Source organism: Camellia sinensis, chromosome 8, assembly GCF_055761805.1.
Source record: "Camellia sinensis isolate YWXY chromosome 8, ASM5576180v1, whole genome shotgun sequence".
In the NCBI taxonomy this organism is placed as follows: domain Eukaryota; kingdom Viridiplantae; phylum Streptophyta; class Magnoliopsida; order Ericales; family Theaceae; genus Camellia; species Camellia sinensis.
Genome location: NC_138968.1, coordinates 23,519,139 through 23,591,227, shown reverse-complemented (window position 1 = coordinate 23,591,227; position 72,089 = coordinate 23,519,139).

Here is a 72,089-nt window from a genome sequence, read left to right as displayed (position 1 = left end):
TTTGTAGAATTTTTTGTCTGTGGATATTTATGATTAGTTCTTTGTTTGGAAACAATTATTAAAAAATAATAAAGAAAAATAACATAAAAAAATAGATAATATATAGCAATCCTCAAATATTAAATAATATACAGAAGAAAAAAAATTAGAAATTGTGTAATTAAGTCCATTAGGAAATGCATCCATCGTCGTCCCCACAACTCACTTTCGATCTTTGCTTTCTCCTTTGCTCCTCTCAAGGATACATGTTAGATTGTTGAAAAGAATCACCTTGTTTGGTTTCTAAATTTTGAATCCAATTTTCGAGTTTTTTTGTTTTTTCATTTTTTTTTATTAAACTTTTTTAATATTTAAAGTAAAATTTTTAATTTTTAAATACATCTAAAATAAATACACTTAAAAATGATTATTGGGTATAAGTAATATTTCAAGTTGTAAATTTGTTATTTTATTTTTCGTCATGGAATTATTACATCGTAGGTAATTATTCAGTAATTCTGGAGTATAGACACATGGTATTTTATATTATTGTGATTGGTGAGGAAGGTGGGTATGTGGGTAGGTGGGATACTGTGTTGGGTGATTGAGGAATATGATGAGGCAGAATAAATTATGATTTGTTAGAAATACGAACACGTGATACTCTGGGAATAGTTTATAATTTCCTTTAGAGGATATTATAAATATCATGAGATTATTTGGTTAGGTGGAATAATAAATGTGGTTGGATTTAAAGGATTATTTTTTACTGTTAAATGATAGAGGAAAGATAATCTGACGAGAATAATACTTATCCCATGGGAGGTGGGACTCGATAGTCCCCTATTGAGAATTAATAATCTGATTTAGCCCAACAAACAATGGATTACGAGCAATTTGAGGACAAATTTTGAACTATGACCTTATGACATGACAAGTTAAATCTCTAGTAACACATACGCTACCTTTATTTGTTGGAAAAAGAATATTTTAAAGAAGATTCTCTCTAACACTTTCTACATTTGTGGCTCTCTTTAATCAAATGTTAAATGATGGTTGGATAAAAAAAGTGATAGAGAGGATGTGAATTCAAAATATAGAATGGGTCATTAATTACTTATTCCCCTTTTGTTTGCATGGCAAGATAGATATCTCCCGGCCCTTAGGTCACGTTTGTTTGTTGGAATATGACTTTGTTGAAAGATAAAAATCGTGTTTAGTGACCATACCCTAAGTAGGTTCTCCAATGAGTGAGTCTAGGTCAGGAAAGAAGTTTCTTCCTTCTCAATATCCAGATAAATGTGCATTTTCTAAATATCTATTGATTACTTATTTACTTATTGTATGGAACACGATATGTTCAATCTCTCATTACACGTATATATGAAAGTAAGAGAAAAATTAGTAAGTGCAATAATAGATATAAAATTTGAAATGCACACAATTTCAAATACAAAATTTTCATATTTAGTGAGAGACGTATTAAATGTGTGGGTTTCATTTTACAGCAACCCTATAGACTTATATTTTGCATCTATAAATGCATCTACAATGATGTGGCAAAGGTGGTGGGTCTCATATAATTGATTGTATGGCCAATCAAAAACTAACATTTGTCAGATCACATCATTGTGGAAAATTTTTGTTGGTCTCAAACATTTTCTTTTATTTTATGTGGAGTTGAACATTTTATTTCAATGTCTACCTATCATTTACATTTACTAGATTTTTTTTACTTTATTTAAAATGATGTTAATGTAATTATGTTAAATTTATAAGATTCAATGTATTTTTACCAAACCTTAGGAGATGTTAGTGTAATTTGCCCTTGCATTTAAATAATAGAATTCACTATATCTTATGTATAGTCTTGTTGTTGCGGACATGGTGTCACTACTGTGCGTGAAGCACATCGGTGACTATTGTGTGGCCCGTATAAATCTGAATCGTTTAAATTTTAGGAAATATTGAGAAGAATATACTTATAAAATAATCGAATATGGATAACCCTTTCATCAAAGCACATCAATATATTAAAAAATGAATATGTATGTATCAAACTGAATATGAATATAATTTGATGAACGAGTTATCGATATCCAATCAACTTAATTTTTTACAAGTATATTATTCTTGATATTTTCTAAAATTTGAATGATTCGAATCATCAAAATAAAACTCGAAATGAGTCCCATAAAGTGTACCCCAAAAAAAATGTGTAGAGAAAAGAAGAAAAAAAAAAGTTTGGATTCTTTTAAGTTGGTCATTTCAATTTGAGAGGGCATTTGGATTTTTTGAGTCTATTTTGGCGTTGACCTTGGTAATCTGAATAATTCACTTTTTAATAATCGTTGAGTAAAATGTTCATGCAAAAAATTAAAATAATCAAATATCAATAACTATATATTTAAATCACATTTATACTACAAAAATAGATGGTTACTCTTAAAATTATAATTGTCATTTTTTTTTAAACAAATGTGATTCAAACATATAGTCACCGATATCCAATCATCAAGCCTAACAATGGGGCCAATAATTTCATCACATTGTACTCTTAATTACAACAATCTTGGCTATGCCAAGAATGGACCTAAGGGGGAGACAAGGGCGATCGCCTGCCCCCCCCCCCTCCCCCTCCCCCTCCCCCTCCCCCGATTTTAAAACACTCCCTTATTATACTACTATTTCTATTATTTATTTTAAAATTATGCGAATTTGTTTGCTTACATTTTTTAAAAATAAGTGGCCATTGTTGATATCTATGAAACACAAGGGTCCAAAATTGGGTTTCAAAATTTGTCAACAATTTATGAGTTGTTTTTAACATTGCTTAAGGTTTTAGTTCTGATTTTATCATAAATGCATTTAATGACATAAAAGAGTATCAAGGATAATTCAAAATGTCTTATATTATTTTACCATTATTATTTTTTATAGCTCAATATGGATACAAGAAAATATGCTTATTTATATTTTTTTTCATTTTTTTTTACTTTTTATATTGATAGAAATTAATATTATGTTCTATACTTTTATTTTGAAGCTTTTTGTTAGCATAGATGTTTGCCCCTTAAGTTAGAATCCTGCGTCCGTCCTGACGAAGATAATAGTTGACCTGTAGAGTTTGTGAAACTATCTTTGAACTTTAGAAGAGCTTGCCTCTCTTCTTCTATGCAACCAATGGTTGAAGCATTGCACCAACAGGACAATGTTGTTTCATTGAAAAAGCAAAACACCTAAAAGGAGTCCAATAGTGGATGTGTGAGTGATTTTCCGATCACACTGCCAACTTAGTTATTCAACTGGAGAGTACTAGCAGAATAGATGACACTTGCCTAACCTGCAACAGAAAGAGAAGATTACGGCGGTAGTTCGTCTATCCGAGGGCACTCCGACGATCAAGTCAGTATATCTCTTAAAGATAATCAATAGTGCTAAACTCACTATTCAGAATATAAATTGCGTACCTTAGACCTATTGGGGGTGCCTCTATTTTATAGTTAACTCAATCCTAGTCCCACTAGAAGCCTAACTTCAATGGACTCTTGCTCAGTGCTTGTCCTGGACTCTCCAAGAGATAAAGATAAACTCCCTAAGAGTGTTATCCTTATCCATGCTAAAGTCCTTCCTCATTCTAGGACTCTTGTGCCTTATCCTCTTATCCCGGACTCCGATATCTTCAGAGGTAACCTCAGCCTTGCCAAGATCACCTCAGCGTCATCACCTGGACACGTGGCACCTCGGCTGACACGTCGACATCACCTTGACCACGTATTGGGATTCAGAAAATATATCGCCACAACTGCCCCCTAGGTATTATTACCTCGGCATTCTAAGGTGATGGAACCTATATCGATACTTCCTATCATTATGTCGGCTTAACATATCTCAGCCGAGATCTTTATTCAGGCCGACATGCCTTTTATAGAACAAGAATTTCCAAGTGCTCTTTTATGTGTATGAGTTGTCGTGCATAACAACTCAACTGCTTTCAACCATGCGTCTTTTTCTCATTAGACCGTACTAGATACGCGCCTGTAAATCGAATCATTTTCGCATGCGCCGTCTAATGCATTCGTTGTTCCAGGCGCATTTATTGCCCTTTTTGCTGCCGTTTCAAGTTTTTGACAAAGCTCGTATCCTCTCTCTTCATCTCTTCACTTTTCACTTCTGAAGCTTTCTCTCTCTTTAGCTCTGCATACACCATTGTTCAAGCTTCCATAGCTCTGCAACTTGCTCCGTTTACTACTTCCGGTGAGATTCTCACTGATCCTCCGCCTTTACAACTGTTGTCAGACTTCGGCAATCCTCATTCCGGCTTTCGTCTTTCTGGTAAGCCACTATTCCTTCTAGTTTTATTTCTTGTTGCTCTCCAAGAAGTTTTACTTCATTTATTTGGTGGCCATTGCTGTCTTACTCAAGTTTTTGATTTATGAATCTTGTATTTGAGCATATTTATTTGACGATTTTGTTCTTTGCCCATGTCTTGAATACTCGCACTGTTCACAACTTTTTTGCACCTTTGCCACTGTTCTTGCCCTTATACCCTTCGTATTTACAATGTTCTTAATAGTCCATCTTTGTTCTTGATTTTGAAGCGCGTTCTTGCTTTTCTGTTTTCTAGATTTGTGCCTTCTATCTTTGTTTCCATAGATCTAGGTTTGGGATTTGCTTGTAGAACCCTCGGTTTATTAGGAAAAACTGAAAACTATTTCCACAAATTCTTACCCTGCACATACTTTAGGTTTTTTCCGAGGTCCCAATAACCCTTTTAAAACACATTCATTCTGAAACCCAATTCCTCCTAGTTAGGCCGATATCATGGGTATGTGGAAACATAGGGTCGACACCTCAACCAAGTTAGATCACTTTAGGCGTGAGTTTGACATCCCTGCCGACGACCATCTGAGGTTGGCTAGGGAAGAAGACTCTATCATGCCAATAGTTGATTCCATTCCCCTCCTTGTTGTAGCTTTCATCAAGTGCGGATTTCGGCTCCCACTCAATATCCTTTTTCGCGAGATCATTCACTACTATAAGTTGAACCCAATGCAGCTTGCCATCAATTCTTACCGAGTCATAAACGGTATAATTGCCTTAGCCAAACAAGAAAATGTTAGGATCACCTTAGCCGACATTCAATACTGCTACACCATGTGTGGCCTCAAAAAAGACACGGGCTATATTTACTACATTAAGCCGAGGTCCACAGAATACAAAATTGTAGCCGACCTCCCAGACTCCAACAAGGGAGCTGGAGATGATTACTTCATTACCTCGAGGAATTGGGAATTCGCTCCAGACGAAGACCTCCATCTCTACCCTCTTCCTCGATCAGTTTTTGTAGAGGGCAATGGTAAGAGCCCTGTGTCCACGTTACTTGTCTGTTTCAAAGTCTTCGATACTCTATTTGTTTCTAATGTTTGTTTTTCTTGCAGCTCTTCCTCAGCCACCAAAGGGCTTCCGTCAGTCTTTCTTTTCCAGCAAAGACTTGAGGAAACTTTTGGATCTGCCAATCCACAAACGGAAGGCCCCTCTTCTTCTTAATTTCATTCCTACGTATAAGTCAGCTCTTCCCGACGTCCCCAAGAAGAAGAAGAAGAAGAAAAAGAGTCTATCTCCTTCTTCTGCCACAAGTCCTCAGACTACCTCCACATCTCGGCAAGATCAAGGATCGACCTCTGATCCAGCCGAGCAGCCGTCAATCTCGGCTCCTTATCTGATCCCAATATCCCAGCGCCAACGTCGGCGACTAACTGTTTTTGCTGCTGAAATTGGCCGCCAAAAGACAGTTGCCAAGGATCTTCGGGCTGATATTCCTAATTCGGCTGGTGCCTAACTAGTGCCAACCCAGCCAAAGCCAAAAACAAAAAGGATCAAGAAGGCTCAGCCTAAGGCAAAGGAGACTTAGGTTAACACCGAAGATACTTTGCCCATCTCGAAATTAGCTTCGTGCGAGAGGACTACATCTGCTGCCGAGAAGAGGCCAGCTGAGGCCCTACCATCTGAATCCCCAAAATCCAAGAGGTCGAGGTCATCTGCCACGACCACATCGGGGTCTCGAAAGCAGGATGCCCCCTGGGCCCCCAAATCAGTCTAGAAGATAAGCCAGTTAGGGCTAGCGATAGTGTCGATGACATAAACGTCGGTGTTGCCCTTAGTACCGCTCTGCTCCTTCCTGGCGATCTCGACCGGAACGCCGAGTTGAGTGAGTATGAAAACTATGCTCTGATGCTCCGGCATTCTGTCCAAGTAAGTGTCTTTACTTGGTCATTTTTCTTCCTTTCTTGTACTTAGAAATTTTGCTAATGACTTTTGTCTTGTCCGTTTTCAGGCCATCCAGCATGCTCATTCCTTCTTAATTCAATCCTTTGAGAACCGGAAAGAACTGGCCGATAAGAAGAGAGGAGTTGCCAGTCTGCAAAAGGCCAACAAAAGCTTTCAATCAAAAATGAAGAAGTTGGAAGACCAGGACGAGGCTACCATCAAGGCCCAAAATGTCGCCGAAGAAAAAACAGAATCCGCCGATGCCATAAAGAAGGTTCTCGAGTCTGAAAAGAGGGAGGCCGAGGAGAAAACGGCCCAGGCCCAGAAGAAACTTCAAGACGCCCTGGCCACAAAAGAGGCCGAAGTCAAGGCCGCCGACGAGAAGGGCTATAACGAATGGGTGGCCGATGTCACGGTAGAATATGAAAAACAAGTGAAGTAGGCATGCAACAAGGGTTTCACCCTTGGTTGGATGTCTCTTCTAAAAAGGCTTGAAGTCCCAGAGGACTCTCCCCTTAGGAATGCCGACGCTATTCCCCTTCCGTTCCATCCAACTCCAAGTCAATCCGCCGACGAACCTGAGTCCGAGGAGGAGACTTTGGTGAGGAAACCAAAGGAGTCTGCTGGGATCAAGTCCCCTTCTTTGAATGAGCAGGTCCTGGTCTTGACTCAAGATGAGGAGGGTGATGAGGTGCCCAAGGAAGCTATCCTGAGCGGGCATCATTGGACATGCCTCTTGCCGACAAGAGCCTTGATCAAACTCTTCAAGAAATTGATGCTGAGCTTGCGGCCGAGAAGGTGGCCAAGATGTCCTCCCAGCAGTCTTCCGAGGTCCAGACCCAGCTCGCTAAGGACCCTGAAGAATCTTAATTTTGATGTCTTTTTTCTTTGTTTTTCACCTTTTGTACTTCTTTGTTTTTGGGATAATGTAAACTCTTTATATGGCCGATGTGCCTTTTAATGAATACAACTTCCTTCTTTCTTGAATGCTTGTATGTTTGTCTTCCCTTTATTGCTCTTGTATGACTTTCATACTTAGAATAATTTTGTGTCTTTAAAATGCTCCTTAGTCTTGTACAACCTTCTCGGGGCGAAACACCTCAGTAATACAAACTGATGATTTACCTTGGCAACTACCCAAGTATCTTTCTTGGTACAACCATGGTTTCAACTTGTATATTTTTCATAAAATTTCAACAAGTGTTTGACCTTAGTCTAACTTCAACTTGTAAACTTTTCTCAAGTTTCAACAAGTGTTAAGCATAATCTCGGTTTAACTTTATCTTGTAAACTTTTTAAGTTTCAACAAGTGTTAAACATAATCTCGGTTTAACTTCAACTTGTAAAATTTTTGAGTTTCAACAAGTGTTAAACATCATTTTGGTTTAACTTCAACTTGTAAACTTTTCTCAAGTTTCAACAAGTGTTAAACATCATTTCGGTTTAACTTCGTTTCAACAAGTGTTAAACATCATTTCGGTTTAACTTCAACTTGTAAACTTTTCTCAAGTTTCAACAAGTGTTAAGCATTATTTCGGTTTAACTTCAACTTGTAAACTTTTCTTCAGTTTCAACAAGTGTTAAACATCATTTCGGTTTAACTTCAACTTGTAAACTTTTCTCAAGTTTTAACAAGTATTAAACATCATTTCGGTTTAATTTCAAGTTGTAAACTTTTCTCAAGTTTCAGCAAGTGTTAGACATCATTTCGGCTTAACTTCAACTTGTAAACTTTTCTTAAGTTTCAATAAGTGTTAAACATCATTTATTCTCTCTGCCCCCTAATGTGAACCTAAGTTCCACTTGGGGTCTCATTATGCATATATTCCAGAAACAACGTTATGTACCTTCATCAGTCACAAATATAGAAGAATTCTACTAAAATTTTATTCATTACGTCGGCAAACAACAAGGAAAATCTAATGATAGAAAAACTTCAGATTACAAATATTCCAGGCTCTTGGCAACTCTTTGCCCTCACTATCTTCAAGCCGATATGTCCCATTGCCCAATACCGAAGTGATTCTGTAGGGTCCTTTCCAGTTTGGGCCAAGCTTGCCCTCTCTAGGATCCTTCTTGTTGCCGACAACTTTTCTCAAGACTAGGTCACCGGCTTGGAACTCCCTTGGGTTGACTCTTTTATTATAAGCTCTGGCAAGCTGCTGCTGGTAAGCTGCGAGCTGAATTGTAGCTGTAGACACCCTATTTTTGACCGACCTTAAGACTCAGACGTCATCGATTGAGCACTCGGTGATTGTGCATGTTGTGCTCGTTCTGAGGTTTTGGAGTTCTTGGCTGAGAGCCTCGCCTCCGGACCTCGGGGCTCTTTGTGCGTCACCTCAGTTTGTGAACTAGGTCTTGTTTTCTCTTCCTGAAGGGAGGGAGAGGTCTCGTAGACCATCTCTCAGTGGCCGTTAGCTACTTTCATGGTCGTAGGTCACTTTTCCCGTTTGGAGACCAGTTCCAGATTTTCGAAGCCGTCGGCCGTGTGCCTCAGTTTAAGGCCGCTTAACTTTCTTCGTTTGGCACAGTTTTTGGCACACACCTTGCTTCCTCTCTCTAGAGGGACACTGTGGCTCGGGAGACCACCTTTGTGGTCGTACGCCACTTTCGATGCTTAACAGCCTGTTTTTGGGGCACCCGGCTGCGCGTTTTGACCCCCGAACCCTCGTTTTACATCCATCTTGGTTCATTTTTGGCATGGACCTTGTTTTCATTGTTTGGAAGGTGGTACAAGGGTGGGAGACCACCTTTTCTCCTTGGAGACCACTTTTCCCTGCCGACCGATTTTCTTATCAGGAAGCTGGTCTCCTTGGTCTTTGAGCCACATTTACTAGTCTCCCACCATACCACTGGCTTGCATTCAATGTGGAGACCATCAAATGGGGCTGCTGACCACCTTTCATTGAGTTAAACCTTTTGAACTAGTCGGCCGACCAGGGGAAGTAGTCGGCCGACCACCTGAACTGGTCGGTCTATTCCCTCATGTTTTGTCTGTGTGAGTGTGTGCCAGCTGTGCTAGCTGGAAGGCACAGTTTGTATCCTCCATACACGTGTATGGAGGATCTTGAGCCTTGGTTTTTAGCTTCTTGAAGAAGCTTTAGTCTTGTATCTCTATAAGAGAGGCCCTCCTCTTCCTTGGCACAGGTTCAGAAGTTGGTTGAAGGCATACAATACATTTCCCTCTATATCTCTCTATTTTGGCTCAAAAAGTGTATTGTTCTTGCACCTTTGCACACCACCTCATAGCCTAACCCTTCCACCATTGCTTGGAGCTTCTTGGAGGCCATTTTCAGAGGTTAAGGAGTTGGTTTTTGGGTCCAAAAGTTGCTGTCTTGTTGAGCTTCAAGGGTAACACACCTTTTCCCTCTTTTAAGCTTTATTTTGATCCATCTCTTAGCATTATTTTCATGCATATTTGAGCTTTGTTGTCAATTGAAAAAAGTCTTGTTTTAAGGTCCTTTTGATGTTTGTTTAAGGTCATTTTGTTGTTGGGGGTCATCTACCCCCTTGCATGCTTCATTTTGCCTTGTTTTGAACCATGCCCTAAGGCCTTTGTGTTGACCCTTGCTTGGCCTTTAACCACTGAAATTCAGAGGATTTTCAGTGGTTAACATGTGTTTTTGAGAGTCAAAATCAGAGAGGGGTGACCCTCTCCTTCCTTGTCTTGTTCATTAGCATTTTTTGGCCTTACAAAGGAGCCTTCATTTGCACACCTCCAAGCCTTGTTTCAAGAACTTTTCAGTGACTTTTAGGGCCTGCATAGGCTCTATCCATAGTTGGTTTTGTCACCTTGGGTGTATCTCTTACATGTGTAGAATAACCCCTCTTATAGCCTATCAAAGGAGTATGTCATTATTGCATGCATTGATCATGATTCAGTGGGTTTTTGGGCTTTATTTGGCATTTTATGTCTCTAAATTTTGTTGGTTTAGTGGCCTCTTGAATGCTTCATATGCTTGTAGTGTAATCCATGTTCACTCGATCACATTGCATGTTGTTTTGGCCCTTGATTCTAGCATATTTTGGCCATGTTCTAAACTGATTTTATTCATGATTTGGGCTGCCTTAGCTCTATTTTGAGTTCCCATGGTCGAGTGATGTTTGACATGCATGCTTGTAGTGTAATACCCTTGCCTAGCTTCGAGTTTTGAAGCCTCTTGCATGCTTAACTTGAGTTGTTTTCATGTTTTGGTATCATTGAACATGATGTTTTAGAGTATATAAGGTTGCCATATTCCCATATTTTTCGCTCTTTGAATGCGTTTGAGAGTTGTTCTTGTATGCCTCATTTATGGGCCATTGCATGAGCTTCATTTTTGTGCATTGCAAGCCATCATTTTAGTCCATTTTGCCACTGTTTTGGGCCTGCATAGAGACTATTTGGGGTTGGTTTGGTCATTTGAGCATCGCTTTGCATACCTCTAATGTAATGTGCTTCACTAGTTTCAGTATTTGAGCTCCCCAATAGGCATTGTGTGAGTTGTTTGCATGACTCGGGACCATCTTGTATGTCATTTTCAGAGCTGGAACATGTTTCATTGTATGCCATATTTCATCCTTTTAATGCTTTTGTAGAGTTGCATTTTGTGCCTTAGGCTTGGAGCCCTCGCATTATGCATGCTTGTGTGTCTTTCAGGGCTTTGTTTTCATCATCTTTGGCCACTAATTTGGGTGCGGCTGAGGTCCATTCATTTTGGTTTAAGTCCATTTTACATTGTGTATGCCTTATAGTCCATGTTAACGCATGTTTGATCATTGCATTGTGTATGCCTCGTTCATAACATTGCGTATGTTAGTGCATTGTGTATGCATGCCACATAATCCATGTGCATTGAGTATGCCATTGATTAGTTCATAGCATTGTGTATGCCATTTGCATGCTTACATGTCATTCCGAGCATCTTCGCATCACTTAGTTGCATTGCATTTAGATTGCATGCTAGAGTTGCATTTGTCCATACATTGTTTGTTGCAATGTGTTTGGAGTAGGGTTTAGTCCAAACACGGGAAACGAGGGATGTTTTGTACTCAAAGTGACGAAACGTGCCTCGATTCTTGGCCACCGACACTCTTTACTATCCATGATAGAGTTGTCGGCTTTAGGTGTTTACATGTGCATTCATTTCACATTGAGTCGTGTAATTCGACTCCCCGGCCATCATGCATTAGGATGCGTGATTGATGGCACGAGGATCGAGACTACACTCCCTAGAGCTTATGCAATGATGGGAAGAATGGTCAGTCACACATATGTTGAAAATACCTTGCCTTCTCTCTCCCTTGCCTTTATTGCGGAAAAAGCAGAAACTAGGAGGATGAACTGGTCGGCCGACCACCTTTTCTGGTCTTCACCACCAAGGGTGGTCGGCAGATGGTCTCCCTCTACCCATAGCTAGTCGGCAGCTTTCCCACAGCTTCCCTGGGTGGAGTTTCATCTCTCTGGAGCCTCGTGCAAGTTTCTGAGTTCAATTGCAAACAAAGGCGAGTTGAGACATCGCGATGGATTTCTTGACAAGGCGACTCGAGCATGCATGCATCCTTTATCATTCGGAACAGAGCTAAGGCAGTCCATTTCATGTAGCTTTCATGCTAATTTATTTGCTTCCTTAGTTTAATTTGTTAATTAATTAATGTTGTGTAATATTTAGCTGTAATTCGTTATTCATTTCAGTTGTGTAATAACTAGTTTAATTAACTTAGATTAGCTAGTTGGTTCTGTATTATTTATTCGGACCCTCCGTCGAGAGGGCCAACTGTTGTAATAAGTGTGTATGTGTGTGATGCATGTCTTCCAACCCCACGTCTTTCTCTCTTTTATTTACCAGCTTATGATGGTTAGTTTAGGGCATGTTTCAATTAGCATCCTTATGCCTCGCATGTTTGTATTCATTCATCTGTCTTGCATACACCAAGCTCGGCGCATCATACTAACTGCATCGTATTTCAATTCTGAGTTGAATACATGTTATCTGTAACATCTCATATGCCATCTTAGAATAGCTGAGCCTATCTTAGTTGCATCCCACATGTGCTGCATTAGCTATCTTAACATGAACTAGGATCATGCATTGATTACTAACTAGTTTCTGTTTTGGCTCGGAGTACTCGGTAAGTGTTTATACTTTAGCATCCTTGCATTCGTGTGAATGACTGCCATGATAGCATGCTTACCATGAGGCTATGTGTTTATGTGATATAACTACCTGAATGCCTGTGGGTGAAGGTTGGGTTGCTTGAATTGGAGTAATTTGTTGAAAACTGTGTTTTAGCTTACTTGCGAGTAGCAAACTCCAATCCATTTTCAAAATAAACGGACATACGATGCTTTGTTCCAACGTAGGCAATCTAGTCTATACTTGTATGTTGTGTGCATCACATAGTAATTCTAGGCCAATAAACCGGAATAAGAGCACATGTGTTTTCAAAAACTCGATATCATGCTTAGTAGTGGCCGATCTTCGATTGGGCGAGCGGGGGTGCTCATGAAATGACCTTCCCCAATCGTACCCAAGTTCCCGAGTCGAGGCAACTTTGGTGATGACAAACACGTGGCCTTAGGCACGAGTCAGGGTTTCCTAAATTCCCCCAAAACAAAATATTTAGCTGGCGACTCTGTATTTGGCAAAGCAGTCCATGTTTGGCACTTCTTTCTCAAAATCTGTTTTTCAAAACGATTTGCCAGATTTGGACTCTTTGGTGATTTATTGGCCTCGCATTGCACTTTGCGGAATTAGATTCAGAACCGTAACATTTGAGTCCAAACTGTAGTAAGCCCAATGAACAAAACGAGATTTTCCCGGAACGTTCGGGCGCTTCTACAGTAGCTCTCTCTCTTCTTTCTTCTAGTAGGTCCAGATCTCAGACTAAGAGTACATCATTAGTCCCTTTCTCTACTCTCTGGGTTCGGATCCCAGGGATGCCGACTTCAAGTGGAATGATAGCTTTTGTGCCATAGGTCATGGCAAAGAGGGATTCCCCTGTTGATCTTCTTAGCGTAGTCCGATATGCCCAGAGCACACTTAGTAGTTCATCCACCCACTTTCCTTTTGCTGCCTGCAGCCTCTTCTTTATCCCATCTAGGATAACTTTGTTGGATGCTTCTGCTTGTCCATTGCTTTGAGAAAAGCTTGGGGTTGAAAAGTAGTTCTTGATCTTGAACTTTGCACAGAAGTTCTTGATTAGCTTGCTGTCAAATTGTGCTCCATTGTCAGCAACTATTGCTCTCGGAATCCCAAATCTGGTGATGATGTTCCTCCATAAGAAGTTCTTCACGTCTACATCTCGGATCTTGGCTAGGGGCTCAGCTTCTATCCATTTGGTGAAGTAATCTGTTGCTACCAGCAAGTGCTTCCTTTGTCCAGTTGCTTGGGGCAGTTGCCCAACGAGATCCATGCCCCATTGGGCAAACGGCCAAGGACTGGATAATAGATTCAGGTCTGCTGCTGGTTGGTGTATCAGGGGTGCAAACCTTTGGCACTTTTCACACTTTTTCACATAGGCTTCTGCATCTCTCTGCATGTAGGGCCACCAATACCCCTGGGTAATGGCCCTATGGGCAAGTGATCTGCCCCCAGCATGGCTTCCACAAATTCCTTCATGTATTTCATATAAAAAATCTTCAATTTGTAAAGGATGTACACACCTCAAAAGGGGTCCAGTGAAGGATCTTCTGTAGAGATGTCCTTCTGCTGTCAGACTGAATCTCACCGACTTCAATCTGATCTTGTGTGCCTCTTTGTGGTTATCTGGCAGCTTCCCTTCCTTTGAGAATGCTACAATTGCATCCATCCAGCTTGGTCCCATATCCACACACATTGCTTCGTGTTCTGTGATCGGTGGTTCAATGCTCGAGCCTGACAAGTATTCGACCATTATCATCTTTGCTTTTCCAGGTTGTATTGCACTGGCCAGATTGGCCAGTTCCTTTGCGTAGGCTGACATCCTTTCATCTCGAGTTGCAAACTCGCCCGTTGTCTGGTTGACTATGAGCTGGGAGTCACAGAAGACTATCACTTCATCTGCTTCTGCTGCTACCGCCAGCTTTAGTCTTACAATCAATGTTTCATACTCTGCTTCATAGTTTGAGGCCTTGAACCCCAATCAAATGGACTGTTCCAATACCTCTCCATCTGGAGATACCAGTACTACTCCTGCCCCCGCTCCTTGTCGGTTTGAGCTCCCATCGACAAACAGTCGAAAGGAGTCGCTAATGTAAATGCTGCAGGGTCTGAGTTTTTCCTTTTTCCTTTGTTCCGTTGCATTCGGCTGGGCTTCTCCTTGCTTGCTTGGGCATCGTTCACCTTGGCTCAACAGAGCCTGATGTACGATGGATTCTGGTGTGAACTCGGCCACGAAGTCAGCCAAAACTTGGCCTTTGATTGCTGTTCTGGGTCTGTACTCCAAATCATACTCTCCTAGGGCCACTGCCCATCTGGCTATTCTTCCTGTCAAGTCTCCTTGTTGTAGCAAAGACTTCAAGGGATGTTCTGTTAGCACCACAATTTTATGGGCGTGGAAGTAATGGTTCAGTTTCTTTGAAGCCATTACTAAAGCCAGTCCCAATTTCTCTAAGGGTGGATACCTTGTTTCTGCGTCGGCCAGGGTTTTGCTTATATAGTAACTAGCCCTTTGCTCCCCTTTTTCTTCTTGGATTACCACTGCGCTTATTGCGTGTTCTGAGACTGCTAAGTACAAAAATAACTCCTCCCCGGGTTCTGGATTTGAAAGAACTAGAGCTGTGGTCAAATATTTCTTCAGGTCGGCCAGGGCGGCCTCGCATTCTTCTGTCCATAAAAAATCTGTAACTTTCTTCACTAAGTTGAAGAAAGGTTTGTACTTGTCTGAGCTTCTGCTTATGAACCTATTCAGGGTTACGGCCCTTCCAGTCAATATTTGTACCTGTTTTGCCGATGTCGGGCTCTTTAATTCCAGGATGGCCTTAATCTGATCTGGACTGGCCTCAATGCCCCTTCTAGTCACCAGGTATCCTAAAAACTTACCAGATCCCACTCCAAATGCACACTTTGCTGCATTGAGTCGGAGCCGATATGTTTTAAGGATGTCAAAGACTACTTTCAGGTCGGCCAGATGACCTTTAGGTTCCTTGGTCTTTACGACCATGTCATCGATGTAGACTTCCACCGTTCTACCAATCAGGTGTTTGAACATCTTGGTTACCAGTCTTTGGTAAGTCGCTCCTGCGTTTTTCAACCCAAAAGGCATCACTCTGTAGCAGTACAGATCTTTTGGGGTGATAAACGCAGTCTTCTCCTCATCTGAGGGATACATGGCTATCTGATGGTATCCCCTATAGGCATCTAGGAAGCTCATCCTTCCATGCCCCGAAGTGGTGTCTACCAGCTGGTCAATCTTGGATAGAGGAAAACTGTCTTTGGGACAGGCCTTGTTCAGGCTAGTAAAGTCCACGCAGACCCTCCATTTACTGTTCTTTTTCTTCACCACCACTGTGTTTGATAGCCATGTCGGGTAATTTACCTCTCGAATGGCCCTGGCCTCCAGAAGTCTGTCTACTTCCTCTTCCACTGCTTCGACGTGTATCAACGTTGGTCTTCTTGCTCGTTGGATTAAGGGTTTTGCCAACCTATCAACATTCAGTTTGTGGCAAGTGACCTCGGGGTCAATGCCAGGCATCTCATAAGGTGTCCAAGCAAACACCTCAATATTTGCTCTCAAGAAAGCTTCCAACTCTTTTTCCTCTTCTTCGGCTAAGCCCGAGCTGAGAAGAAAGAAGCGTTCTTCATCCCCCTCCAGGACGAGAATTTTCTTCAGTGCTTCTTCACTTTTCTCGGCTGGCTCCTTGCCGACATCCTCTAAGACCTCCACGTCTTTATCTTCGATCTCTACCTTCTCTGGTTCCTTTATGCTGCAGATGGATTTCATTGCTGCCATGGAGCAATTCTTTGCCTACAACTGATCTCCTCTGACCTCTTCAATCCCATGCTCTGTTGGGAACCGCAATAGTTGATGCAAAGTTGAGGAAACAGCCCTCATTGCATGCAACCATGGTCTTCCCAAAATGATGTTGTAAGGGGAGGGTGTGTCAATTACAGTGAACTCTATTGTTATCTTCCTGGTGCCTGCCTGCATCTCCAAGCTGGTTGTTCCTAATGGCCATGTCGGCATTCCATTGAACCCGACCATTGGGCTATTGGATTGCTCCATATCGTCTGGGTGAAGGCCAAGCTCGTTGTAACATCGGACGTACATGATGTCACAAGAGCTGCCTTGGTCAATCAGGATGTGCCTTTGTAGACACCCCATTTTTTACCGTCCTCAAGGCTTGGACGTCATCGTTTGAACACGCGATGATTATCCATGCTTGTGTTTGTTTTGAGTTTCGAAAAGTCTTGGCTGCGCGCCTTGCCTTAGAATCTCTTAACTTCTCTGTTTTGTGCTTGGTTGCACCAAGAGCTTGTGGATGTGTTCCTGAGAGAAGGGGGTAGCCTGTCGACCAAGTCTCCTGCCCACTGGCCACCTTGCTTTTCAATCGGCCAAATGTGATGGCCGGCCGGCCAATTTGACTGCCGGTCGACCACTTTTATGGCCGGCCGGCCAAGTGTGGTTTTCAACAGATATCTCTGTAGACAGCTGGCAGCTGTCATTCCAGGCCATACCCCAACCCATGCCTGGACGTAGGAGTTCTGAAGAGCTGCAGATTGGTATATTTCTATATCAATCAAGCTCTCTTACAAGAGAAAAGAGAGGAGAGATACAACTTGAAGAAAAAATTTCCTCTCTCTCTAAAATTCTTAGCTCTCTCCCTATCTCTCTCTTCCAAACCCTTCAAACCCTAAGGTTCTTGCCCCCTTTACACTACCACTTATAGCCTACAACCTCCATACTCCATTCCAGCAACTTGAGGCTATTTTTCAGAGCTTAGGAACACCATTTCTCGGACCAAAAGCTGTTGGAAGTTAGACTACAAGGGTGAGCCTCGTTTCTCTCACTTTTTGCTCTATTTTGCATGCAATCTTAGCCTTTGTTGCTTACATTTTTGGGCTCCAACATGAACTATAAATAGACATATTTTGAGCTCCTTTTCATGTTTGATCAAGGATCTGTTGCTGTTTGAGATCTCCTCCTCTCCCTTTGTGTTTAAACTCTCTTTTAGGCCTATTTTTGCATGATATTTTAGGCTTATTTGTGAGCTGTTTTGGACTTGGTCGTAAACTATGAAATGTCTTTTTTTGAGCCCCTCTTCAACTTTGTTGAAGGGCTCTCCTCTGTTTGAAGTCAGCTACTACCACTTGCCTCTTTATCCCTCTTTTAGGCCTTTTTCTTCCATGCGGATTTAGCATCACTTTTGTTCATTTTCGAGACTTGACGTAAACTGTAAAGTGCTTCACTTTGAGCCCCTCTTCAACTTTGTTGAAGGGCTCTTCACTATTTGGAGCCAGTTGCTGTCCCTTGTTTCTATTCTCTCGTTTAGGGCCATCTTTGCATGATAGATTAGCCCTATTTATGTTCATTTTTGAGAATTGTTATAAACTAGAAAAAGGCTTGTTTTGACATCATCTTCATGTTTTATTAAGGGCATTATTTTATTTGAGGCCACATGCTTCCTTGTATGCTTGATTGTCCCTTGTTTTGAGCATTACACCTAACCCCCAATTGCATGCTTTGTTTGGCCTTCTAGCCACTGAAATCTAGCAGATTTTTAGTGGCTGGAACACTATTTTAAGAGCCAATATTAGAGGGGGGTGACCCCCTCTCTCATTCTCTTATTTGGTGGACTTTTTGGCCTTCCAAAGAGACCCTACCTTGCATGCTTCGAAATCACTTTCCAGGGTCAATTTGGTGAGTTTTAGGACTACCATATTTTATTTTCATAGTTGTTTATGCCATGCTAAATGTCTACCTTGCATGTGCTTAATAACTCCTTGCATGGCCCTCTAAAATAACTCATTATTTTTGCATACCATGGTTGCATATCAGTGGTTATTTGGACCTATTTTCACATGATTTATTCACTGATTTTTTCTGGTTTGGTGAGATTACATTTGCTTCATATACTTGCCATGTAAATCATGATTGCTAGTCAAGATTGCATGCTATTTTTTCCACCACGCTAGCATCTTTTGGCCATGTTTTGAACTGGAAATGTTCATGTTTTGGGACTGCCTTGGCTCTGTCTTCATGCTTCATAATCAAATAATGCATTCTTTGTATAGCTATAAGTCATTCAATGTGCCTAATTTCGAATTTCGGGTTTTATCTCATGCATCGGGTGCCATTTTCCATGTTTTGGGGCTGTTTAGCATCATATTTCAGTGCTGGAATTTGCGAGTTTGCATGCCATCTTGCATCCCTTGCCATGTCTTGTTAGAGTTACATGTTATGCCTTAGGTTCGGTCCTCGGTTTGCGTGCATGCGTGCACGCATTTCGAGAGTCTCATTTTCACCTAATGGCTACTGATGTAAGTGTGGCTGAGGTCCATTCATGTTAGTGTAAGTCCATCCTGCATTGTGTATGCCATGTTTCAATGCGTTGTGCATGTTATGTTGTTAGCATTGTGTGTGCCATATAGTTGCATTGCATGTTTGTATGTTTGCTCGCATGTGCATCGTTGTGCATTACCTCGCCTCTTGATCAACCATGATTGAGGTTGGGTCCCTTGTACGTTTTGTGTGTATTGCATTTGACATTGAAATGCATACTTGACTCTTCGGCCATTATGCATCGAAATGCGCAATTGGTGGCCCGAGGGTCAAGGGCTATGCTCCCTTGAGTCCATTGCATGATAGGGGGTGTGGCCATGCATACATTTGCCTGAAAATTCCATGCCATACACTGCTTGCCCTCTGCTGCTGTTAATTGCAGGTTCTGCAGGAAGCTTTGGCCGGTCGGCTAAATATAGTGCCGACCGGCCAATAATCTGTGGCTGACAGGTTAAAAGGCGGCCGGTGATCATCCTATGGTGTTTTTACTTGGTCGGTGGTATTCCCCAACATCCAGAGAGCATGTCCTTGGACTTTGGCAGTCCTCAGAGGGGCAAGGCAGTGTAAACAGAGGCAACAGTGGCATGGTACAGATTTTCAGGCAAGACAAGTCAAGCATGCATCATCCACGCATTTCGAGGCGGGGGCTGTGGCCACTTTAATTCTGCGTTTAATTTGTTAATTAATTAGAAATTCTGTAATAATTAATTTAGTATTATTTATTCAGACTGTAATATTTATTTGAACCCTCCGAGCGAGGGAAATTATGTAATAAGTGTGCGTGAGTGTGTGCATGTCTTCCAACCCCACGTCTTTCTTCTCTTTTATTTACCCGCTTATGATGGTAGACTAGGGCATATTTAAATTAGCATACCTTATGCTATGCATGCGTGCATTCATACATTTGTCTTGTATACACCAGGCTCGGCAGATCATGCTAACTACATTGTGTTTCAATTCCAAATTGAATACGTGTTAGTTGTAGCATTTCACATGCCATGTTTAGAATGGCCGAGCCCATTTCTAGTTGCATTTCGCATGTGTTGCATTAGCCATCTTAAACTAGGATCATGCATATGATTACTAACTAGTTTCTGTTTTGGCTTGGAGTACTCGGTAAGCATTTATGCTTTAGCATACCGCATGCGTGTGAGTTTTGCCATAACAGCATGATTACCATGAGGCTAGATGCTTATGTGATATAAACTGCTTGAATGCTCGTGGGTGAAGGTTGGATTGTTTGAGTTGGGATAATTCATTGAAATCCGTATTTTAGCCTACTTGTGAGTAGCAAATTCCAAAGCGTTTTCTAAACAAACGGATATGCAATGTTTTGTTCCAATTTAGCCGATTTGGTCTATACTTGTTTGCTGCGCGCATAACATAGTAATTCTAGGCTAATAAATGGAATAAGAATACATAATGTTTTCAAAACTGGATATAATGGTTAGTAAAGGCCGATCTTCGGATCGGGCGAGAAGGGGTGCTCATAGCTGACCTTCCCCAATCGTACCCAAGCTCCCGAGCCGAGGCGACTTTGGTGATGACGGACACGTGGCCTTTGGCACCGAGTCAGGATTTCCTAAATTCCCCCATAAAAAATATTTAGGTGGCGACTCTGTATCTGGCAAAGTAGTCCATGTTTGGCACTTCTTTTCTGAAAATCTGTTTTTCTCAAAACGATTTGCCGGATTTGGACTCTTTGGTTCAGATTAAGAACCGTGACAATTTGAGAGTCCTGAACTGTAGCGAACCCAAAACGAACAGAACCGGGGGGAGGGGGGGGACTCGTCCTCCCGGGGCGTTCGGGGACTTCTACAGTTTCTGGCGACTCTGCTGGGGATTTAGAGAGCTTGACTCGAACTCGTGATATCCTGTTTTGATTTCATTTATGTGTCTCTTTGCATTACATGTGCATTGGTGCGCCTAGGACACCGTGTTTGCCATCTGCCATTCCTGAACGGTTTGCTAGAGGCTTGACTTTGTCAAAGCATGCCCGATGTGGGCTCTGACAGTATGGGAACACAAACCCCGGTTTTACCGGGGTACCCTTTTCGACCATTCGACCTAGTGCATATCAAAATCCATAGCGACCATTCCAAACTAGGATAGGTTGCTTACCCGATGTTAGGTTGTTTGAAAACTGCTGCGTGCATAGTGAAACCCTAGCTCCTGACAAAAATAGGACAGGGAAACCCTACCCCTCCATAGGGGTGTTTTGGCTCTCTTTACTTACTATGTGCTTTTAGAGTACATCTCTACAGGGAACGTACATATCAGTTCGCAAGTTTGAGTGTCAGGCCTGCGGGCATCAGTGTTTTTGGGAATCAGTCATCTACGGGTATCAGATTTAGACTTTGGGGCAACGATTTGGAAACAGTGATCAGTGATTAAGGAACAGTACATTCAGCTTGTTGGCAATTTGTTGTGATACCCAGCTGTGTGTTGTGTTTATTTTACGTTGTTACGCTGTCCAATTGTCTGTTTATTTATATGCTTTATTTATCTTTTTATTAGGCAGCCAATCACAATTGCTTCTGACCCAGTAGATATTCCAGCACTCTGGATTAAAGGTCGTCGACTCCATCGATCTGAGGATCTGGTAGACGGACAACCAGTGTACCACTCACTACCCCCGACTACTAGACGGAGGACAGCTAGGCAGAGGGCATCAGTTCAACAGTCAGTATAGAGGGCTTTATCTACCCCACCTATGTACAGTAGGGATCAGGATTCTACTTCTTCCACAGAAAGGGAACATATACCGACAATTCAGTTAGAGCAGAACAGTATGGCCAATTTAGAGGAGATGGTGCGCCAGCTCCAAGAGAGTATCAAAATGATGCAGCAGGATGCTGTCCGACAAGCAGAGTTTGCCAAGCAGCAGGCCACGGTTATGAATGAACAAGCAGAGTTAATCGTAAGGTTATAGCAGCAAACCAGAGCATCTGCTTCGCAGCAAGTTCCTTGCCTGCCAGGAATTCCAATCCCCGGGGAAACAGCTAATGTTCAGAATGATGCGGACATTCCCACAGGACCACCTCTACCCCCGATCCTACCCCAAATCCAACCCCAGTTATCCAAAACACCCACCAACCTACCGGACTCTCCCTTTGAGTTCGAGACAGATTCCACAGCATTAAAGTTGAGCGAACTCGAAAAGCTGTTCAAGAGATCCCAGGGAGTCAAAACCATCCTTAACATCGAAGATAGATATACCGACGCAGCTGTGACGCTGCCTGACAGATTCAAAATGCCGCACATTGATCGATTTGATGGGTCCGGGGACCCCATGGTGCACCTGAGATTGTTTTCAGACATCTTAAGGCCAATGGGCCTCAGAAGACTTCAGAAGCTGTCTCTGTTCGGCCGAACCCTGTCGGGTGTGACGGCCATATGGTATGCCAAATTAGAAGATGATTTCAAGAGAAACTCGGACGAGATGGCCGAGGCCTTCATTACGCAATACTCATACAATACACAAATCGAGATTACAACCCGTGATCTCGAGACAACAAGGCAAGAGCCTAAAGAGAGTTTCTCAGAATTCGTGACTAGATGGAGGGCCAAGGCCTCGATGATGACCCTAAGGGCTACAGACAAAGACCAGATTCGGATGATTGTGCGCAATCTTCAGCCGAAGTTGATGCAAAAGATGATTGTACTCCCCTTCCCTACCTTTTCTGATCTACATGAAATGGGGTGCAGATTGAGGATGCCTTAAAATAAGGCTTAATTGATAATGACCGAGAACAACACCGAAGAACTTTCAACCGCAACACTAATACAGGCCCGAGCGGAACTACAACTACAAGAGCCTCCGAAGTGAGCATGGTCACCACCAACCCCCCTCCAAGAACCATGGCAGCTACGCCATTCTCCGGCGCGTCCGGAAGCCATACCCAAACAGCCAAATACCCACCCAAAAACACAAGAACCTTCGCTCCACTGTATATGCCCTTATCCAAAGCTCTGGGGGTTTTAATCAAAAAAGGGCATTTAAAGCCCCTAGAACCGCGACCCTTACCAGAAAGACTTCCCCCTACCCACAACCCAGCCAAATATTGCGCATTTCACCAACAGCACAGTCATGACACCGATCTGTGCTTCCGATTACGTCATGAGATTCAAGATCTCATCGATAACGAGGTGATTCTGCCTCCCGAGAAACCCAATGTTACAACAAACCCTCTCCCCACGCATAACCAAGCTCCACTGCCTAAAAGGATCAACTTCATCCAAACTGGGGTCGTGCCTTACGATCCTAGCATCTATATCACTCCTTCCCACCTGCCTAAACCGGAGGTACTCCTTCCCGACTGCACTGACTTGTACATGATGGACATCTCCATGACCCGACCTAAGCCAACGGTGGTGACTATCGAGAACAAGAGAGAGGAGATCCCAAAGGAGAAGAAGGTTGTTAAGTCAGAGTCTGCAGAATCTGGGAGTCGTGTTGAGAAGACTTATAGTCCGGGTGACTACATTTCATCAATAGGCCAAGATGGGCCAGATGTGGAATTGCCAATAGGGGGAGAACTGTGTATGATCCAAGGGGATAGTCTGGGACAGGGAACAGATGATTTAAGGGCTGTGGAAGAGAACCTTGCCAATCTCCAGTTTTACAGTGACCAAGATCCAGGGGGCGCAGCAGTCAACTGGTTTGATTATGAGGAATCAGCAGAGGCTACTGGGTGGTTGGATGATCAACCGGATGTGGTAGAAGAGTTCTAACCAGGACAGGGTCCGGCAGGGGCACGAATGTCGGTGACAATCAAGGGAGTCAAAAATCAGAATGCGTCACCGGGGAGCGCCGGTGTTAAGAATTTCGCTCGGGATTGGAGTATTCTGAATACAGGAATTATTGAGCAGCCAGCTGTGTTGATACGGTCGGAACAGGAAAGATTTGAAGATCCCGTGAGAATCAGAAAGGTAAAGGCCCATGTAGGGACTGAAACTGCTGTGTGCCCAGGAACAGAGAATGCTGCGAGCATAGGGATGGAAAGTACCGCGAGTACGAAAACAGTCATACCAGAGCCGGACAGGTGTTTGTCGGCTGCTGATGGAATGTGGTGGGAGGATGATAATCTATGTCTTGCCTACATAGATGAAAATTGGGGGGGTAACCAACCCGATGACACCTGGTACCTTGGAGAATTCGACCACATGACGAGAAGCGGACGATATTTCAAGCCCCCGCACCTAGACCAGCTGGAGGCATCTGGGAAAGATAAGGAAGTTGAGAGACAGAAAGAGAAGCAAGTCAAAGAAGAAGCTGTACTAAAGCAGTTAAAAAAGATACAAGCAGACATCTCCATCTGGGGACTGCTTATGGCATCACGAGTGCACAGACAGGCTGTCCTATCAGCCATGGACAAGGCAAAGCTTTCGATAGAAACTATGCCAGAACAGCTAGTAGGCTTAGTTTTTTCTGGAGGAGCTACCCCGATGTTGACCTTTTCTGACAAAGAACTGCCACCTGAGGGTGCGAACCACAACAAGCCACTCTACATCTCCGTGGAATGCAGAAACAAATGGATACCCGTGGTGCTTGTCGACACAGGGTCCACCATCAATGTATGTCCAGCAAGGACTGCCTATGCAATTGGCTTAAAGACCGCGGACTTTGTGCCAACAGCCCAGGTGATTCGGGCATACGATAACACAAGTAGAGAGGTCATGGGGACGATGAAAATTCAGACTAAAGTTGGGCCAGGACAGCATGAGATAGATTTCCATGTCTTAGAAGTGCCAACAACTTTCAACCTGCTTTTGGGGAGGCCGTGGCTGCATCGAGTGAAGGCTGTCTCGTCCACTCTGCATCAGATGGTGAAATACCCCTATGAAAAGGGAGTAGCCATTGTTTTCGAAAATTCATCGATCCACCCACCTCCAGAGGTATCTACACCAGTCTTAGAAATTGAGCATGGCATGGAGGACGTGTTTATATCAGGCTTCACCCTTGCTGAGGCTCGGGTTGTACAAAACATCATGGCCACTAACGAGGGGATATATGTCAGTGCTCAAGCGGTATACTTCATGAACAAACTCCAACACATCCCTGGGATGGGGTTAGGAAGGAGCGGCTGGAAGGGCACTACAGCATTGGCCGAAGTGCCACATAACCCTCATACCTTTGGCCTGGGTTATCTGCCCACCAAGGAGGATTGGGCAAGGAAAGGAAAGGAAATGGCTGGAAGAGCCAGAGCGAAACAGATGAGGAAGCCTTTTGAGTTGATGCACCGGCCCATCCATGGTACCCTAAACGGACACTTCGTCCGGGAGGGGGAAGATTTTCCATTCTGTGGTTTTCCGGAGCCGTGGCTGAACACGGAGAGGAAGCGCGTACCGAGATTCGAGATTTTCTTTGACCTACAATTACCTAGGGACGATGTTACCGAAGAGCAGACAGACCCGACAGTCGAGGCTGAGCATAGTGGGGAAATGGAGTCTAAGGACACCGAACTTGAAATGGGGGTAGCACTGGCTTGTCTACTTTCAGATCCTCCGATCGAACAGAAGTGCTTGGGGGATAACTTCTCGGTGTCCATGATCGGGAATGAAACGGCTGCGGGCCTACCATCAACTATTTTGGATGCATCCATCGCACCCTCTCTCATTTGGCAATACGAAGAGGGATTTTTATCAAGCAGCACCGGGTCAGGTAGTGAGCCGGAATCTGATTCCACCGAGTCTTGTGAGTCGGAATCAAGTTCCAGCTCAACTGAGTCTGAGTCAGCTATTCCTGGGGGTGATAACTCGGATGCCACAGTCCTGTCCAGGTCGTCTTTTTCTTTCTCCTTTGAGTCTGTTGTAACAGAAGAATCAGACGGTTTGGAAGTACTTAATGAGAATAATGTGGATGTGGTTTCCGACTACTTTTTTGTGCCTTTGATATATTGCTTAAATCAGGACTTTCAAAATTTTGACGAAAACAACGAGGAAGAAATTCCTCCGATTTTACAACGATTAATTGATCAAGAGCAGGAAAGATTAGTTAAACCTTTAGTTGATGAAATCACTACTGTGAATATTGGTACTGAGAAGGACCCGCGGCTGGTCTAGATCGGGTCCACGTTGTCTTCGGCGGAACGTGAGCGCTTAGTCGCTTTATTAAAAGATTTCAAAGATGTTTTCACGTGGTCCTACGAAGACATGCCTGGAATCGATCTTGAGATTGTACAGCACCGGATCCCTCTTAACCTTGAGGCCCGACCTGTCAAGCAGAAACTTAGAAGGATTCGTCCGGACTGGGCCATCAAGATTAAGGAAGAGGTCACCAAGCAAATCGATGCAGGCTTCCTGCTGGTATCCGAATACCCGACTTGGTTGGCCAACATTGTTCCGGTGCTGAAGAAGGATGGCAAGATCCGAGTATGCGTGGACTTCAGGGATTTGAACAGAGCTAGTCTAAAGGACGACTTCCCCTTGCCACATATTGATGAGTTGGTGGACTTCACAGCGGGGCATGCTTTGCTTTCGTTCATGGATGGCTTTTCGGGCTACAACCAGATAGTGATGGCACCTGAAGACCGGGAAAAGACTGCTGTCACCACCCCGTGGGGGACATACTGCTACAGAGTGATGTCGTTTGGGTTGAAGAATGCTGGAGCTACATATCAACGGGCCGCGACCACGATATTGCATGACATGACAAAGAGGTTGAGGTGTACGTGGACGACATGATTGTCAAGTCCAAAAAAGGGGAGGGCCACTACACCGCCTTGCAAAAGTTCTTCCAAAGGATCAGAGAATTCTGGCTGCGGCTGAATCCTCAGAAGTGTACGTTCGGTGTTACGGCGGGAAAAATGCTAGGGTTTTTGATTACACAAAAGGGCATCGAAGTCGACCCTTCCAAAATCAAGGCCATCCTAGAAATGCCACCACCAAGGACTGAAAAGGAGGTGCGAGGCTTTTTGGGAAAAGTGCAATTCATAAGACGGTTTATCTCAAAATTAACCTTGACTTGTGAACCACATTTTGGTCTCCTGAAGAAAGGAAAGAAATTCCAATGGGATGGCCGATGCCAAGCTGCTTTTGAACAAATCAAGGAATACTTATAGAACCCACCTATGTTGTCACCACCAGAGCCGGGGAGACCGTTGATATTGTATCTTTCGGTAACCAAGACCACAATGGGCTGCATGCTCACGCAAGAATCAGAGGACAAAGTGGAAAGAGCCATCTACTATCTGAGCAAGAAGATGCTAGAGTATGAGACTCGCTACACACCGTTGGAGAAGGCTTGCTTAGCTTTGGTATGGGCTACCAGGAAGCTGCGGCACTACCTGTTAGCTCACTCCGTAATGTTGGTTTCATGACTCAATCCCATCAAATATCTTTTCAAGAAACCGGCACTTACGGGTAGGCTAGCTCGTTGGTTGCTTTTGCTTTCCGAATTCGATCTGAAATATGTAACACGCAAGTTAGTCAAGGGAAGAGCAGTGGTAGAGTTCTTAGCCGACCATCCAGTGGAAGGGGGTGAAGCAGTTGAGTACTCGTTCCCAGATGAGGCCATTTTGCATATCAACGATGAGTTTTGGATGATGTATTTTGACGGAGCGTCAAACCAGTACGGGTATGGGATAGGAGTGTTGTTGATAGCGCCCGACAACTCCCGTATTCCTCTAGCCTTCAAACTCCGGTTCAAAGTCTCGAACAACGAAGCAGAATATGAGGCATGCATTGCCGGTCTAGAAGCAGCCCTGGAACTAGGGGCAAGACGGTTGGACGTCATCGGGGACTCAAACCTTGTTGTGTCTCAAGCAAAAGGAGACTGGAAAGTCAAAGAAGAAAAGATGATGATGTATCACCAAACCTTGGACTTGTTAATTCCTCGGTTTGAGAAGCTAAATTTTGCTCATCTACTAAGAGAGAACGACAGGTTCGCAAATTCTTTAGCAACTCTATCTTCCATGATAGACATCCCGTCCGGAGTCCGGATGCGTCCCGTCATCATTGACCAGAAATTTCCGCCAGCATACGAGTCAATTGCTGCTATAGATGAGGATCAAGACGAAAACTCTTGGTATTACGACATTTGGAATTTCTTGGAGAAGGAAGCATACCCGCCAGGGGTAAATGCCAAGGATAAAAGGGCAATCAGAAGAATGGTCGTTCAGTTCATCATCTGCGGAGGTAAATTGTATAAGCGAGGTCATCTAGGAATGCATAAGCTGTGTGTAGAAGCTGAGGAATCAAAGCGCCTGATGGAGGCCATCCACGGAGGAGAATGTGGGGCACATATGAATGGGGTAATGCTAGCGCGGAAGATCCTCAGACAGGGTTACTACTGGTCCACCATAGAGGAGGATTGTATCGGCTTTGTTCGGCAATGCCACAAATGCCAGATCCATGCAAATCGCATGAACATTCCGCCATCGAAGCTGTACAATATGACTTCGCCATGGCCATTTTCAGTTTGGGGAATCGATGTGATCGGGGCTGTTACTCCAAAGGGGTCGAATGGGCATGAGTTCATTCTGGTCGCGATAGATTACTTTACGAAGTGGGTCGAGGCCCAATCTTATGCGGTGTTGAAGGCTTCACATGTTGCGAAATTCATTAGAAACAACATCATCTGCCGCTATGGGGTCCCAAACGAGATTATTTCAGACAATGGTTCCCATTTCAAGAAGGAGGTGATTGATTTGTTAAAGAAATACAATGTGGCTTTTCATAAGTAGTCCACATACCGGCCGCAGACCAACGGAGCAGTTGAGGCCTCCAACAAGAACATCAAGCACATACTGCAGAAAATGGTGGAAACCTACTGGGATTGGCCAGATAAGCTGCCGTTTGCTCTGTGGGGCTACCGGACTTCAATTAGAACTTCTACTGGAGCGACTCCATATTCATTGGTTTATGGGATGGAGGCCGTTCTACCTATCGAAATTGAGGTTCCGTCTTTGTGAGTATTGGCTGAGTGTCAAATAGCCGAAGCAGATTGGCAACAGAGCAGGTTCGAGAAACTTATGCTCTTTGATGAGAGAAGACTGAAAGCACTGTACCATGTTCAAGGTTATCAGCGCAGAATTGCCCGGGTTTTCAACAAGAAAGTTAAGTCCAGGAATCTAAAGGAAGGAGATTTGGTGCTCAAGGACAACCGAGCTCCCATCCACGACCTAAGGGGCAAGTTCAGACCTAATTGGACTGGTCCCTACATCATCAAGTCAATCTGGTCAGGTGGAGCTGTCGTTTTGATGGACCTAGATGGCCTAGAGTTCTCCCAACCGATCAACATGGACAAGTTAAAGAAATATTATCCCTGAGAGGCTCGCTAGGCCGAAAACCCGAAAGGGCGACCTAGGCAAAAGTTAGAGCATTGAAAAAATTGGAAAATATAAAAAACTGAGCTCGCAAGGTTGAAAACCCGCAAATGGCGGCCTTGGCAAAAATTAGAGCGTAAAAGGATAGTGAAAATACTCGAGTGAACCTAAGCCTGAACTACATAAGGCTTGATTCCCATCTTTGGGATACGTAGGCAGCTTCATCTTGAAGTTCAGCCATAAACTTTTCCCCGATCAGCTTTGTCCATTTGATCATCTCGGTCATCTTCGTCTATTCAGCATTCAAGAGTTCAGTCATGATCTCCGATACAGTGTTTTTTTTTCAGACTAGGGGCAACTTTCCGTTGCCATGCAGTGCTGCGGTACTATTCATACTAAGGGCAACTTTCCAGTTGCTGGGATCCGGGGTTTGTGCATCTCAGTGACAGATCTCAGGCGTGTCCAGTTCTGATCCATATCGAAAATAGTTTTGAAAAGTTTTGATAAAAGTTGACTTTGTTCAAATTAATCTTTTTACAACTAAGACCATCTCTAGACCAAAACGGGAAATTTTCAATACCACAACCTTCAAGTTCATTGATTTCAAGTACAAAGTCCTCCTGCTCTTGCATACAAATTGAAGTTGCTTTTTATTACATTCATAAGGAAAACTTGAAAGTACTAAAAAAGCAATAAATCCGGGGCATAGTCAAGTCAGGTGTTCCTGCGCCCCCTCCCAGAGCTGGTCGAAGCCCACGGTGCCAAGCTGGGCCCAATCTGTGCCTCCTCATTAAGCCAATCTATGCACTCATCAGACAAAATACAACTGAAAGCAGGAGCAGGGGCCAGGAGTTCTCTAGTCCTCTACGCTGCGGCCTGCCGAGCGAGTTGCGCATCTCGGGCTGGGAATGTAGCTGGATACTCTATCCCCTCTGCCGGGCAGGTCTGATCGTGGCCAAACTGGCGCTGGAACCGGAACGGAAAATAGAATACATAGTGGGTCAAGCCAATCAACTGAATCCCAATCTGTCGGGACATGCTGTAGCCCATTGCCGATAGATTGAGCCAAGGGCACCGCCAAGCAATGACGTCGGCAGATAAATTGCACATCCAGTTGAACCACCAACCCTCATCAAGGGCGTCAACCAGACGTCACCTGAAGAAGTAGTCGCGAGCAGAATATGCTGGGCAAGAGTCCACAACCCGCAACTTGTCCATCAACCACACCTGGGAAGGGATGAAAAATGAGAGAATAAAGAATAGAGAGAAGTACGATGAGAGAAAAGTGAGAAAAGGGATTTTGTGAAAAAAACTGAGCTTGAGGGTCGAGTGATGTGAGCAATACATATGTAAGATTGGGTGGGGAAGATTACCTGCAGCAGTAGTGGACTCCCCGCAAATCTGATCGTCTCTCGATGATAAAAGGCGTCTAAGACCATCAACGTCTCTGCCAGAGTCATGGCAATACAGCTCTTGCCCTCCTTCAAGCCTAGGGCAACCTCGATCAATTGGACGCTAGATCCCCCGGAGCCTGAGGAAAACAGAAAATGAGATAGTATGCACAAAGAGAGGGCATGTCGCCGAAAGCCTTACCAATGATGGTCGCCGCGGTCACCGGTATCCGAAAACCGATGAATCAAACTAGGAATATCTAGCATTTTGTCACAAATCAGAGATCGAGCGTCATACGTAGTGAGTCCACACATTCGCCCTAAGGTCTGAACATGACCAAAGTTAAGCTGGGGTAAGATCTCCTCGTCACGCTCGGATTCCATTAAAGCTTGAAAATCTTCGAAGGTAGGGCATATCTCTTGCCCGCTAAAGCTAAAGACATGAGTCACCGGGTTCCAAAACCTCGCTGCGACATGAAGAAACGGAAAGTGCAGCGGAGTGCGACTCAGAGTGAATAGTGCATTTATGTCGAAACCCCGGAAATTCAGCTTTTCCGAGCCATCCAAGTTGTTAATCCAGGACGAGAGATTCTGGGCAAGAAATCCCTCAATTTCGAGCAAATTAGTGTTGAATTGAGTAGAACTACGAAGCTGGGCCCTTTTGTAGGGGATAAGATTGAGTGGAGGACAGGTGTCAACATTCTAGTGATTCTTTCATTCATGGACGGCCGGCCAAATATAGTGCCAACCGACCACCACTTTTGGCCGATAGATCAAAGATTCTGGCCGATAGCCGCGAGGCCGGTGGCTTTCTCCCGTGGCCGGTGGTCTTCCTCTTTGCTCCCTGAGCTGTTTATATGTTGAAATATGCTTCGAATTTGGAGAATGCCACCACTTCCAAGGCCCTCCGATGATGGATTTTGCGGCGTCACGCCCATTTGATTATCAAGTTGTTGTAAATTTGCTTATCCAGTTGTATTTCACTCTTTTCAAGTCTTTGTTGCTTGTCGAGTTGTACTCGCACTTGTCTAGCTTATCGAGTTTCCTCGTTTTGCTTATCGAGTTGTAAGTCAGTTCACTACCTGATTATTACGATGCGAATGCTCAATTTTCAAACCAAGTTCAATTTCATTCACATTGTTATGTGATACCATGCGATGCGATGCATAGGAAGCACAAATGTAATATCATTTTGAACAAAATGTTTGTTTCATTTCCCTCATATGTTTTGCAAAATACACATTTTTGAAAAGGTAAAACTTGCCTAAGGCAGTGCAATGTGTTTAAACTACTAGTAAAAAGGAAAGTAAAGCAAAAAAGAAGAGCGGGGCGGCAAAGTATCGGAATTGATACTGGTAACCTCCCCTTGTGGTCAATGCACCTCCCGCGCCCTTGTTCGGGTCAACTATGTGGTTTGGCGCCTTCATTACTCGAGACAGTGCAAGGAAGTACACTTTCGGAACATTAGTAGGCCTTCGAGTTGACCTCAAGCCGTGTCTTCTATGAGCGATGCTCGGTACGCGCAAGGAACGTCCCTTCCCGTATCCTTTTCGTATCTTGTGAATTCCACAAATCGCTTCAATTATACCATGTTACACTGCTTGGCATTTCAACATCATGAATAACTGGTCCTTACCATATTTCAAGTTTCTATGCACATTGCATGCGTTGTTGCGTTATGCTTTACTTAAATGTGTTCAAGTTCCTTTCTACACACATTGCTTGCGTAGACCGCATGCTTTACTTACATGTGTTCAATTTCAAGTTCCTTTTTATACACATTGCTTGCGTAGATTGCATGCTTTACTTACATGTGTTCAATTTCAAGTTCCTTTCTATACACATTGCTTGCGTAGACTGCATGCTTTACTTACATGTGTTCAATTTCAAGTTCCTTTTTATACACATTGCTTGCGTAGACCGCATGCTTTACTTACATGTGTTCAATTTCAAGTTCCTTTTTATACACATTGCTTGCGTAGACCGCATGCTTTACTTACATGTGTTCAATTTCAAGTTCCTTTCTCTACACATTGCTTGCGTAGACCGCATGCTTTACTTACATGTGTTCAATTTCAAGTTTTTATACACGTTGGATGCGTTGTTGCGTTAAGCTTTACTTACATGTGTTCAAGTTCCTTTTATACACATTGCATGCGTTGTTGCGTTATGCTTTACTTACATGTGTTCAAATTCCTTTCTCTACACATTGCTTGCATAGACCGCATGCTTTACTTACATGTGTTCAATTTCAAGTTCCTTTCTCTACACATTGCTTGCGTAGACCGCATGCTTTACTTACATGTGTTCAATTTCAAGTTTCTATACACATTGCTTGCGTGGACCGCATGCTTTGCTTACATGTGTTCAAATCTCTTCATACACATTGTGCACGTTGTCACGTGTTCTTTACTTGCATGTGTTTGTGCCTTCACAGCATTGTTATGCGTCTCACTCAACTTGCATTGTCACGCACTTTCGATTGCATGTTATGCATATTGCTAACGATATCTGTACCTGTTAAGTTTTCTTTCTCTTTCAGGCACGATATTGTATGTATGGTTCATTTGAAGCTGGTGCAACCAGACGAACCGCGCAGGTATTGTATTCTCCGAGTGAGACGTATCGAGAATTACATAATTCTCTTACATCCTTTCTGCATTGTAGTGTAGTTTGGTGTATGCTAGCTTAAAACTGTCGCATGTTATGCTTCATTACAGCTTTTTTCGCATGATCATAAGTTATGTTCTGCTCCTTGCATTGTCTGTTGCATTTTTCCCCGGCCTTCGGGTGCATATCTTTGCTTGTCTTGCATGTTTGTTTAAGTCTTCGGCCTTGTCAAAAATGGGTCGTCTCTGGGCTTTGACATTCACTCCTGTCAATGTTATGACTTTCGAGTTCTGTCAAAGAGGGGCAACTGTAGACACCCCATTTTTGACCGTCCTCAAGGCTTGGACGTTATCGTTTGAACACGCGATGATTATCCATGCTTGTGTTTGTTTTGAGTTTCGAAAAGTCTTGGCTGCGCGCCTTGCATTAGAATCTCTTAACTTCTGTGTTTGTGCTTGGTTGCACCAAGAGCTTGTGGATGTGTTCCTGAGGGAAGGGGGTAGCCTGTCGACCAAGTCTCCTGCCCACCGGCCACCTTGATTTTCAATCGGCCAAATGTGATGGCCGACCGGCCAATTTGACTGCCGGTCGACCACTTTTATGGCCGGCCGGCCGGCCAAGTGTGGTTTTCAACAGATATCTCTGTAGATAGCTGGCAGCTGTCATTCCAGGCCATACCCTAGTCCATGCCTGGACGTGGGAGTTTTGAGGAGCTGCAGATTGATATATTTCTATATCAATCAAGCTCTCTTACAAGAGAAAAGAGAGGAGAGATACAACTTGAAGAAAAAATTTCCTCTCTCTCTAAAATTCTCAGCTCTCTCCCTATCTCTCTCTTCCAAACCCTTCAAACCCTAAGGTTCTTGCCCCCTTTACGCTACCACTCATAGCCTACAACCTCCATACTCCATTCCAGCAACTTGAGGCTGTTTTTCAGAGCTTAGGAACACCATTTCTCGGACCAAAAGCTGCTGGAAGTTTGGACTACAAGGGTGAGCCTCGTTTCTCTCTCTTTCTGTTCTATTTTGCATGCAATCTTAGCCTTTGTTGCTTACATTTTTGGGCTCCGACCTGAACTGTAAATAGTCATATTTTGAGGTCATTTTCATGTTTGATCAAGGACCTCTTGCTTTTTTAGGTCTCCTCCTCCCCCTTTGTGTTTAAACTCTCTTTTAGGCCTATTTTTGCATGATATTTTAGGCTTATTTGTGAGCTGTTTTGGACTTGTTCATAAACTGTGAAATGTCTTATTTTGAGCCCTTCTTCAACTTTGTTGAAGGGCTCTCCTCTGTTTGAAGTCAGCTGCTACCACTTGCCTCTTTATCCATCTTTTAGGCCTTTTTCTTGCATGCTGATTTAGCATCACTTTTGTTCATTTTCGAGACTTGATGTAAACTATAAAGTGCTTCACTTTGAGTCCTTCTTCAACTTTTTTGAAGGGCTCTTCACTGTTTGGGGCCAGCTGCTGTCCCTTGTCTCTATTCTCTCTTTTAGGGCCATCTTTGCATGATAGATTAGCCCTGTTTATGTTCATTTTTTAGACTTGTTATAAACTAGAAAAAGGCTTGTTTTGACATCATCTTCATGTTTTATTAAGGGCATTATTTTATTTGAGGCCACATGCTTCCTTCTTATGCTTGATTGTCCCTTGTTTTGAGCCTTACACCTAACCCCCAATTGCATGCTTTTTTTGGCCTTCTAGCCACTGAAATCCAGCGGATTTTCAGTGGCTGGAATACTATTTTAAGAGCCAAGATTAGAGGGGGGTGACTCCCTCTCTCCTTCTCTTGTTTGGTGGCCTTTTTGGCCTTTCAAAGAGACCCTACCTTGCATGCTTCGAAGTCACTTTCCAGGGTCAATTTGGTGAGTTTTAGGACTACCATATTTGATTTTCATAGTTTTTTATGCCATGCTAAATGTCTACCTTGCATGTGCTTAATAACTCCTTGCATGGCCCTCCAAAGTAACTCATTATTTTTGCATACCATGGTTGCATATCAGTGGTTATTTGGACCTATTTTCACATGATTTATTCACTGATTTTTTCTGGTTTGGTGGGATTACATTTGCTTCATATACTTGCCATGTAAACCATGATTGCTGATCAAGATTGCATGTTATTTTGTCCACCACGCTAGCATCTTTTGGCCATGTTTTGAACTGGAAATGTTCATGTTTTGGGACTGCCTTGGCTCTGTCTTCATGCTTCATAATCAAATAATGCATGCTTTGTATAGCTATAAGTCATTCCATGTGCCTAATTTCGAATTTCGGGTTTCATCTCATGCATCGGGTGCCATTTTCCATGTTTTGGGGCATTTTAGCATCATATTTCAGTGCTGGAATTTGTGAGTTTACATGCCATCTTGCATCCCTTGCCATGTCTTGTTAGAGTTACATGTTATGCCTTAGGTTTGGTCCTCGGTTTGCGTGCATGCGTGCACGTATTTCGAGAGTCTCATTTTCACCTAATGGCTACTGATGTGAGTGTGGCTGAGGTCCATTCATGTTAGTGTAAGTCCATCCTGCATTGTGTATGCCATGTTTCAATGTGTTGTGCATGTTATGTTGTTAGCATTGTGTGTGCCATATAGTTGCATTGCATGTTTGTATGTTTGCTTGCATGCTTAAGTCACATGTGCATCGTTGTGCATTGCCTCGCCTCTTGATCAACCATGATTGAGGTTGGGTCCCTTGTATGTTTTGTGTGTATTGCATTTGACATTGAAATGCATACTTGACTCTTCGGCCATCATGCATCGAAATGCGCAATTGGTGGCCCGAGGGTCAAGGGCCATGCTCCCTTGAGTCCATTGCATGATAGGAGGTGTGGCCATGCATACATTTGCCTGAAAATTCCATGCCATACACTGCTTGCCCTTTGCTGCTATCAATTGCAGGTTCTGCAGGAAGCTTTGGCCGGTCGGCTAAATATAGTGTTGACCGGCCAGTAATCTGTGGCCGACAGGTTAAAAGGCGGCCGGTGATCATCCTATTAGGCCGGTGGTGTTTCTACTTGGTCGGTGGTATTCCCCAACATCCAGAGAGCATGTCCTTGGACTTTGGCAGCCCTCAGAGGGGCAAGGCAGTGTAAACAGAGGCAACAGTGGCATGGTACGGATTTTCAGGCAAGACAAGTCAAGCATGCATCATCTACGCATTTCGAGGTGGGGGCTGTGGCCACTTTAATTCTGTGTTTAATTTGTTAATTAATTAGAAATTCTGTAATAATTAATTTAGTATTATTTATTCGGACTGTAATATTTATTTGAACCCTCCGAGCGAGGGCAATTGTGTAATAAGTGTGCGTGAGTGTGTGTATGTCTTCCAACCCACGTCTTTCTTCCCTTTTATTTACCCGCTTATGATGGTAGACTAGGGCATATTTAAATTAGCATACCTTATGCTATGCATGCGTGCATTCATACATTTGTTTTGCATACACCAGGCTCGGTACATCATGCTAACTGCATTGTGTTTCAATTCCAAATTGAATACGTGTTAGTTGTAGCATTTCACATGCCATGTTTAGAATAGCTGAGCCCATTTCTAGTTGCATTTCACATGTGTTGCATTAGCCATCTTAAACTAGGATCATGCATATGATTACTAACTAGTTTTTGTTTTGGCTTGGAGTACTCGGTAAGCATTTATGCTTTAGCATACCGCATGCGTGTGAGTGTTGCCATAACAGCATGATTACCATAAGGCTAGGTGCTTATGTGATATAAACTGTTTGAAAGCCCATGGGTGAAGGTTGGATTGTTTGAGTTGGGATAACTCGTTGAAATCCGTATTTTAGCCTACTTGTGAGTAGCAAATTCCAAAGCGTTTTCTAAACAAACGGATATGCATTGTTTTGTTCCAATTTAGGCGATTTGGTCTATACTTGTTTGTTGCACGCATAACATAGTAATTCTAGGCTAATAAATGGAATAAGAATACATAACGTTTTCAAAACTGGATATCATGGTTAGTAGAGGCCGATCTTCGGATTGGGCGAGAGGAGATGCTCATAGCTAACCTTCCCTAATCGTACCCAAGCTCCCGAGCCGAGGCAACTTTGGTGATGATGGACACGTGGCCTTTGGCACCGAGTCAGGGTTTCCTAAATTCCCCCATAAAAAATATTTAGGTGGCGACTCTGTATCTGGCAAAGCAGTCCATATTTGGCACTTCTTTTTTAAAAATCTGTTTTTCTCAAAACGATTTGCCGGATTTGGACTCTTTGGTTCAGATTAAGAACCGTGACAATTTGAGAGTCCTGAACTGTAGCGAACCCAAAACGAACAGAACGCGGAGGGAGGGGGGGCACTCGTCCTCCCGGGGCGTTCGGGGACGTCTACAGCCTTACTTGGCATTTCCCAACCTGGAGGGATACTACCAAGGCATCATTATGTGGGTGCTGCACCATCTCAAGGTCGGCTTCAGAAAAGGACACTACTGGTCCTTGGCACTCCTCTGCTCGGTGTCTCTTCTCCCCGACTTGGTAGACATGCTGCAAGTGCTTCACCTTCTGGGTCTCCCCCCTGATCTCATTTTCGCTAACCTTCGAGTGAATTACATTAATTACCCGAGGTCCTCCTGCTTGAGGTTGCTGTGCTGGGAGAGGTGGAGCTGTTGTCGCTTGAGGCAATCTTGCTTGTTCTTCCCTTGTTCTGGTCTCATCGACAAGGTTTCTCAAATGGCCTTGCCTCACCAGGTCTTCCAAGTGTGTTTTCAGGGCTCTGCAGCCCTGAGTCATATGCCCGTTTTCATTGTGGTAAGCACAATGCCTGCCAAGGTTTCTTCCCATGAATTCTCCTGGTGCCTTTACTGGTGTTCTGAAATAGGGTTGATTCTGAATTTGATCCAGGACTTTGTGAATTGGGATTCGGAACACAGTTGTCACTGCCTGTGTTGCCCTCAGTTCTGTCTCTTGCTTGCTTGATCCATTGTTACTTTTGCCTCGCTTCGGCGAGCCGTTTCCCTTCCTTGCTTTGTCTCTTTAGTCCCCGACGTGTCTTCCTCGGCTCTGGCATATTTCTCGATTCTCACCATGAGCACTTCCATACTTTTTGGCAATGTCTTTGCCAAAGATTTTCGTAGTGAACAGTTGTCTTTTAGGCCGTTCTTGAAAGATACGACCGCCACCTCTTGATTACACTTTGGTATTCGGTTAAACACCTCATAGTACCGTTTTGCATAGGTCTTAAGGCCTTCATCCTTACTGATCTTCAGAGCCATTAATGTGTCCACCCTCAATGGCTGCAGCTTTTTTGTCACGAACTTGGCCACAAACAACTCGGCCATGCCTTCCCAAGTCTTCACGCTTCCCTTTGGTAATTTGTGGAACCAATCTGATGCAATTTCCCCAAAAGATGAGGGGAACACTTTACAGAGCAATGGCTCGTTCCCACTATACAATGTCATTGAATTCAGGTATAATCCAACATGAAAGTTGGGGTCTGACTTACCATCGTATATTTGGAACCTCGGCATACTGAATCTCTTTGGCGCCTCAAATTTGTCTAACTCCACTGAGAATGTTGTTCTCGGTTTATCAGGGGAAGTTACCTCGGCATCGGCATTCTGCTGCTTCCTCTTGAGGTAATCTCTTAAGTCTTTTTTGCCTCGCCCAAGAGCTCGGCTATCTCCTGACTTCAGTCTTTTCGACATACTACTTTCAACTTCATGGTGGGTCCTTTTTTATCTTTCTCTGTGAGTTGTGTCGAAGCAGAGCGTCTGTCCCTGAACATGCCGATGTTCTTTGGGGTTTGCTTCGTTGGCGCGATGCGTCCTCCACAAATCTTCTCTCCTCGACTCTCCTCGTCTGACCTCCCTTGAAGGCCGGTGAGAGTGTTTTTCGCTCCTGGTATGTTGGGGGATTTCTGGGATTAGTTTCTGCCCTCCCTTCTGTGTATTGGCCGCTAGAATCGGAGTGCCCTACAGCGGGAACGGTGGCTGCATGACACTGTTTTGCATCATAAAATTGACGACCGATTGCAGGTCTGCCAATTTGTTCGCCATCTCTTTTACTTCTTCGTCCCTTCGAAGGCATCCATCTTTCCACACTTGGAGGTCGTCCTCATTATAATACCTACTTTGTTTTGGTTTCTTTGGTACGCCGTCGTCCTGGCCGACGTCTTTCTTGTTGTGATTCTGGTTGTAAGTCTCCTCGTTGCAACCGTCTTCCTCCACGTTTAGGTCAACGTGTTTTTCGTTCCCAACAGGGGTTTCGTCCCCAACCTTATCCTTCTGTCCGTCACTGGCCATGTACGCTCCTTTCTTTCCCATAGACGGCGCCAAATTGTGTGAGTGATTTTCTGATCACACTGCCAACTTAGTTATTCAACTGGAGAGTACTGGCAGAATAGATGACACTTGGCTGACCTGCAACAGAAAGAGAAGATTCCGACAGTGGTTTGTCCACCCGGGGCACTCCGACGATCAAGTTAGTATATCTCTCAAAGATAATCAATAGTGCTAAACTCACTATTCATAATATAAATTGCGTACCTTAGACCCATCGAAAGTGCCTCTCTTTTATAGTTAACTCAATCCTAGTCTCACTAAAAGTCTAGCTTCAATGGACTCTTGCTCAGTGTTTGTACTAGACTCTCCAAGAGATAAAGATAAATTCCCTAAGAGTGTTATCATTATCCATGCTAAAGTCCTTCCTCATTCTAGGACTCTTGTGCCTTATCCGCTTATCCCGGACCCCGATATCTTCGGAGGTAACCTCGGCCTTGCCAAGATCACCTTGGCGTCATCACCTGGACACGTGGCACCTCGGTTGACACGTCGGCATCACCTTGACCACGTGTTGGGATTCAGAAAATATATCTCCACAGTGGAGAATTTCCTCATATTGAACTTTAGGCCTCGTTGGGAAAAAGTTTTTGTAGTAATTTTTTGATTTTTGACTAAAATAAAATTGTATATTTGGGATAATTTTTTGACTTTTTACGAAAAGATGTGTAAAAAATAAAAAGAAAAGTGAATCTTTGACTTTTTGATATAGATTGTTAACTTTTTAATTTTTTTTAATGACTTTTTAATTATTTAACTAAAAAAACACTTTTAAAACGAGGCCTCAATGTTCTCAAAGGCACACAAGACAATGTAACAGGAAATAGGATCAAACAGGATGGTGGATTTTATGGCAGTATCATCTACTCCATTGAGGATACGCAAGTTCGAGTTGCAATATAAAAGGGGCAAAATGATGACCGTAGTCTAGTTCTTTGGTTCTTACATCATTTTCATCTCTATCATTTTAATTAATTTAATTTTAATTATAAAATTATAATTTTGTCTAAATTGAGTCCAATTGATTATAACTTATAACAATTTTTTTTTAATAAAAAATACACATATAAGTGGCATGCGTCATATTTTTAGAAGCAAAAATTATAAACTTATTCAATTTAGTGAGTTAATTTCAACTAATTAGTGATCATTTTCTGTCAAAAACACTAACAATGTTATCACCCAGACCAAAGTCACACAAAATTTAAAATTATGAATCAAAATTGAGTCAATTGAAAATATAAAAATTAAAATAATACAAAGTAATAAAAACTATTGTGATTTGTCCTATAAAAAGGCATGACAAATTCGTTGAATAATTTTAGTTATCCAGAGAATTTAATCAAAATTTATTCCAGAAAGTAGAGTGTGAGAATAAATTTAAAATTAGTATTTAATCCATCATAGTGAAATTGAATCATGTCCATACATTTTAATTTTAGATATATTTTTAAATAATTTTTTTTGAATGTGGCAAAGTGAAAGATATTTTTAGGGTAAATTACCAATAATTTTTAATAATTAGATTTAATTATTAGCAAATCCTATTAAAAATAAGTCTTAGTAAAATCGTCACTAAAAATAATTTTTTATGACGATTTTTTACACGTGACTAAAAATTGACAATTAGTGACTTTTTTATCATGATTTTTATAATTGTTGGTAAAACTTACAATTATTAATATTTTTCTATGACAAATTTTTTAAATTGTCGTTGAAAATTGAAAATTGAAAATTAATAACTTTTGTGATAAATTTTTTAAACTGTCACTAAAACTTATAATTAGTAATATTTTTTACGATAACTTTTATACTATAATTAAAAATTAATAATTAATGATATTTTATAATAATATTTGATAAAAAAATTATTATTAATTATTATAAAATTTACACGTCAATTAAAAATGACGATTTTTCCACAAAGACTTTTTTGGGTAAGTTTTTCCACAAAGACAGCCACCACCGACTTGAAAGGTGCATGGCAATAATTCTTGTCACGTTAAGCCACAAGTCAAGTCGCATCCATAAATATCAACCGCATCAACGACTTTCATAGTGAGGACCTACTAAAGCACATCCTTCATAGGTGGGTCTGTAAAGTAGAAAAAATAGTCAGAAAATTAATCACAATTTTTCATCAAAAGTCAAAATTTATTCAAACTATAGATTCATAAAAATTTCTTTAATTATACATTATTAATCTAATATTTTGAATAATAACAAAACTAAAGATAATTTTTAGTCAAAACAATGACAATTTTCTTCAAGACTACGAGCATCAAATAAAATTGTTTAAAAATTCTAAAATAATGAGTTTTAATAGCTCTAACTCCAATTGATTTGATATTTTGCTCTTTGTTTATTTATTTATTTATTTATTTATTTCTTACACTATCAGCTTATTAGAACTGGCTTAGTGAACTCTTTTTAGTAATATGTATCACTACTAGAGCATCAAATCAGAAGGTGCATGGTAATTAATTGTGGTGTATTTTGAGAAGTAGGTTAAAAATTATATTTTTAATTTTTTTTATTTAAAAAAAACGTGCAAAAGAATATATAAATAATGTGACAAAAAAAATCTAAAAAATTAATTTTTAACCCAATTGTCAAAAGAGGCATGTGCTATTTGAAGTATTGTTGACTTGAAGTATTGTTGGCTTGAGATGTAGTCTCGCTTAAGTTGTTTGGCCAGGTTCTAAACCATATTTATAAGTTGAGTTTTGTTAAGTGAAGGAGTATGAAACTGGATTGTACTGTATGTTGATTTATATGAGTTAAACATTTATCAAGTGCTAATGTTTTAGTTATTGCTCATATTATGTTTAGCATATCTCTACTGTGCGTTGGCTCAACCTATATGGGACATCATTTTCAGGTACAGGTGTTATGTCACCTCCAAGGACGTAGCTTGGGAGGCTTGGGGCTGTCAGACTCCTTTTTATTGTTTTGTTGTATTACATGTATATCAAGCCAAGGGCTTATTCTGTGTAAAGTTAGTACTTTCTTTTTGTAACCAAGTGTTGACTTAGAAAGTTATAAGCCTATAGGGCATTTACTTTTGTTGTCAACATGTAATACTTTTTGTAAGAATACTCTGATGATTGTAATATGAAATCTCTTCTATTTATCGTGAATGTATGTTATGATGGGTTTATTTTTGAGGACGTTACAGAAACCATTGTAGATGTCGAAAATCTAAAAATCTATGTCGAAATCGGAGGAGAAAACTCTCAAATTCTCTATGTCGGACATAAAAAAGTCTAAATCCACACTTGAAAACTATGGATCTATATTCTAGGAGTGTAAATCTATACTAGTAAAATGGGTCGCCGGAGTATATCTGTTGGCTTTTTGGCTTTCGAAGGTTATATTTGTAATTATGAGCGTGTCAGCAAGGGTCAATCAGTCCTTACAGAATGTTAATTGCCAACCAATTATCAGACGATTCTGTTTTAATTCTTTCAGCCTCAATGAAGAGGACTTTTACTAGCGGCTTTATTTAAGAAGAATTAAATAAACAACAATTAAAGGTAGGACAATTGTAATATTTCATTAAGTAAAAATGAAAGACTTACAAAGATCCAAGTCTGCGTCGTAGAGGTTTACAGCAACAATCTACTTGAAACTACTCCTATGAACGAAGTGCAGTGCAGGAATTTTAAAGTACAGAAATACAAAAAATAGGAAATGTAAAACTAGAAAGGAAATAAAGTAGATAAAATTGATTTCTTTGGATCTGAGTCTAAGGGTCTCTCTGAGGCCTTCTCTGCTCTTTATACTTCTTAATGACAATCGTCGAACCACCCCTCCATGATCACTGATCATGCTTCCTTGCAGTTAGCTCCAGTATGTCATATGTAGTTAGGCTTCCCTCCTAATTTTGAATTTAAATATATGAGTAACCGTTAAGGCCACATCACTTTACATATCTTTGCTGATCCAGTGCTACGCAGATCTTGTAAGAACCAATACTAACTGCCACGTGTATGATCACGATCGAAAGTTTGAATTGTCTTCCCGTATTGCCCTTATTTTTCCACGCGTTGAACTGTGATTGGCCCATACAAAATATATAGCCAATATTACCCCCCGCACTAATATAACCAATACTTGGTGATATTAGTGGATCAAGATATTTTCCCACGTCTTAGAATGTGCATGGGCTTTGCATTTTTAAAAACATAATCGTCATTCATTGATGAACATTTGCATTAACTCCTCTTTGATCCCTTAAACAAGGTCACTATCTCAGTATTCGAAAAGTCCAATTCAGTTCTCATGGATAAACAGACATTTTCTTATCTTGATCAAGCATATGAAGAGTTGTTTGATAATACCGTTCATCATCGAAAGAATCTTCATGCATTGATTAGCCACCTTTACCCACCTTCACCCACCTTCCTATATTTAAGTCATGGAAGCTTTTGCAAATTATCAACCTCTGGATTACGAACACACTGTCCACAATCCTTTGATTCAAAAATTTGCAAATATGGACATGGGAAGTTCTTCCTCTGACCCAAAGCCTTTTGGGTGGGATGAAGCTGTAACTTCTTCCTCTTCTGGGGCTTCTGGTTGAGGAAGCTGGCCGGAATTAAGAGAGCGAGTCAACCATCATTTTGTCGAGTTCATTAACCCTCTAGAATTTCCTTCCAATGCTCGGAGTTCGGTGGTTTATCCCTACGTGCCCATCGACCGCCGACGTTGTTTGGAAGACAACCTACTCGTAGCTGTAGACGTCCCCGAACGTCCCGGGAAAGTCCAGTTTTGTTCATTGGGCACACTACAGTTCGGACTCGATGTCACGGTTATGAATCTAATCTCGCAAAGTGCAATACAAGATTGATAAATCACCAAAAGAGTCTAAATCCAGCAAATCGTTTCAAAAAATTGATTTTTAGAAAGAAGTGTCAAACATGGACTGCTTTGCCAGATACAAAGTCGCCACCTAAATATTTTATTTTGGGGGAATTTAGGAAACCTTGACTCGTGCCTAAGGCCACGTGTCCGTCATCACCAAAGTTGTCTCGGCTCAGAAACTTGGGTACGATTGGGGAAGGTCATTTTGTGAGCAACCCCGCTCGCCCGATCAAAGATCGGCCACTACTAAGCATGATATCTTGTTTTTGAAAACACATGTGCTCTTATTCCGGTTATTAACCTAGAATTACTATGTGATGCGCACAGCATACAAGTGTAGACTAGATTGCCTAAGTTGGAACAAAGCATCGCATATCCGTTTGTTCTGAAAATGGATTAAAGTTTGCTACTCGCAAGTAGGCTAGAACACGGGTTTCGACGAATTATTCCAATTCAAGCAACCTAACCTTCACCCACAGGCATTCAGGCAGTTATATCACATAAGCACATAGCCTCATGGTAAGCATGCTATCATGGCAGTCACTCACACGCATGCAAGGATGCTAAACATAAACACTTACCGAGTACTTCAAGCCAAAACAGAAACTAGTTAGTAATCAATGCATGATCCTAGTTCATGTTAAGATGGCTAATGCAACACATGCAAAATACAACTAAGATAGGCTCGGCTATTCTAAGATAGCATATGAGATACTACAGATAACATTTATTCAACTCGAAATTGAAATACAATGCAGTTAGTATGATACGCCGAACCCGATGCATGCAAGACAAATGAATGGATGCAAACATGCGAGCATAAGGATGCTAATTGAAACATGCCCTAAAACGAACCATCATAAGCTGGTAAATAAAAGGGAGAAAGAAATGGGGGTTGGAAGACATGCATCACACACACGCACACTTATTACAATAGTTGGCCTTCTCGACGGAGGGTCCGAATAAATAATACAACACCAACTAGCTAATCTAAGCTAATCTAATTAAACTAGTTATTGCACAACCAGAATGAATAATAAATTACAGCTAATTATTACATAACCCTAATCAATTGACAAATTAACTAAGTAAGCAGTTGAATTAGCATGCAAACTACATAGAATGGGCTGCCTCAGCTCTGCTTTGAATGATGGAGGATGGATGCATGCTCGAGTCGCCTTGTCGGGAAATCCATCGCGACGCCCCAACTCGCCTTTGTTTGCAATTGATCTCAAAAACTTGCACAAGGCTCCAAAAGGCTGAAACTCCACCCTGGGAATCTGGGCGAAGGCTGTCGACCAGCTATTGGCATTGGAGACCACCTACCGACCACCTTTTGTGGGAGAAACCAAAAGGGGTGGTCGGCCTGCCAAAAAAGCTGGTCGGCCGACCAGTTTCTGCCTCTAGTTTTTGATTTTCTGCAACAAAGAGCAAGAGAAAGGCATGGCAAGGTATTTTCAACATATGTGTGCACGACCACTTCCCCCCATCATTGTACAAGGTCAAGGGAGTATAGGTCTCGATCCTCGGGCCACCAATCAAGTATCTCAATGCATGATGGCCGAGGAACCGACTTGCACAACTCAATGTGAAATGAATGCACATACAAACACCTAAAGCCAACAACTCTGTCATGGGTAGTGAAGAGTGTCGGTGATCGGTAATCGAGGCACGCTTCGTCACTTTGAGTACAAAACGTCCTTCGTTTTCCGTGTTCAGTCTAACTCCTATTCCGAACACAACGCAACAAACAATGGCATGCACAATGCGACTCTAAGTATGCAACCTAAATGCTATGCAACTAAGTGATGCAAACATGCAAAGGATGACATGCAAACATGCAACTAGCATACACAATGCTATGAACTAACAATGGCATACTCAATGCACATGACACTTAGCATACACAATGTACATAGAAACTAACATACACAATGAGATGAACAAGGCATGCACAATGCAATGATCAATCATACGACAACATGGCATACTCAATGCTATGGACTATAATGGCATACTCAATGCAAAATGGACTTAAACCAAAATGGATGGGCCCCAGCCACACCCAAATCAGTAGCCAAACATGATGAAAACAAGACTCCAAAAACTCATGCTATCATGCACAATGCAAGAACCAAAGCCCAAGGGCACAAAATACAACTCCACAAAAGCATTGAAAGGATGAAATAAGGCATACAATGGCACATGTTCCAGCTCTGAAATGACATACAAAATGGCTCCGAATCATGCAAACAACTCACACAACGCATATTGAACGGCTCAAGCATTGAACCTAGTGAAGTGCATTACACTATAGGCATGCAAAGCGATGCTGAAATGATGAAACCAACCCCAAACAGACCTTATGCAGGCCCAAAACAGTAGCAAAATGGATTGGGATGATGGCTTGAAAGGCACAAAAGTGAAGCTTATGCAATGGCTCGCAAATAGGGTATAAATGCACAACTCTAGAGAGCACTTAAAGCATAGAAAATATGGAAGTGTAGCACCCCTATAAGCTCTGAAATATCATGCCCAATGATGCCAAAACATGTAAATAGCTCAAGTTAAGCATGCAAGGGACCTCCAAACTCAAAGCTAGTCAATGCTATTACACAACAAGTATGCATGGCTAACATTTTTCGACCAAGGGACCTCAAAACAGAGCTAAGGCAGCCCAAAATATGAACAAAATCAGTTTGAAGCATGGCCAAAATATGCTAGAATAGAGGGCCAAAACAACATGCATTGTGAGCTAGAGAGCATGAGTTACACTACAAGCATATGAAGCATGTGAAGGACAACCAAACCAAACAAAAAATAGAGTCATGGCATGCCAAATGATGGCCAAAAACCCACTAAAACAAGACCAATACATGCAAGAATGACATGCTCCTTTGATAAGCCATGAAAGGGATTACTCTACACATGCAAGAAGCAAGAAAAAGGGGACCAAACCAGCCATGGTCAAAGCCTGGGCAGGTCATAGAAGTCACCAAAAAGTGCCTGAACTAGGCCTCCAAATGGTATAAACATATGCTCCTTTGGTAGGCCAAAAATGCTAGTAAACAAGACAACAAGAGAGAGGGTCACCCCTCTCTGACCTAGGCCCTCAAAACCACATTCTCACCACTAAAAATCCACTGGATTTCAGTGGTAGGAAGGCCAAGCAAAGACTAGCTCGAATGCCTTATGGCATAGCACAAAACAAGGCTAAATAGAGCATGCAAGAGGGTAGATGACCCCCAACACTAAAAGTGCCTTAAAAAAAAATGAAAATCACTTAAATATGAACCTTTTTTCAGTTGAAAACAAAGCTCAAATAAGCATGCAAATGAGGCTAAGAGAAGGATCAAAATAATGCTTAAAAGAGGGAAAAGTGATTACGCTTGAAGCTCAGCAAAAACCAACAACTTCTGGACCAAAAAACTCAACCTTTGAGACCTCTCAAGACCCTCCAAGAACTCAGTAACAATGGTTGAGGTGTTATGCTATGAAGTGTGGTGCAAAGGGCTAAGAATAACACACTCTTTAGGGCCAAAATGTAGAGATATAGAGAGAGATATGTTTTTTTGCCTTAGACAGAAATCTGAACATTCACAAAGGAGGGAGAGGCCTTCCTTTATAGACAAAGGAGGCCAAAGCTTCTGAAAGAAGCTAAAAACCAAGGCCAAAGATCCTCCACACTCGTGCATGGAGGATGCAGTCTGTGCCTTCCAATCGGCACAGCTGGTAACAACTCACAGAGACAAAACTGGAGGGAACAGGCCAACCAGTTAAGGTGGTCGGCCGACCAGGGTGAGTGGTCTCCCTCAAGGAAAAGTGGTCGGCCAGCCCATTTGATGGTCTCCCATCTGAATGCAAGCTAGTGGTATGGTGAGAGACCAGGAAATGTGGCTCAAAAATGAAGGAGACCAGTTTCCTGACAAGAAAATCGGCTGGCGGAGAGAGAAGTGGTCTGTAAGAGAAAAGGTGGTCTCCCACCCTTGTACCACCTTCCAAACAATGAAAACAAGGCTCATGCCAAAAATGAACCAACACCGATGTAAAACGAGGGTTCAGGAGTCAAAACGCGCGGCAGGGTGCCCCGAAAACAGGCTGTTTAAGCACCAAAAATGGCGTGCGACCACAAAGGTGGTCTCCCGGGCCGCAGTGTCCCTCTAGACAGAGAAAACAAGGTGTGTGCCAAAAACCGTGCCAAATGGAGAATGTTAAGCGGTCCCGAACTAAGTCGCGCGGCCGACGGCTCTGAAAATCGAAAATTGATCTCCAAACGGGAACAGTGGCTTGCGACCACGAAAAGTAGCCTACGGCCACTGAGAGATGGTCTACATGACCTCTCCCTCCCTCCGGGAAGAGAAAACAAGACCTGGTCTGCAAACCGAGGCAAAGCATAAAAGGGTCCCGAGGTCCGGGGGTAAGGACCTCAGCCGAAACTCCGAAACCTCAGAACGAGCTCAACATGTGTAATCACCGAGCGCACAATCGATGACGTCTAAGTCTTAAGGTCGGTCAAAAATGGGGTGTATATAGTTGTCCCTCTTTGACAGAACTCAAAAGTCATAAGTGACGGGAGTGAATGTCAAAGCTCAGAGACGACCCATTTTTGACAAGGCCGAAGACTTAGACAAACAGGCGAGATAAACAAAAAGATGTGCCCGCAGGCAGAGGCAAAATGCAAAAGGGTATGTACAAAGCCGAACATAACTTATGATCATGCAAAACACGCTGTAATGAAGCAAATATACACAATAAATGCAACAGTTTAAGTGAATGTTATGCAAAACAAGTAAACACGAGCCAAACCACATCTCATGTAGATAGGATGTAAGAAAATTATACAATTCTCACTGCATCTCACGCGGAGAAGGCTAAAAGCGACTACCAAGAACACCCGGAGTCTCAAACGAAACAACTCTCAACGTGTCAAACACAAAAGGAGAAAGCGAACAAATGGACACCGGAACGCATCTGAGTGCTCAAAACTGAAGACGTCCTAATGCACCACATGCGAGAGGAGAAAAGGTATGAAAGGACACCGGAACTCATCCGAGTGTTCAAAACCGAAGATGTCCTAATGCACCGCATGCGAAAGGAGAAATGGTATGAATAAACATCGGAACGCATCCAAGTGTTCGAAACCGAAGATGTCCTAACACACCGCATGCGAGAGGAGAAAAGGTATGAATGAACACCGGAACTCATCCGAGTGTTCGAAACCGAAGATGTCCAAACACACCGCATGCGAGAGGAGAAAAGGTATGAATGAACACCGGAACTCATCCGAGTGTTCGAAACCGAAGATGTCCTAACGCACCGCATGCGAGAGGAGAAAAGGTATAAATGAACACCGGAACTCATCCGAGTGTTCGAAACCGAAGATGTCCTAACGCACCGCATGCGAGAGGAGAAAAGGTACGTTCAAACTGAACCAGAACTTCTCTTGAATGAACCGTACATACAATATCTTGCCTGTAAAAGAAAGGAACTTAATAGGTACAATAAGTTAGCAACATATGCTCAACGTCATATCAAACACAGACACATATGGTGCCGATGGAAAAGTGCATAGCAATGCAAGTGAAATGTGCGTGACGACGCATGCAAAGTATGGGTGCATGGTAATGCCAGTGAAACGTGCACAACAATGCAAGTAGTGTGCATAACAATGCGAAAGGGATGCATAACAATGCAACCTAAGCGTGCGCATAACAATGCGGTGCACCAACAAGTGCAAGTAGGGTGTGCAAGATAGCGCGAACGATGCAATGCACTAACAAGTGCAGATGAGGTGCGCAAGATAGCGCGAATGATGCAATGCACTAACAAGTGCAGATAAGGCGCACAAGATAGTGCGATAAAATGCATGCACAATATAACAAAACAGTGTAAACGATATACAACGTAACGAAACAATGCAAATGATATGCAATGTATTTGAGATGATCAAACCACAAGTAGTACAAAATCACACAAATATCATAAAGGGGTGGAGATGCAACATCAGACTACTTTTAACACAGAAAAAGCGGTGGACACGAGCCGAACGATGGCTAACACAGGCTAAGTGCCTACATCTTCAGTACTGGCCTAAGCCCAGCATGGATGTTTACACATAACAGAACCGTGTTTCAACGTGAAAGGGGTGCGAGCACATGCAAAACTATGTGTTTTGCAGAGAGACCACAAAGTACAAGTAATTGGGTGGTATGATACAAGTGAGGAATGATCTGCTGAGGAAAGATCGTGACCCTACATGCTGAATGCGACAATACTAAAATATGATGCAATGGATGCAATAAATGAAGTGAATAAGGCACGCGGCCAAACCATATTTTGCCTAGGAAAGGCATAGACACAAAACAAACCACGTCTAACATAGAAATGGTACCATCACCCTCAAACCACAATTCCCTTAGTGGTGTGGGCGCGTACACATAATCACATAACCATGCTTTAACGCGAAAAGTATGGGCACATGCCAAACTAAGTTTAACATGGAAAGGATGCAGGCAATACAATGGATATGCAGTACAGGCATGCAACATATTCTATATGCAATGCAATAGACATACTAGATGATGTAGTAGTTAGGAAGCGAAGGTACCTTACAGGGGCAATTGGCAATGACCTACCTCATGCTGCTGGGGACCTTCCCTTTATTTTCGGTTGAACCGCAGGTACTACTTTTCTCCCTGACTATGGTCGTAGCTTTCCCTATTCTCCAACAGGGTGACAGACTAGGTTGGTTCAGTATCCAAAATTGAGGCGCATACATATGCTATCTCAACCTATGGGGCTGCCATACAGATTTCAAGCCGAGGATATTACCCCTGGGTATTTAAACCAGACTTTAGTCTCGAAAATCCCGAACCTTTGCATTCTAGGCATGAGCCATTCGAACTCTACTTTCCACCGTCTCAGTTGGTCTCCTAGGAACTCACCGCTAACACAGGCAGATGGTTATACCAGACCACTAGAAGTCGTTTGGGCACGACAAACACCAAATGAATTGCACCTTTAGAGGATTTAAGGTCTCCTAGACCGGAATAAAACAGATATGATACAATGGATGTAACAGATAGAGCAACAGATGCAAATGGGGTAACGCACTCCAACCACTCTGGAATCGTGAGAAGAAGAAGAACAAAGAAAACCAATCAGGAGCGCGTTCCACGCAACCGGAAATAAATTCCAAACACGCTGAAATTATGTAAGGAAGGGGACACTCTAACCACGCTGAAATCGTGAGAAGAGGCCTAAAAACAACCGCCTAGGTGCATACACAACGCAACCTGAGATGAATTCCAAATACGCTAAAATCGTGTGAGGAAAAGAACACTCTAACCACGCTGAAATCGCGAGAAAAGGCTTGAAAACAACCGCCTAGGTGCATACATAACGCAACCTGGGATAAATTCCAAACACGCTGAAATCGTGTGAGGAAAGGGACACTCAAACCATGCTAAAATCGTGAGAGGAGGTCCGAAAACAAACTGCCCAGGTGTGTACATGATGCAACCTGAGATAAATTCCAAACACACTGAAATTGTGTGAGGAAAAGGACATTCAAACCACACTGAAATCGTGAAAGGAGGTTTGTAGACATCCCATTTTTGACCGTCCTCAAGACTTGGACGTCACCATTGGAACACTTGGTGATTACCCTTGTTTGTGTTCGTCTTGAGTTCCCGGAGGTCTCGGTTGCGCGCCTTGCCTCAGGATCTCTCGACTCGACCGTGTTATGTCTGGTTTTGTACCAAACACTTGTGTTTTGCCTTGGAGGGGCAGGGAATGCCTTGTGAGGCATCCCCACACATCACCGGCCATGGCTTGAGGACACCGACCAGTGATTTTATGCCATCGGCAATGTATATTGCCGGTCGGCACTATTTGTTGCCAGTCGGCCATTTATTTTGCCAAAATGGCAATTTTGAATGGCCGATCACTGTTCATCTACTTTTGGTAGATATTTTGGCACCCACCTTTTCTCCCCTCCATACACGTGTACGGAGGGATCTCTCTCTTGACAAGCTTTACAAGAGAGAGTCTTCTCTCTTGGATTTAGGGTTGGACAACATTTTTAGAGAGCTTTGATATTAGGGTTAGGAATTTGTATCTATTCCATCTCTATATTTCCCTCTCTTGTTAGTGTGTGTGTGTTTTGTCTTATTTTTGTTCACAAGCACCCACCATCACACCATCCCTTGGAGCTGAGGCCTCTTGAGGGTTGTTTTGGAGGTTTTGAAGCTGGTTTCAACCTAAAGAAGCTGCTAGAGCTCCATTGTTGAAGAGGATCTTCAAGGGTAAGAAGCTTGCTCCTTTTTACCCCTTTCTTGCATTGTATTTTTGCTTACCTTACAACTATTTTTGTGTTTAGTATATAACATAAAAAGTTCTGTTTTTAGGCCCTCTAAATAGTTTGTTTAGAGTGTTTTGTGATTTGAGGTCGTTTAACCCCTTTTGAGGCTTGTAAGGCTCCTTTTTGTGCCATTTTGTGTGAGCTCCGAGACCATTGAGTTTGGGCCTCCTCACCACTAAAATCTTGAGGGATTTCAGAGGTGGGGATGGTGCCTTGAGGTCCTAGGAAGGAAAGGACCACCCCCTCTCCTTATTGTCCTTGAAAAGGACCCTTTTTTGGCCTCTTGAGGGAGCACCATGTTTAGGTTCATGTTAACCATGCCTTAGCTGATTTTTGTGCTTATTATGTCATAATATGCCTCTGTTTTTAGTTGGTTTTGGTACACCATGCTTGCTTAGCATACATGCCTTGTAATGCCATGATTTGCCTCAACATGTGCCTAGCATTTAGACCACCATGCTCATGTGTTTTGGCTTAGCTTTGTGAAGCTTTTATGCTTGTTTTAGTATGCTAAGGGACTGTTTTTGGTCATTTGAGTCATCCATGCTTTGCTTTGTATAGCTACCATGCAAACTCTCTTGTATGCCTTAAGCTTTGGCCCTTCTAGCATGCCATCCTTGCTTTGTTTCAGTAGTTTAAAACCACTTGACATGTTATTTCAGACCTCATGATGTGCCCATGTGCTTGCATTTGATCCCCCTTCAATGCGTTTAAAGGTTGTTTTCTTATGCCCCTTGTTTAAGCCTTGGAGTATGCTTCCATTTTTAGGATACTTGGATGCCATCTAGGTGTTCCCTTAGCATTGTTTAGGTCTGCCTTGAACATGTTTTAAGTCTTCTTGGCCTTGTGGGGCTTGGTTGGCTTGGCCATGGTTTAAGTCTTTTTGCCTTGCCTCAACTATTTGGACCAATTGCATGCTTTGTTTGTCTCGTTTGCTTGGTTTAGCACCATCATTAACCTGATTTTCAAAGCTCGTGTGCATGCCATATGTCCATGTTTGCATCCTCCTAAGTGTGCTTGAGAATTGTCTCTTTATGCCTAAGTGTTGGTCCTTGTATACATGCATGTTTACATGCCATTAATCCTTCATTTTGGGGCACTTTGGCCACTGTTTTAGGTTAGTTTGAGGGCTGCCTAAATTAGTCTAAGTCCATTCTTGCATGTTGTGACATGCTTACCTTGTGTGTTGATTGCATGCTTGGCCTATCACGTGTTGTGGCATGTCTAAGTGACTTTGTATTTGGCATGCATTTCTCTTAGTTAGAATTACCTAACATGTTGCATGCTTTGTATACTTGCATGCTTGAGTAACTAGCATAGTTGTCATATGCCTTGTATGCTTGTTTGCATTACCATGTTGCATGCCTAGTTAACATGCTTAGGTTGCATTGCATGCATGCTTTGCCTCTTGATTATCCATGATTGAGGTTGAGCTCCTCACTTGTTTGTTGGTTTGCATTGCATTTGAAATCAACATGCATAAATTGGTCTCTTGGGCCATCACGCATTGAAATGCGCCATTGATGGCCCGAGAACCAAGGACCATGTCCCTTTGAGTCATAAACATGATAAGGGATATAGTCGGTGTATACATTGCTTGGATTGCATTGCCATGCAAAGCCCTGTCCTCTGCTGCTGTCAAACAGATTCTGCAGGAACTTTTTGCCGATCGACTGCATAGAGTGCCGACCGGCAATCCATATGTGGCAGATGGATTCATTTTTGGCCGATTGACACCAACTCACAGCCGATGATGATTCCCTCCAGCCGGTGGTGTCTCCCAATGTCCAGGGAAGCAATTCTGAGAATTTGGCAGTCTTCAGAGAAGCAGAGCAGGGAAAACAGAGACAGCTTGCGCACGGCAGTGGACTTCCGAGCAAGACCCGAGCACGCGTGCATTGAGCTCTCTTCCCGAGGCCCTTTTTCTTGCTTTCTTAAATTAATTAATTCGTTTAATTAATTTAGTTGGTCTGTAATAATTAATTAGCTAGGTTAGTTAATTCATTATTTGAGTTGTATTATTCTTTCGGTCCTTCCGAGCGAGGGCGAATTTGTAATAAGTGTGGGTGAGTGTGTGCATGTCTTCCAACCCCCACTTCTTTCTCCCTTGTACTTACCTGCTCTGATGGTTAGTAATAGGTCATGTTTAATTTAGCATACCTTATGCTATGCATACGTGCATCATTCATCAGTATTGCATGCACCGGGCTCGGCGCATCATGCTAACTGCATTAGCATTTCAAATCTAACTTGAATACATGCTACTTGTGCATTTTCATATGTCATTCATAGACTAGCCGAGCCTACTCTAGTTACATTCCGTATGCGTTGCATTAGACACTTAAACATGGACTTGGATCATGCATCGATTGCTAACGAGTTCTTTGTTTTGGCACGAAGTACGATGTAAGTATTTATGCTTTAGCATCCTTGCATGCGTGTGAGTGTTTCCATGATAGCACGATTACCATGAGGCTAGCTGCTTATGTGATATAACTGCTTGAATGCCTGTGGGTGAAGGTTGGATTGTCTGAGTTGGAATAGCTCATTAAAATCTGCGTTTTAGCCTACTAGCGAGTAGCAAATTCCAAAACATTCTTCCAAAAACAAACGGATATGTAATGCTCATTCCCAAATTAGACAATCTAGTCTATACTTTTGTGTCGTGCGCATAACATAGTAATTCTAGGCTAATAATTGGGATAAGAACACATAATGTTTTCAAAAACGGATATCATGGTTAGTAGAGGCCGATCTTCGGATCGGGCGAGAGGGGGTGCTCATAGCTGACCTTCCCCAATCGTACCCTAGCTCCCGAGCCAAGGCAACTTTGGTGATGACGGACGCGTGGCCTTTGGCACCGAGTCAGGGTTTCCTAAATTCCCCCTTTAAAAAATATTTAGGTGGCGATTCTGTATCTGGAAAAGCAGTCCATGTTTAGCACTTCTTTTCAAAAATCTGTTTCTCAAAACGATTTGCCGGATTTGGACTCTTTGGTTCAGATTAAGAACCGTGACACAAATCGAATCCGAACTGTAGCAGCGGGGTCCCTCACGGGCGCGTCTACAGTTTCTGGCGACTCTGCTAGGGATTTTAGAGAGCTTGACTCGAACTCGTGATATCCTGTTTTGATTTCATTTATGTGTTTCTTTGCATTGCATGTGCATTGGTGCGCCTAGGACACCGTGTTTGCCATCTGCCATTCCTGAACGGTTTGCCGGAGGCTTGACTTTGTCAAAGCAAGCCATAAGGCTGACCGGTTATGGGCTCTGACAGTATGGGAACACAAACCCTGGTTTTACCAGGGCACCCTTTTAGACCATTCGACCTAGTGCATATCGAAATCCATAGTGACCATTCCAAATTAGGAAATCGTGTGAGGAAACGAACACTCAATCCACGTTGAAATCGTGAGAGGAAACGAACACTCAAACCACGCTGAAATCGTGAGAGGAGGTCCGAAACAAACTATCAGGCACGTGCTCGGCGTAACTTGAGAAAGTCCCGGAGGACAACGATCCTAAACGCAGTTCGGTGTAAAAGGATAAATGGTACAAGATAACACAAGATGCAAATAAACGCAGTAAGTGCGATGATACAGTACATGTTACAAGCAATGTAGAGCATGATGTTTAGGGAATGCAATAAACAAACAAAGCGGCACTTTAGAAAGCACCTCATGGAGTGAGTGGCGGTAAACCGCTTCACTCTGATGGGGATCTCCCCTCCATTGTGTTCTTCTAACACTTACCTTCAACTCGCAGTACAAAGGTCCTGAAATGCTGACAAGGGGTAGCTTCTGCATGCAGAAACCACAAATGTCGTTTTCCTTCCTGATCATATTCACAACTTTCCCTCATTGCAAGCATAGCCAAGATAACTTTAACGGGGAATAGTACTCAAGGAGAGCACTTCTGATCGCCATTCTGGCCTGAAACAGTCAACACAGTATTTTGTTCACTTTGAACACACAGCTCGTATCAGCACATTGCTCATTTTGAACACGCAGCTCATAACATAGTATTCAGTTTATTCGGCACACAGCTCATACAAGACACTACTTATTCTGAACATACGGGATGCAATGACGGAACTTGTAGAAGTTGAAATAAACTCAGATGCCCGATATTTTCCCTCTTTTCTTTTGCTTTGCAACCCAGAGCATTCATAGCTTCAAATAGGTCCTGGTTTTACTATTCTGACATGACCTGGGTTGAACCCTGCAGTTTTATGAAAGAACCAATCCTGTCTTGCACAAATGTTGAGAACGGCATAGCACTCCTGAGCACAAAACGATTCATTTTGAAATTGAGAAATGAGTTCTTAACCAGGTACTGAGCCTACGACTGAACATAGCGCACTACGACTCAACAAAGAAAAACAAAAGGTAAATAACCTAAACACAGATACTTGAATAACCCTTTACTCACTTTTCCTCTCAGCGCACATCTTTCTATTCTTTAATCTCTCATTTTTCATTCCTCCCCAGGGTGGTTGATGGATAAACAGGAAGTTGCAGGCTCTTGCCCCTAGCATTCTGCAAGATTCTCTTCTTCTTCTCACAACAGTGAACTTTCCCGCAGAGGGGTTGAGCTACAACTGGGTGTGTAGCAAATCTGCAGCTAATATTGATTGACAATGTTCTGCTGGGGAGTTTAGACGTGATCAGATCTTGTCTAGATGAGGGAGTGGAATATCTTGTCCCATTCCAGTTCGTGCTTCGCACTTGGCTTGATACCTCGTTGCTCAGAGGATGTGAGAGCTTTTTGCCCTTTTGTGGTCAGCTTCAATGGTGCCCTCTTCCGGCAGGTATGATGCCCTTTCTGGCAAGTGCGTTGATAAAGGGGAAAAGACAGAAAACCTGACTCAATTGTGCCCCTAGTTCATCATTTTGACCATTTTTTGTTTTTTTGTTTGTTTTTTTTTTTAGCTTCTGCTAAAACAATTTTAACCGAAATGAGAGTTAGATTAACACACTTGTTCGATTTTCTGATTTGAAATCATGCAAGTCAAGTTATGAGCACTGAAAATTTCCTTTTTTGGGTCCAAGAAATGGTCCAATTTTAGAAAAATGGAATAATTTTCGAGAGAATTAGTCAACCTCATTAAAAATTCTCAAAAACTATTTTTGCAAATGGCCACTGCTCGACCAACGCAGGATTTACTCTTGAGATGCACAATCTCAGATCCAAAACAATGAAAAATTGCCCCTTGTCTAAACAGCACTGCATGGCAACTGAAAGTTGCCTCTAGTCTGAATAGCACCGCAGCACTGTATGGCAACGGAAAGTTGCCCCTTGTTTGGATAGCGTCGCAGCACACTGCAACCAGTTCTCAAGGTAACGATCACAACCAAACTCTCGGATACAGAGAAGACAACGATGATCAAAACCATTACATGGACACAGTCGATTTGAAAGTATTTATAGCTGGACTTCAGAATGAAGTTGCCTACGTATCCCAAACATGGGAATCAAGCCTGACGTAGTTCCGGGTTAAGGTACACTCGGGTATTAACCTCTTCTTTTGCGCTCTAACTTTTGCCAAGGTCGCCCTTCCCGGTTTTCAATCTTGCGAGCTATGTTCTTCTTTTCTTTTCATTTCTTTTCTTCTTTTTTCATCTTTTTCTTTTTTTTCATTCTTCTTTTTTTTTTTCTATTTTTTCATTTTTTTCATTTTTTTCTTGCTCTAACTTTTGCCTGGGTCGCCCTTCTGGGTTTTCAACCCAGCGAGCCTCTCAAGGGTAAAAGTGTAGCTTTGTCCATGTCAAATGGTTTTAGGATCTTGAAGCCATCTGAATCCAAGAGAATGGCTGCTATTCGCTGATAATGTAGGAGTCCATCCAATGGGGGCTGAATTTTCCCCTAATGTGGTGGATAGGAACTCGGTTGTCCTTCAGCAATACTTTTTTTTTTTCCGCTCTTCTAAGATTTAGCATTCTTATCGATCTTTGTTAGCTTGAGAAACATCCCAATTTTTTTTGACTCTTCAAGCACCTTTGACATTTTTGCCCCTAGTTCGAGGGCTGCTTCGAATCTAGCCACACAAGCTTCACATTGTAGTTGACCGTTGAACATTCTGAATTCAAGTTCAAGGTTTGAAAGTGAGGGGTCGAGTTTCGAGGCTGAGAGCGATCCTAAGCTGCACAATCTCAAGAGCGATTCCACACAGGTCTTCGTAAAACCACGCAAAATATTTTTTTGAAATCTTTTAAGAAAGTGACTAATCGCTCATGTCGAAGACAATGCAGAACCAATCTGGATCAAGCTAGGATATTTCTCAGTACTCACATTAACAAATATGATCTCATTCATTAAGGGCTTAGCATGCCTCTCTTTCTCTCAATTGATCAAATTTTTGCAAAACCCGAGGAATTCCTTCCTCTTTGTTTTCCTCACAATGTTCAAAAAGTTTTGAAAAACTTAGGTCAATGCAATGATTTCAAGGCACAGAAGAGCAGGTGAAAAGCACTGTCGTTTCATTCAGAATCTGTTGGCACAACTGGCGTAAGGCAGAAGCAAACACAAGAGTATGAAAATTACTGTTATTTCATTCAGATCTTCTGGTGTAACTGGCTCCACAGCAGAAACAGACTCAAAATAAAGTGAAAAGACAAACACAAAACAAAATAGTGATATCCGAGGTAACACCTCCAGAATCACTCGACTCCTATACAACAAGACTAACTCGATATAACAAGACAGACCCAATGGACTTAGTACAAAAAGACTGACTACAGATAATACAACAAGACTGTCCCTAATACCCGAGTCAGAAAGTACAAAACTAGCATTCGCAAATGCTCAAAACAGTGCGTGCCATACGCCATATCTGGAGTAAACTGAGCGCCGCCCGCAGGTGGTTCATCCCCCGATCACATACTCATACTATCCTCTAAGTTCACTGATCCAGTGACGATAGACTTCGCTGAGCTTGGTGGGAAGACGACCTCGTTGTCAAACATATCCTATACTTCGTGGTGAAGACGGAAGCAATTGTCGGTGCTATGACCGATTTATTGATGGTACGCACAGTACTGGGTAGCGTCATGACTAGTTGGAAGACGACTAGGGAGAGGCCGAGGCTCGAGGGGTTTGAGATGCCCCTTTTCAGCAAGGATTTGAAGAGCCTTGGACAAAGGCATGTAGAGGGCTTGGAAGACCTTGCGACCTCGGGGTAGATACTTCGAGTTTTGTGCATTTTTACTGGATGCACTAGCAAAAGGATTGGTAGGTTCAGGTTTGGCTTACTGATCCTTTTCGGGTGTAGAATTAGGGTTAAAAGGAGCGGTTCTGGTACGACGGTCCTTCTCCCGATTTTTTCCTTGGCTCGAACTGCCCTCATTCTGAGTGGGGAAAGTATCATCCATAATCTTTGTGGCGACTGCGAGCACTTGCTGTCTGTTCAATCCTCCGACTTTCAGAGTCTCAACAGCGTACAGAAGTTGTTCATAGGGACCAGTGTCTGCCTCCACCTTGTTCTTACCACTAGCCTCAGCTTGGTTGAAGGTTTGGGTTGCTACATCGGAGCGGAGCCTGGTTATTGTCGACCTGTCATTGTCGGAACTTGGGATGGCTTCAGGTTGGCTAAGTTCAATTACAATTCGCCCCAATAGCGGGGGCTCTTCTGGCATGAAGTTTTTGGCATACAATGTGGTCGGCGGCGGGACCGACATTCTGTAGGCTAGGTCAGCCACAGATCTCTGAAGATCGCCGATCATTCCCATCAGCTCAAAAGTGGTGGGCTCACGGGTTTGAAATAATTGAGGTTCCCAGATTGGATGTGCAGCAGGTGACCTAGGCGGGTGTGGCATGTCAACATCGGTCTCACCTTGTATGGTGATTCCTTAGTTTCGTGTCATTGCCATGACCACAATTTCTTATGAATTTTGTGTCATCACGGTTTGCTGATTTTGAACAAAGGTGATGTGGTTGGTGACTGTCGGGATCAGATGAACCAATGAGCCTTGACTGGCCTTTCTCTGTCTTGCCTCAGTGAAGGAAAATACTGGCTGCTCTGAATTGAATCTCCCCTGAACCCCCCTTGAAAGAGAAAACAGGCAGCGTCTCAGCCCAATTTCACCAGAACAGATATAAGTATAACTGAATAACTGTATTCGATCACTGATCACTGTTCTCCAAATTATTGCCCCAAAACTGAATCTGATACCCGCAGATATAATTAATTCTCAAAACATTAATGCCCTCAGGCCTGATACCCAGACTTGCAAACATGATACGTGCAACCTGTAGAGACACATTCTAACAGTACATAGCAAGCAAGTGAGAACCAAAAATACCCCTATGGAGGGGTAGGGTTTCCCTGTCCTATTTTGTCAGGAGCTAGGGTTTCACTACGCACACAGTGGCTTCAAACAACCTATAATCCGGTAAGTAACATGTCCTAGTTTGGAATAGTCACTATGGATTCCGAATATGCACTAGGTCGAATGGTCAAAAAGGTGCCTCGGTAAAAATCGGGGTTTGTGTTCCCATCGTGGCAGAGCCCGTAACCGGTCAGCCTTATGGCGCGCAGCCTCCGGCAAACTGTTCAAGAATTACAGATGACAAACACGGTGTCCTAGGCGCACCAATGCGAATGCAATGCAAAGAAACACATAAGTGTAGTCAAAATAAGATATCATGAGTTCGAGTTAAGTTCTCTAAATCCCCAGCAGAGTCGCCAGAAACTGTAGACGTCCCCGAACGTCCCGGGAAAATCCTATTTTGTTCATTGGACTCACTACAGTTTGGACTCGATGTCACAGTTCTGAATCTAATCTCGCAAAGTGCAATACAAGATCGATAAATCACCAAAGAGTCCAAATCCGGCAAATCATTTTAAAAAACTGATTTTTAGAAAGAAGTGTCAAACATGGACTGCTTTGCCAGATACAAAGTCACCACCTAAATATTTTATTTTGAGAAAATTTAGGAAACCCTGACTCGTGCCTAAGGCCACGTGTCCGTCATCACCAAAGTTGTCTCGGCTCGAGAACTTGGGTACAATTAGAGAAGGTCATTTCGTGAGCACCCCCGCTCGCCCGATCAAAGATCGGCCACTACTAAGCATGATATCTTGTTTTTGAAAACACATGTGCTCTTATTCCGGTTATTAACCTAGAATTACTATGTGATGCGCACAGCATACAACTATAGACTAGATTGCCTAAGTTGGAACAAAGCATCGCATATCCGTTTGTTTTGTAAATGGATTAAAGTTTGCTACTCGCAAATAGGCTAAAACACGGGTTTCAACGAATTATTCCAATTCAAGCAACCCAACCTTCACCCACAAGCATTCAGGCAGTTATATCACATAAGCACATAGCCTCATGGTAAGCATGCTATCATGGCAGTCACTCACACGCATGCAAGGATGCAAAAGCATAAGCACTTACCGAGTACTCCAAGCCAAAACAGAAACTAGTTAGTAATCAATGCATGATCCTAGTTCATGTTAAGATGGCTAATGCAACACATGCAAAATACAACTAAGATAGGCTCGGCTATTCTAAGATGGCATATGAGATGCTACAGATAACATGTATTCAACTCGGAATTGAAATACAATACAGTTAGTATGATGCGCCGAGCCTAATGCATGCAAGACAAATGAATGGATGCAAACATGCGAGCATAAGGATGCTAATTGAAACATGCCCTAAAACTAACCATCGTAAGTTGGCACGTAAAAGGGAGAAAGAAATGGGGGTTGGAAGACATGCATCACACACACGCACACTTATTACAACAGTTGGCCCTCCCGACGGAGGGTCCGAATAAATAATACAACACCAACTAGCTAATCTAAGCTAATCTAATTAAACTAGTTATTGCACAACTAGAATGAATAATAAATTATAGCTAATTATTACATAACCCTAATCAATTGACAAATTAACTAAGTAAGCAGTTGAACTAGCATGCAAACTACATAGAATGGGCAGCTTCAACTCTGCTTTGAATGATGGAGGATGCATGCATGCTCGAGTTGTCTTGTCGGGAAATCCATCGCAACGCCCTAACTCGCCTTTCTTTGCAATTGATCTCAGAAACTTGCACAAGGCTCCAAAAGGCTGAAACTCCACCCTGGGAATCTGTGCGAAGGCTGCCGACCAGCTATTGGCCTTGGAGACCACCTGCCGACCACCTTTTGTGGGAGAAACCAAAAGGGGTGGTCGGCTTGCCAGAAAAGCTGGTCGGCCAACCAGTTTCTGCCTCTAGTTTCTGGTTTTCTGTAACAAAGAGCAAGAGAGAGGCATGGCAAGGTATTTTCAACATATGTGTGCACGACCACTTCCCCCCATCATTGTACAAGCTCAAGGGAGTGTAGGTCTCGATCCTCGGGCCACTAATCACGTATCTCGATGCATGATGGCAGAGGAACCAAATTGCACGACTCAATATGAAATCAATGCACATACAAACACCTAAAGCCAACAACTCCGTCATGGGTAGTGAAGAGTGTCGGCGACCGGGAATCGAGGCACGCCTCATCACTTTGAGTACGAAAGGTCCCTCGTTTCCCGTGTTCAGGCTAACTCCTATTCCGAACACAATGCAACAAACAATGGCATGCACAATGCGACTCTAAGTATGCAACCTAAATGCTATGCAACTAAGTGATGCAAACATGCAAATGATGACATGCAAACATGCAACTAGCATACACAATGCTATGAACTAACAATGGCATACTCAATGCACATGACACTTAGCATACACAATGTACATAGAAACTAACATACACAATGAGATGAACAAGGCATGCACAATGCAATAATCAACCATACGACAACATGGCATACTCAATGCTATGGACTATAGTGGCATACTCAATGCAAAATGGACTTAAACCAAAATGGATGGGCCTCAGCCACACCCAAATCAGGGGCCAAACATGATGAAAACAAGACTCCAAAAACTCATGCTATCATGCACAATGCAGGGACCAAAGCCCAAGGGCACAAAATAAAACTCCACAAAAGCATTGAAAGGATGAAATATGGCATACAATGGTATATGTTCCATCTCTGAAATGACATACAAAATGGCTCCGAATCATGCAAACAACTCACACAATGCATATTGAACAGCTCAAGCATTGAAACTAGTGAAGTGCATTACACTATAGGCATGCAAAACGATGCTGAAATGATGAAACCAACCCCAAACAGACCTTATGCAGGCCCAAAACAGTAGCAAAATGGATTGGGATGATGGCTTGAAAGGCATAAAAGTGAAGCTTATGCAATGGCTTGCAAATAGGGTATAAATGCACAACTCTAAAGAGCACTTAAAGCATGGAAAATATGGAAGTGTAGCACCCCTATAAGCTCTTAAATATCATGCCCAATGATGCCAAAACATGTAAATAGCTCAAGTTAAGCATGCAAGGGACCTCCAAACTCAAAGCTAGTCAATGCTATTACACAACAAGTATGCATTGCTAACATTTTTCGACCAAGGGACCTTAAAACAGAGCTAAGGCAGCCCAAAATATGAACAAAATCAGTTTGAAGCATGGCCAAAATATGCTAGAATGGAGGGTCAAAACAACATGCATTGTGAGCTAGAGAGCACGAGTTACACTACAAGCATATGAAGCATGTGAAGGACTACCAAACCAAACAAAAAATAGAGTCATGGCATGCCAAATGATGACCAAAAACCCACTGAAACAAGACCAATACATGCAAGAATGACATGTTCATTTGATAAGCCATGAAAGGGATTACTCTACACATGCAAGAAGCAAGAAAAGGGGACCAAACCAGCCATGGTCAAAGCCTAGGCAGGTCCTAGAAGTCACCAAAAAGTGCCTGAACTAGGCCTCCAAATGGTATAAACATATGCTCCTTTGGTAGGCCAAAAATACTAGTAAACAAGACAACAAGAGAGAGGGTCACCCCTCTCTGACCTAGGCCCTCAAAACCACATTCTCACCACTGAATATGCAATGGATTTCAGTGGTAGGAAGGCCAAGCAAAGACTAGCTCGAATGCCTTATGGCATAGCACAAAACAAGGCTAAATAGAGCATGCAAGAGGGTAGATGACTCCCAACACGAAAAGAGCCTTAAACAAATATGAAAATCACTTAAATATGAACCTTTTTTCAGTTGAAAACAAAGCTCAAATAAGCATGCAAATGAGGCTAAGAGAAGGATCAAAATAATGCTTAAAAGAGGGAAAAGTGATTACCCTTGAAGCTCAGCAAAAACCAACAACTTTTGGACCAAAAAACTCAACCTTTGAGACCTCTCAAGACCCTCCAAGAACTCAGTAACAATGGTGGAGGTGTTAGGCTATAAGGTGTGGTGCAAAGGGCTAAGAATAACACACACTTTAGGGCCAAAATGTAGAGATTTATAGAGAGATGTTTTTTTGCCTTAGACAAAAATCTGAACCTTCACAAAGGAGGGGGAGGCCTTCCTTTATAGACAAAGGAGGCCAAAACTTCTCAAAGAAGCTAAAAACCAAGGCCAAAGATCCTCCATATGGAGGATGCAGTCTGTGCCTTCCAGTTGGCACAGCTGGCAACAACTCACAGAGACAAAACTGGAGGGAGCAGGCCGACCAGTTAAGATGGTCGGCTGACCACTTCCCCTGGTCGGCCAACCAGGGTGAGTGGTCTCCCTTAAGGAAAAGTGGTCGGCCAGCCCATTTGTTGGTCTCCCAACTAAATGCAAGCTAGTGGTATGGTGGGAGAGCAGCAAATGTGGCTCAAAAATCAAGGAGACCAGTTTCCCGACAAGAAAACCGGCTGGCGGAGAGAGAAGTGGTCTCCAAGAGAAAAGGTGGTCTCCCACCCTTGTACCACCTTCCAAACAATGAAAACAAGGCTCATGCCGAAAATGAACCAACACCGATGTAAAACGAGGGTTCGGGGGGCTGTAGACATCCCCGAACGCCCCGGGAGGGTTAGTCCCGTTCTGTTCATTTGGGGGTCACTACAGCTCGGACTCTCAAATTTGTCACGGTTCTTAATCTGAACCAAAGAGTCCAAATCCGGCAAATCGTTTTGAGAAAACAGATTTTTTTGAAAGAAGTGCCAAACATGGACTGCTTTGCCAGATACAGAGTCGCCACCTAAATGTTTTTTTTAATGGGAAATTTAGGAAACCCTGACTCGGTGCCAAAGGCCACGTGTCCGTCATCACCAAAGTTGCCTCGGCTCGGGAACTTGGGTACGATTGGGGAAGGTCACTTCGTGAGCACCCCCGCTCGCCCGGTCAGAGACCGGCCTCTACTAACCATGATATCTATTTTTGAAAACATTGTATGTTCTTATTCCGGTTATTAGCCTAGGTTACTATGTGATGCACACAGCATATAAGTATAGACCGGGTCGCCTGAATTGGAACAAAACATTTCATGTTTATTTTTGAAAGATGGTTTGCTACTCGCAAGTAGGCTTAAAATGCAGATTTTGCCACCCGCAGGTGGGCTTAAGAAAGGATGGTTTTGCCACTATCAAGTGGGCTTAAAACTCACAGTTGATGATTCATTCCAATTCAAATAACCCAACCTTCACCCACAGGCATTCAGGCAGATATATCACATAAGCAAGTAGCCTCATGGTAAGCATGCTATTCAAGGCAGTCACTCACACGCATGCAAGGATGCTAAAGCATAGAACTTACCGAGTACTCCAAGTCGAAATAGAAACTACATTAGAAATCATGCATGATCCTAATTATACAAAAATGCCTAATGCAACACATGCAAAATGCAAATATAGCAGGCTCGGCTATTCTAAACATGGCATATGGAATGCTACAGCTAACATGTATTCAATTTGGAATTGAAATACTATGCAGTTAGTATGATGCGCCGAGCCCGGTGCATGCAATACAGATGAATGATGCAAACATGCTGTCATACTGTATGCTAATTTGAAATATGCCCTAATCTAACCATCATAAGCTGGTAAATAAAAGAGAGAAAGACGTGGGGTTGGAAGACATACAACACACACACGCACACTTATTACAGTTATGCCCTCGCACAGAGGGTCCAAATAAATATACAGTCCCGAATAAAAGAATATTACAGTCAAAATATTACAGTCCAAATAATGTACAAATTCCTAATTAATTAATCAATTAACTAAGAAAACTGTAAAACTGGCGTGCAAGCCAGGGACTGCCTTGCTTCTGATGGGTGATGCATGTCCGGGTTGTCTTGCGCGGAAATCCACCGGGATGCCCCAATTAGCCTCTGTTTAGCAGTTATTCTTGGAAAGCGTGCCGAGCTCCGAAAAGTTGTTGATTCTTCATTTTGCTGCAACAGAGAGCAGGAAAGGGGCATAGCAATGTATTTCACAAATATATGCATGCCTCGATCCTCGTGCCACTAATCACGCATACCGAGGCATGATGGCCGAGGAGTCGAATTGCACAACTCAATATAGGATGAATGCACATGAAAACACAACAAGACCTAACTCCATCATGGGTAATCCGGAGTATCGGTGACTGAGGAATTGAGATACATTCCGTCACTCGGAGTACGAAATGCACCTCGTTTCCCGTGCCCGGGCTAACTCCTATCCTGAACATGATGCAATATGCATGACATGCAGGAAATGCGACTGAGATACAATCCTAACATACACAATGCTATGAAAATGAGATGCCTCGAAATGCGTGCACACGGGCACGTAAACCGAGAAAATGACAGAATGCAATCTAAGATACAACCTAGTATGCACTATGCTGTAGAAATGAGATGCCTCGAAATGCGTGCACACGGGCACGTAAACCGAGGCGATGGCAGAATGCAATCTAAGATACAACCTAGTATGCACTATGCTGTAGAAATGAGATGCCTCGAAATGCGTGCACACGGGCACGCAAACTGAGGCGATGGCATAATGCAATCTAATATGGCAGAAATGGCATGGAAAATGTAACATGGACTTATAGTAACATGAGAGAGCCTCAGCCACACTCACATAAGAGGCCGGTAGATGAAAATGAAGTGCCTCGAAATGCGTGCACACGGGCACGCAAACCGAGGCAGTGGCATACGCGATGCAATATGGCAGAAATGGCATACAAAATGCAACATGGACTTACACTAACATGAGAGAGCCTCAGCCACACTCACATAAGAGGCCGATGGATAAAAAATGAAGTGCCTCGAAATGCGTGCACACGGGCACGCAAACCGAGGCGGTGACATATACAATGCAATAACATGGAAATGATATGCAAACATGCCAATGGGATTTCAGCAGCAAAATGAGGGGGAAAACAGCCCCGAAATGAGGCGAAAACACACCTGATGCATGGAATAATCCCGAAATGCAAAATTAGGCACCCGAAATGGCCTATAGCTATACCAAACATGCATAATTGGCACATGAAATGAAAAGACAGAAGCAAGGCAGCCCCAAAATAAGCATTTTACTAGTACAAAACAAGGCCAAACAGCAAGCAAAGATAGGGCAAAATTAGCATGCGAAAATGGCCCTAAACATGGGATTAAGAAGCAACTCATAGCTGCTTTCCTCAAACAGGTTAGGACCCTTCAACAACATTGAAGAGGGACCAAAAATAAGAACTTTCACAGAACTGTAAAAACCTCAAAAACAAACATAGATAAGGCTAAATTTTTATGCAAGAAAACGGACCAAAAGGTGGCCAAAGAGGCAAGTGGTATATGCACAGCCCAAATTGAAAAATTCCCTTCTACAACATTGAAGAGGGACCAAAAATAAGCATGTTTACAGAACTGTAAAAACCCAAAAACAGTATACAAACATGCTAGAAATGCAATGCAAAATAAGACTCAAAAGAGGCTATAACATGAGGTATGCAAAATATTCCACAAACGGCCAAAGACCCTTAATGAGACATGTAGAATGGGACAAAATAAGACCTTTTCTAGGCCTGTAAAATGGCCAAAAACAAAAGCATGATAGGCTAACAAAACATGCAAAAATGGGGACCGAAAGTGAGATATAACATGAAGTGGCATATGGAGGTCCCAAACCATGAAAGACCCTAAACAAAACATGAAGAATGGACCAAAATGAGACTATTTTCAGAACTGTAAAATGGCCAAAAACCAAAGCATGATAGGCTTCCATAGCATGCAAAAATGGGACCAAAAGGGGAGTATAAAGGCAAGTATAACATGGAGGTCCCAAACAGTGTTGAGCCCTTCTTCAATGTTGAAGAGGGGATCAAAATAAGCCTATTTACAGTTTATGTCATGCTCCAAAACAGATTACACACGAGCTAAAAAAATCATGCAAGCAAGTGGCATATGGAGGGCTCAAACAGGGTTGAGCCCTTAATGAGACATGAAAATGAGCTCAAAAGAAGGCCATTTTCAGTTATGGCCGGAGCTCAAAGCAAAAAGCATGGATGGCTTGCAAAAGATCCAAGAAAAGGGCCAAAAAGGGGAAATTGCAACTTACCCTTGAAGACGAATTCTTTTGTTGCTTCTTGGGCCAAATTTGTTGCCTCTTAGATGCTGGAATTCCTCCCCTTGCTGCTGGATTGGAGTGGTGGTGGTAGAGCTTGGTGGTGATGAAGGAAACAAGATGTAGGACTTGGAGTTTTCAAGGAAAATGAGAGAGATGGAGAGGGAGTTATGTCTCAAGGCTTGAAGACAATTTTTTCCAACCCCCATAACAAACAATGGCAGCTGGTTATAAGGACCAAAAGGAGGGTGTAAAGGTAGGGGAAAAGGAGGCAAGCTTTCCCCCACAAAATATCCCCCGGATTGGGATATTTTCTGGGGGAAACAGCTGCACAGCTGTAAAGTGTGCATTGAGAGGATCATGGCCGGCCCCTTGCTTTTGCTGCAGGTGGCCGGCCGGCCACACCCCCTAGCCGGCCGGCTAGGGGTCAAAAGGGTCAAGCTTGTTTAGTGGCCGGCCACCACATGATGGTGTCCTCCCATGTGTGTACAATACAACCCTGTGGTTAAAAGTCCAAAAAAGTGGCTCAAGGGTGTTCAACATTAGCCCGGAAGGAGGGGTTCAAAAGGGTCAGGTGGAATTACTGGCCGGCCACCAACTTTTAGGATCCTCCCAAGTGTGTACATCACAAATATGTGGTTTAAAGTTCAAGAAAGTGGGCCCAAGGTGTTCAACATTGGCCCGGAAGGAGGGGTTCAAAAGGGTCAAGCAACATTAGTGGCCGGCCATGAACTTTTAGGGTCCTCCCATGTGTGTACATCACAAATATGTGGTTTGGGTTTGAAGAAAATGGCTCCAAGGTGTTCAACATTGGCTCGGAAGTGCGAAAAACGGGCGTCGGAGGGGGCCGGAGGAGTAAAAAACTGGTTGTTGAAACAATTGCTGGCCTCCCACCCTTCCATGACCTTCCTAGTGATGAAACAGAGGTACCTGCCAAAAACGAACAAAAATCGATGCAAAACGAATGTTCGGGGGCCAAAACACGCAGTTCGGGGCCCCGGAAACTGCCCGTTAAGCACCGAAAGTGGCATTCGGCCACGAAGTGGGTTTCTCAGACCCCAGTGTCCCTTGAAAGGGAGAAAATAAGATGTGTGCCAAAATTTAGAGCAAACGGAGATGGTTAGGCGGTCCCGAACAGAGGCACACGGCCAACAGTCCCGAAAAATCGGAAACCGGACTCCAAAATGGGCAAAATGGCCTGCGGCCACAAAATGTAGCCCACGGCCACTGAGAGATGGTCTACGGGACCTCTCCCTCCCCTCAGGAAAAGAAACAGGGAAAACTGAGTCTGGTTCGCAAACCGAGACAAGGCACAGAAGAGGGTTCGGAAGTCCGGAGACAAGGCTCACGGCCGCGACTCTAAAAATTCTGAACGAGCACAATATGCAGCGTCACCGAGCGCTCAATCGGTGATGTCTGATTCTTAAGGTCGGTCAAAAATGGGGTGTCTACAGGGGCAAAACGCGCAGCCGGGTGCCCCAAAAACAGGCTGTTTAAGCACCAAAAATGACGTGCGACCACAAAGGTGGTCTCCCGGGCCGCAGTGTCCCTCTAGACAGAGAAAACAAGGTGTGTGCCAAAAACCGTGCCAAACGGAGAATGTTAAGCGGTCCCGAACTGAGGCGCGCGGCCGACGACTCCGAAAATTAAAAATTGATCTCCAAGCGGGAACAGTGGCCTGCGACCACGAAAAATAGCCTACGACCACTGAGAGATGGTCTACATGACCTCTCCCTCCCTCCAGGAAGAGAAAACAAGACCTGGTCCGCAAACCGAGACAAAGCATAAAAGGGTCCTGAGGTCCGGAGGTAAGGACCTCAGCCGAAACTCCGAAACCTCAGAACGAGCACAACATGCGCAATCACCGAGCGCTCAATCGATGATGTCTGAGTCTTACGGTTGATCAAAAATGGGATGTCGACAGTAGCGTGGTACACATCTTCCACGCCTACGAAAATAGTACATGGCACTTCTCGCCCGAAAGAGGCAAAAGGGTATAACCCTTCATTCTTGGCTTAAAAGGCTAAACTTTGCTCTTTTGACTGGCTTGACATCGTCAATAGCCCCCGATTTCCTCCTACTTTTGAGATGGAAACTCCTGCACCTCCTCTTCCACAAGACCCTCATTGGATGGAGGAATTGAGGCATACTCTCTTTGAGGACCAGTTTCTCCCTTCCTACCACCCTCCATCTCCTCCTACTAAATATCAGCGAAAGCAAGCCCAACTTCTGCTTGCGGCCTTTTCCCATTTTCCCTTCAATGTTCTTGAGGACAATGTTCCTCTCAAGAACTTTCGATGGGCTTGTGACAGTATGACCCGGGGTCATATTCTCAACCCCATCACCCAAGCAGAACTTCAAATGTTCTTGGACCAACTCTCCCTACTCCTTCATTGGCATCACAATTCTGTCGCCACTACTCAGTCCTTGGACCAAATCTTAGCCAATCGAGTTCATACCTGGTATGAAGCGGAGAACCTCATTGATGAATACGATGATTTCAAGAATAAAGATTCTCCATACTGGGATGACCTAGATATGGACGAGACAGAACAAGGGCTAAAAGAGACAGAGTTTGAAATAAAAGATGAAAAACTATTTTACCAAGTAAGAGCATATCAACTTCAGCATCCTAGCCTAGAGAAGATAGAAGACAGAATAAAGAAAGAACAGAAGCTAATTGAACATAGCTGAAACAAGTTCTATGATCTTATTATTTATTCTATTCCTTACTTTTATGAACTTTAATATGTGCCTAGGCAAGGCTTCTGATGTAATCATACTTATCTTAATAAAGCGAAAAGATTTCTTTTACTTGGTATGGTCTAATTTTACTCCACTTATCCGGGACCAATCAGAATTATGGCTTCGAATTCACCAATTTTCTCTTCGAAACTTGACAATCAAAGAAATATTTGGAAACCAATTTGACTTCTTCTAATATATGGAGGTCCCTTTTCAGAATTAGAGCCTCGAATTTAACAACCTTTCTCTTTAAAGCTCGTTTCAACCATATTTACCATATGGTTAGTACGATCAATCATTTCTAAATTGACTATTTTTGCTTCGAACATTAGTTCATACTTTCAAAAACATGGAGGCCTGCTTTAGTGACTGCATTGTTTTATTCTAAAAGAGCAATCTATTCTGG